General features: G+C 43.2%; 1 protein-coding gene and 1 long non-coding RNA gene across 5 annotated transcripts; both read left to right on the forward strand.

Moving 5' to 3' along the window:
* The first annotated feature begins 15,908 nt into the window (after window positions 1-15,908).
* Window positions 15,909-19,352, forward strand: LOC130608262 (potassium voltage-gated channel subfamily A member 6-like). The gene has a single exon (XM_057426070.1). The coding sequence runs from the start codon at window positions 16,000-16,002 to the stop codon at window positions 17,554-17,556; it is 1,557 nt and encodes a 518-aa protein (XP_057282053.1). The 5' UTR covers window positions 15,909-15,999; the 3' UTR covers window positions 17,557-19,352.
* Window positions 19,353-21,823: 2,471 nt separating this feature from the next.
* On the forward strand, window positions 21,824-38,223 carry LOC130608273 (uncharacterized). Of its 4 annotated transcripts, none has more exons than XR_008974496.1 (4): window positions 21,824-22,102; window positions 22,412-22,498; window positions 24,064-24,260; window positions 37,602-38,223. It is a non-coding gene; the product is annotated as an uncharacterized LOC130608273 (long non-coding RNA). The 4 variants fall into 4 exon arrangements; XR_008974494.1 differs by having other exon boundaries at window positions 24,085-24,260; XR_008974497.1 differs by lacking the exon at window positions 37,602-38,223 and adding an exon at window positions 25,671-25,884 and having other exon boundaries at window positions 24,085-24,260.
* Window positions 38,224-72,089: the final 33,866 nt, after the last annotated feature.

Genomic DNA, 72,089 nt, shown 5'->3' on the forward strand with positions numbered 1-72,089 from the left:
TTGAAACCACTAAAGCAGGAAAGTGTTCACTTTCCTGAAGAAAGACTGAAGAGTGCACAGTGAATGCAACACTAAGAAAGCAACATGCATTCTTAGATACATTGTGCAAAACCTCCCTAAACTATGAAAAAAAAAAAAAACATTTTCATGCATACATTTACAAGGGTACGTATTTCTACAACCAGTGATTAGCTCTGTAAATGAGCACAGCCCTGCAACCAAACATATGCATATAAACACAGAATCATAGAATAGTTAGGGTTGGAAAGGACCTTAAGATCATCAAGTTCCAAACCCCTGCCATGGGCAGGAACCTCACACTAAACCATATCACCCAAGGCCTCGTCCAACCTGGTCTTGAACACTGCCAGGGATGGAGCATTCACAGCTTCCGTGGGCAACCCATTCCAGTGCCTCACCACCCTAACAGGAAAGAATTTCCTCCTTATATCCAATCTAAACTTCCCCTGTTTAAGTTTGAACCCGTTACCCCTTGTCCTGTCACTACAGTCTCTAATGAAGGGTCCCTCCCCAGCATCCCTATTGGCCCCCTTCAGATACTGGAAGGCTGCTATGAGGTCTCCACGCAGCCTTCTCTTCTCCAGGCTGAACAGCCCCAACTTTCTCAGCCTGTCTTCATACGGGAGGTGCTCCAGTCCCCCATGCCCACATACACCTAAAGACTGTACAGACCCTACAGTTATTTGACTTTAGTAACTACCTATGTGTCTGGACAGAGCAAAGGTGAATCCAACAGCAATTCTAAAGGTGAGTTAATGAGTTTGTGTGGAAGACATTACTGAAACATGGAATAATTATTTCTGAAAAGTCCCTTTAAAAATAGGGACTTGCTGACAGTTCCAGAAAACTTTCAATAGAGAATCTGACCTGACTGAATATAACAGAGAGAGAGAAGACAGTTATGTTCTGAGAAAGAGCCTACTCACTTAATTTGTACCTGAGTTACCCCAGAATGAAATAATTCTTTCATCCGATGCATTCAGACTCAATGCATCTTTTGTTTTACATGAAGCCTGAGGTATTAACCTCCTGTCACTTTACAGATACAGTGTTTTATCCCCTTTATAACTTGATCAGAAGATTTTTGTGCTTGGCAGAATGTTCCCTTTAATGCCAGTCAGGTTGGGATGATTTGTGCATCTCATTTTTTTTTTTTAAGAAAGGACTAATGATTCAGAAATGCATTTATTTTGAATGTCTAATTTCAAGTAACTTGACAAGTGGTAAGAACCTGTCTTGAAAATCAGACTTCCTTTCTTTCGCATGTACCAAGAACACATAAATGCAAGAGTTGCTTGTGGAAATGTACTAATGGGCTCATGCATAAGTTCAGTCTTCTCTGGAAGCAATATTCTTTGTGTCTGGGGTAACGAATTTGGACTTGAGACCAAGTGTAGTGCCTGTGTAATAAGCATAGAAGGAAAAAAGTAAGTGTCTGCTTTAGCTGTTCTTTTTCTCTTCCCCCTTTCCCCTGTGGAGACATCAGTATGCTTCCTAAGAAATCAATAAGATGTTTTGGCAATCTGTGGTGCTCAGAAATCCTTATGGAATTCCCTGGTGTGTTTCTGCTTTTGCAGTTAATGGTGATTGCTTGAGAACAGCAGAGAAAGAAATCCATTTCATGATGATCCCTACTTCTTGTTCCTTATCCATTTATCTGAACTGCGATACTGGTCTGTGCCTCCGATTTTATGTGCAGTACACCTGCCGCTATGATTTTGGTGCACACAAATGCTGACTCTTAGAAGTCTTAAAGTTTTCAGTGACCTTACCTCAAATTCTACAATACCCTTGAAAAGAAGATCTATGATGGCTGGGCTCTAGAAAAAGCCCTCTGCCAGGCTCTAAATAAATACCTAGTTTATATTTCTAATTTAAATCTGAGTCTGATAGAAGGTCCTAGTCCATTCATTTTCACTTCTGATCTAGGGTCAAATACTGCATACGGTTATCATCGAGGGACTGTGTGCAGTCTTCTCCAGTGCTCTGTGGGTCTCTTGGACCTCAGTTACACTAATGTTGACTTGCAGTAATCCTGATGGCTGCAGTCAGATTTCTGCATATTTACCCAGGGATAAATGATAACACTCTGGGCTCAGAAAATGAGCAATTTTTTACTCCTTCACTTGTGTTCCTGTGAGCTAAAAAATGGGGATCAGACATTCTTTCTTTCAAACAATGAAGATGGTAGCCCCTAAACAAGGATTTGGAAATGACATTTTAACAACAGCTGACAGGGAATCTTCTGTGAGAACTATTTTCCAATGGAAAATGCGGGTTATCGGACACCAAGATTTTAGAGGGAGAAAACTTTTATTTTCCCATCTCTCCCCTAGGATGATTGGAGGCAGGGATCCTTGGTTGTCTGCTCATAAGGTTCCAGCTGCAGAGGAACAGGGAAACTCCGGAGCAGTTCTCAAGCGGGGATGCACAGCAACCACCTCCCTGCCTGCCCCACTCAGCGGCGCCCCTGTCAGTCAGGCACCAGGAAAGGGAAGAAACAGAAAGGCACAGGACTTGGTCGCTCAGCCTTATAGCTCCTATAAAGAAGTACTCTGAAACTGTCTTTCTCCATAGAAGCATCCAGCGAAAATAGGGGAAAACCTAAGTGTATAGATAAGGCACTGAATGACTTCATTTCATGCATCTAGTAAGTTAGATTTTCCACTAGTGTATTTCTAATGCAGAGAACTAAGTAAAAGTGGAAGACAGGCACAGAGTGTTCCTTCAGGTTATCATCTATTTGGGTGTAAGAGGTCAGGTGAATTCATCTGACATGAGGCAAAATCAGTCCGTGCAGCTTGATACTGCTTTGTTGCTACAGTGTTCTGTCTCAGATGCATCTGCAATTTTCCACATAACTCAGATATGAACAGCAGATGAGACATCTCTTCATAGCAATATATAGCATGGCCACTGGTATCTCTGAATCTGACTGTGTAAGCTGGATAAGCTTACATGTAATTGAAGGAACGCTGGAAGCAAATCTATTTAATAGGTTTTTGGTAGCACTGATGTCTTCCTAATAAAACAGGCAGAGGAATGAATCTCAGGTCACTGTTGTCCATAAAATATGTCAAGGGGACTGGAGGAAGATCAGTTCTGCTTCAGAGCATATACTTGCATTACCTTGCAGACACATCTGCCAAGGAGGCCCACTGGAGTGGAAAGCAATATGATCCTTAGAATATCCACGTGTTGTGGGTACTCCTGCTTGGGAGAGAGCACTGGTAGAGAGCACAAATCTGTGCAACAGCCCTCCTCAGGGCTCTTTTCTTCTTTAACCTTCTTTTTTAACCTTCTTTAACCTTTTCTTCTTTAACCTTTTTTAACCTTTTAACCTTTTTAACCTTTTTAACCTTTTAACCTTTAACTTTTCTAACCTTCTTTAACCTTTTCTTCTTTAGCCTTCTATTTTTCTTCTTTAACCTTCCTTGCACATTGTTTGGGTAGCACACACTGAGCATTTCTACTGGGCTACAATGGTACCTACAGCCTGGGCATCAGGTGTTGCAAACACCTCAGCATTTGCAGAACTACCACAGCAGTTGCAGAATTATTGGCCACTTTGGGCTCACAAAAATAGATTGGATCCTTAAGGCTTCATTCCAATAGCTGGCTCTGATGACAGCTCAAAATGAAATACAGTTAGTGCTATTTCTGTCCTGAGCTAATCTAGGGGAGTTTTTTTTATTATTCTTAAATATTAATAGCAACATCTCTATAAACGGTCTAAAGTCCAACATTCCACATTTACTGAGTATTTAATAATAATCAAACCATTCTTCATGTTAATGCTATATATGCTAAAGGAACATTTCTCAACTGGGTAAAAACCTGTAGGACTGGAATCACTATCATTCTGTGAAACGTTTCCCTGGGGAAAAATCTTAGAGAATCTGCTCCTGAGAACCTATTGGATAAGAAAGGGGGTATGTTTGTTTTTAAAAGCCTAGAATACTTCATTTATTTTTAGATGTCTGGCAATGAATCTGGCTGCTTTAGGGATGCTTAAGTTATTATAATCAAGTGACGTTGCTTATTTTTTATCCAACGTCAAGATGTCAATGATAGTTTCAATTACGTAGACCTGTCAGTTTGCTTATGTTTTCATAATCGACAGTGATAGTCTAATGAAGTCTTATTTGCAAATGCTTCTCAGGGTTTGGCTGGCTTATTCCACTGACAGGATACAATGGAAAAGAGTTAGAAGTTCATATTTTTGTAAAGAAAGCTTTCTTCCTAAAAATCAGAAGCTACTCAATCCAGAGTTCTAGAAAGGGTCAGTATACTGTGATGTGCATGAGCAGAAACTGAAACTTCTGTTTTTTCAGGGCTGTGAAACTGAAACATGACAGTAGCTTAACTGTGCAAGTTCAAAACCAGTTTAGATGATGAATTTAAAGCCCCTCTTAATTTCTTAACAAATAATTCAGCGATTTTCCCACAGAGGGTAATTGACTCCAGTGGGAGCAAAATCAGAAATTCCTTTCTGAACTGCAGCGACCACAGTTTGAAACTTTGCTGAAAAGCTATGGGAGAGGCATTATGCATTTTTCATAGAAAGCAATAAAATATTAATTCCTTTTAGTGACTTAGATGAGCACTATAAAAAAAAAAAAAGTATCAGAACTGGGGAAAAAGAACTGCATTATTTAACCACATCCTCTTCATTACAAGTTATTAAAAAGATGTTCAATATTTTGAGAGGAAAAAGACTTTCATAGTTCTGGTTATTAGAGTAAAAAATTATAATCTACTCAGTTCTGGGAGAGAGAACAGAGGCTCCAAGAACATGTTCTACCTCCTTTCTGTCCCCTGCCTTCTAAAGAAGCAAGCATCAACATTATAATTAAGGCATTTTGTCTGACACCTTTATGAGCACAACCCCTGTGCTGGGACAGCATTTTACGACACTGCTCATCAGAAAAACCCTCAGCAAAGTTAAATCCTATCTCCATGAACACTGACATGCTGGGCTTCCTGTGCGTGATCCCAAAGAGGTTAGCAGGGTACCATTAGCTAAGGAAAGTTGCTCTTATGCCTGTGCCTACAGTTGTACCTAAGTTACTATATAAGGCTTCTCACGAGTACAGGATTGTAATATTTGTTTGTGACAATCATAATGCATTGGGTGTTGACATCTTCACAGCAAGCCTTGACCCAGCAAGGATATACAAGGTTAACTGTATCTCTATCTCATTAAACTCTGATGGGTGATTCAGGAAGGTCCCTGTTTTATTTTGCAGGCAGCTTCTGCTGTGTTCAGTGGTTTTTAAAAGAAGAGTGGTGCTGCTATTATTTCTCCTCACAAGAGCTGAGGCTTGGTTTGGCAGTCATTAGAAAACTGTTGGATATAAGTGGATGAGACAGCTCTAATAGCACAGATGTCATGGAAAGAGTGTGATTCATTGCTTTGAGCTGTGCACAGAGCTCAAATACTTGGTTTAATTTGGTGTGAGGTGCCAAACTACATATCTATAGTTTGACACCAGGACTAGGAGAGATTGCTTTTTTCCTTTGCTCTTGCTGATCCTGAAACTCTTCCTCCCCTTTTGAGGAGCCTTTTCTGAATGTCTCCAGTTAATCACATTCCAGTTAGATAAATAGATATCAGTGTTGTAGACATGTTCCGCAAGGAGCAGCTGGAGCTTGGAGAATATACCCTTTCCTTGGAACTCCTTACTCTCCAGGAAGTTTTATAAAAAAGTTATCTGAGATCTGATTCCCAGATGAAGGCTTTAAACTGCATCTAATGCTTAAAGTTGTGATTCTGCCAAGCTCCAAGTATTGAAAAATTCTGAAGTAAGACGACTCATATAGACAGATCTGCAGTATAGGTCTCTATTTCATTGCTGTTCAACACATTTTTCAGGATTCACTAAACTGTAGCAGAGTGGTGGTATATATAGCAAGGAAAGGGTAATGGCTATTGTTTCCTATACCATGTGCATCTTAGGCACAAAGGAATACTGCATTGCTGATAAAACAAGGTGGGCATCATCCACTGCTTTCTCCTCCTACAGTGAACCAGGTTTTTTCATCATAAAAAGAAATAAAGTTGGTAGACATGATTTGCCTTTGATAAATTCACGCTGGTTTCTCCCAGTCACCTTCTCATCCTTCATGCGGCTGGAAATGACTTCAAGCAGGATTTGCTCTGGAACCTTTGCAAGTGAAGCTGCCTGAATCCCCCTTCTTGGAAATGGAGTTTGTATTTGCCTTTCAGAAAACAGGAACCACTCCCAGGTCACCATGACTTTTGAACATAATAGAAACTGGCCTTTGAATGACATTGGCAGGCTCCATCAGCACCATGAAAAGCATCCTGACTGATCCCATAGAATTGTGTATATCCAGTTGGCTTAAGTGCTCCCTAACTTCATCTTCCTCTGCTGTGGATAATGCTTCACTCCTACAGACTCTGCTATTAGGGTCAGTGTCCTCAGAGGCCTGAAGTCCGCCTTCACTGGTAATAACTAATGCAAAAAACCCGAAGCAATGAATACCTCAGTCTTTTTTTTGTCCTTTGCTCCCACCTCCCCTGCCTCACTGAGTGATGGGATCATTTATCTATTAGCCTTCCGTTTTCTGCTTCTTCGCTTGTGGAGCCCATTCCCATTGCCCTGAAATTTGATTCAGACTGAAAGCTTGTGGTACTCTAGTGATGTCCAGAAAGCCCAGAAGTGAACAGAGATGGTTTTGCATGGGTAATTCCTACCAGACATCTCATCCTCTTGTTATCAGTGGTCCTTACAGTTTTGATTCAGTTTCTCTGCAATGCCCCACTGATTTTCAGCAGTTTTCATCCAGGGGAAGAGACAGCTCATCTTACAAGGCTGATGCCTACATCTGTTTCTTATTGTTTCGTATTCAAAGATCATCTTATTGCTCCAGTGGTCAAGAAGAGAAGAATTTATTTCTGTTCTTTATAGCAATTAAGATGGAAGGAGTGTGTGAATGGAATTAGTCTGTGTACTGGTTACTGGTTTTTGCACATCAGGTTCTTCTGCTGGGTTTTAATTGAGTTTTGTGTCTACTTGGTGTATACTTAGTGAAAGCAATCCCAAAACACTGTCACTAAGCACAACGATCATACTACTGTTATTTTAGAAGCATCTGGTAAAGCCCTCTCCACCCCAGCTAGAAGGTTTCTTGTTGATTTTAAGACTGTTCAAATAACATTTTTTCATGTTGGTTATCTACCTCAGGGTAAATTTGCTTGTTTGTTTAGATTTTGAAAGCTGCTGCTAAAACAGAAACAGGAAAAAAGATACTTGGCTTCCTCTGAAATGAAGTTGGTGGAAAATGTTTTGCTTTGCCTGTCAAAAATTATTACACTCAGTTTGCTGCAAAGCTCTACTACTTTTTGAGCAGAGACAGAAAATTTGGCAGGGAGGCTGTTCTGATGTCATGATGTGCTTTTTGCCATCCTTGAAGAAATTTGCTAAATTCGTTTCTTTAACATATATTTCCTTAGAGGCTTGTCAGAGATTTACTACCAAAATCCTCGAGGATTTCTTCACATCAAGAAGACCAGATGTTTCCATGTTAGTGGGAGGGATTGTACTCAGTAATCAAGACCTTGCTGCTCCTCTCTGTGCAAGGATGGGATAACGGGCAGCAGACATGAGAGCTGCTACTCCAGTGCTTTCCATGCCAGCAGGCAAGACAACGGGAAGTGGGAAAGTGTTTGTGCGTGAGGTATAGATGTGGGTGGAGTGGGATGAAAGGAGAGGCAGCCTGAGCTGAGAGAAGGAATGCAATGCTGCCAGCTTCATGGGTAGTGTCATGACCCCTTTCTGGCCAGATGAGCTCTGGAAGTCTCATCATTTCCATTACAGGGTTGAACAGAAATCCTTGTGAAAAGGCAGTTAGAAGTTACAGAAAGGCCACATTCTTTCCCTCCTCTCTGCAGGTGGGATTTGGATGGACAGGGTGAGCAAGCAGAAAGAGCTGTATGGCTCCAGGGAGCACTGTTCCCTTCTGTTTTCCCTCTTGTGTGCAACTGTCAGGTTTTCCTCAGGTGTGCAACAATCTACTGCCTCCACTCACCCTAACAATGCCTAGCGAGAAAAATGGGAAGACAACCTTTATGCAGACTCTCAATCAAAGACAGGATAGTGAAGATGCCTTACAAGTCAGGGCAGATGTGGGGCTCAGAGACATGGCATTTACATGTACAGAAGGATTATCAGTCAATAGGATGAGGACAGACAGACATGCTACTTGGGGACAAACGGGTTGCATGGAACCATATTTGGGGGGAAGACCTTTGTGCAGAGAGGATTTTCCTTACAGCCCTATGTATGTGTATCTGTGTGTGTGGGATATGGTATGGAGGCATACCTTAGGGATAGTGAGCTCACATCAGAACTATACAAATCTCACTAAAACCTTTCTTTATCATTCTCACTCCTTAGTGACGTACAGTGGTGGCATAAAATAAAGGAGGTGACATTACAATACAGGCAACATCTATTGACCTGTTACAACTTACAAGAAGTAACAAATTCCAACATAACAAGTTGCCACAGGTTTTTTTGGGCGCTGTTTCTGGGGTTTTTTTTGGTTGGCTGTTTTTTTAAAATAATGTTTAAACTGGCAGCATGTACATGTGTCCGTAGAGATGACCTCAGAGGAAGTTCCATTTGCTGACCCCAGGCTTTCAGGGATAGGTGTTAAGGGAACCTATAGAATCACAGAATCATAGAATGGTTTGGGTTGGAAAGGACCATGTATTTCCAATGCCCCTGCCATGGGCAGGGATACCACACACTAGACCATGTTGCACAAAGCTCTGTCCAGCCTGGTCTCGAACAGTGCCAGGGAGTTTTTGCCAGGGACCATTTGCCAGGGAGCATTTACCACTTCTTTGGGCAATCCATTCCAGGGCCGCACCGCCCTCACAGTAAAGAACTTCTTCCTTATATCTAACCTGAACTTCCCCTGTTCAAGTTTAAACCAGTTACCTCTTGTCATATCACTACAATCACTGTAAGTGGCCACCATCTACAGCAGCTCAAAGGGGTCCAGCTCAGTGCTTGCCAACAAGCAGACATTCATCTCACAGGAACACCACAATTATGGGACTCCCTCCAAACACCAGCAGGGCCCCTGTGTGCACCTAATCCCCTGCCCAGCCCCAGGGCCTCGTACTCCCTGGCTAGTGCAGCTTGGAGCTGCACATGCTCAGCCTGTGCAGCCCAGGCTAGGGAAGACCCGAGTGCTCTCCCACCACCACCTGGCACACAGGCTGTCACCCCTGGTCCTGCTCCAGATGCTAAGCCTCCTACTCATCACTCATCACTTATCACTCATCTCTTCCTTCCTCTTTTGCCCTGGTCCCCCCAGCAGCCGGACACACAGACATGGGTCCTGACCCAGGCACTGGGCTGAGTTCCTCACCCACCTCAATGCCTAGCACCACATGGGAGTCCTGAACCTCTCCAGCTCCAGAGCTGACTCCACATCCCCTCACAGGGTGCCCCTGGGTGCTGGCAGTTCATCCTTACAGCACTGACACACATGGGGCAGGGAGAGAGTGAAGGAAGGGTTTAATAAGAAGCCAGGACAGACTGCAGTGATCAGTACAGGACTGTGTTAGACAAGGGCTTGCATGCCATCAGCAACTGCTCACACATGATGCACACCTTGCTATACCCTCTCCTCTCTCTTCACCTCCCTTCTCCTGGGTACAATGCTGGAGGTGGATTATTAACTGGACCACTTAGGAGAGTTACAGGATCCCTTACAAGGTCATGTAACCTAGTTCTCTTTTCCAACATACAGCTACATATTCTCACTTTATTAATGTTAGCTCCATAACGAATAACTGACAGTGGTGGTGTTTTATACAATATTGCTGTCTCAAACCAAAATTGCATTATATGCATGCAAGCATAAATCTATTACAAAACTCTCTGTTGCAATCACCACCAGCTAAAAAAGCGTTAGAGGTGCCACTGGCAGCCTGTGCAATCTGATCTTAGCCAGGACTCCTACCAAGGGCTTTCTGTACCTGAGCTAAAATCATTTTACTCACTATGCATTTGGAAGAACTAGAAGGGCTGTAAATGTCACTTGCACAAAAATGCAATTTTGCCAAATGCCACGTCAGGATTTTAAATAATTGTTTGTCATTTTGGAAATAATGCCCCTTTTTGCAAGGGAAGTGAGCTCTGTTGAAATATTTGGGATTTGAGGAACTGAGCAAAACTTAGATAGAAGGATTAGGAGCAGAAGGGACTGGGAAATGAGGAAGGATAGAACAGTGAACTGAAAGGGCTGGGAGAGGGTAGAAGATGGGAAAAGGAGGATGGGACATGGGCAGGAGTCAAGGCACAGGGTGGCAGGATGAACATTGGGTATCAACTGAGGGACTGCAAGACACAAATAAATTAAGGGATGGAAATTGAATGATGGTGTGCAAGAGCAAAACGGGTTGAACAGAACCCAAAGAGGACAAAGTCCAGCTGAAGGGTGGGCAGACATCTCAAAGTTTGATACTGCATAACCTGACATTGGACATAATAGCATTTGTATGCCTCAGTAATTCTAAGGTGCATAGCAAATGGTGTGAAACCCTCCATCTTTTTCTGTTGGCGAGTCTGCATATTGTTATCTTCTGTCCTACTCACTTGTTTGCTCACACAACATAGGATTGTGTTGTGAGCCTAAAAATTGTGACCATCTCTCAGGCCAGCATGTTTTTCATTCTGTGACAGATAGTGTCCTGAAGTCCCTGAAACACTTCTAAGGGGTCTCTCTATGAAAGGCATTCAAGAAAAAACAGCTTTGTGTGTAAAACACTTAAGGGGTTTGGAAATAGAGGTTTAAAAGAAGTTTAAAAGTTACTCATTGATAGGATAAAAGTTTGGGGAATTTATTTTCAGTCTTAGTTTTTTGAAAGTCCAAGACAACCACAGCATTAAAAGCACTTTAGCTTTACAGAGGTAAGTACCTGAAAGCTAGGAAATGCTTGCATGAAAGTTTCTGGTATAACCTGCTTTCCCTTCTCCTTCTCCCTTTATCACAGTATTGTAACACAGTTTTTAGTTACACAGTGGTGTATCTTTTGCAAGTACAAGGACCTGCCTTCATTCAATGCACAGAGAAGATTGTGCTCCAGGAATAGTTCTGGGTGATATAGTGAATGAAACTTTCATCTTCAGCTTATCACAAAAGTGTAATTCTTCCTCCATCAGTTAACAGTAGCACAAGCAACCTATTCAAAGCACAGTGTAGAGACAGCCTGTATAGCATTTTGTAAACGTGTAAGCATTAGAAACTATACACTGCTTGTTATAAAATTATAGCTGTAATCTTAATGCTACAGGGAGGCAGTTCAAGTGTGCATGTGTGAGCATGTGTGTGTGCACACATGTGAATTCATTGTGCTATGACTGATGTTATATCTCTATAATAACATCTCCGCTCAAGTCTGCTGGCTTTTCTTGAAATGTGTAACTAATGGGGAAAGGAGGGAACTTCATATGCAAGAATGAAAGCAGACAGCAGAACTGGGATGGATGCTTTCCTATCAGCGAACAGTCAGCATTGCTTCTGTCTGGGGAAAAATGGGAAGTCTTATAACTGCCTGTTGCGGCAATGGTGAAAAATGCAGCTTCGTGGGTACATGGGTGATGTTAGATGCCCAAACCCTACTCACACTGTTGCTATCTGATGCTTTGAGATTTGCATTTACATAAATTGAGAATTCTTCATATGTTTTCCTCCCTCTTACAGTTTAATGTGAATACAAAAGCCAACGTTCCATTTCCCATATTCAGCAAAGTCTCTCCTCTTTCCTAGCATGTATCCAGCATTCTACCAGATGAAGAAAGTAACATTTCGGTCCTATGACTTCAGACTAGTGTAAAGAGGCTGAAGGCACCAAAGAATTTGGCCATTAACATTTGATACCAGTTGGCTGCCTTGATGACTGGATGGATGTTAGTGGACAGGTTTGTTCCTGGTTTCTGGTTAAGAGAATAAAACAGGAGAACTTCTGTTTTTGAGTGGTGTGGCTCACAGCTTCAGAGCATAAGCTAATTCTTCTCTCCTATCCTGTTTAGCACTCTCACGTATAGATTTATGACTCTGAGTAAGAAGGGAGGTATGAAGTTGGCTGTAATTGGTACTATGCATAAATATAAATGACCGTTTCCAATGTGGATGCTCTGCCAGCTATTACATTTTTTAAATTTCCCAGTCTATTGCTCTTGTTAAACCACTGGGATTTGTTTTACTTGCATAATATTTTGGCTCCTGGGAGATGAATTCTACCTCAGGGCTTTCAAGCCTGGAGCAGTTTATGTTGTACCTCCTAGGCTGCATGTTAAGGTGCTGATGCATGATTTCAGAGATCCATAGTTCACTAGAGTCACTGCAGGTATGAAGGATTGTTTGATTTTCTTCTGCTCTCTTCATCTGATATGGTATTACAAGAGTTCAACATGTTCTCCTGGTTGCTCAGTCTCCTTTCTGTGAGCCAGGCAGTCAGCCACCACCTTCAGTGCTCAGTCCCACCACCTTCAGTCCCAGTAAGAATTTTGGAAAAGGGATATGAAAAATATACTGACTTTGATACTGGGCTCCACTGGCCTGCAAGAGAGTGAAGAAACTAGTAGGGTCAGTGGGAGGAGATGGTCCACAACTGGGAAAATGTGGGAAGCAAGAGATAGGGGTACTACAGCAGCTATGGAAGAGACAATTGGAAAGTTCAGAAGACAGACTGGAAAATCCAGAAAGGCAGGAAGTGGATAAGAAGTTCTGCATGTTCTAGACAAAAATGTAGATACCCACTTGAGGTACGTTAGTTTTGGAGTGCTTACCTTGAGGGTCTCTGAGCTTGGCTTTCCTAAGAAAATGCTATGTACCCATAATTTTATGGCAGCTGAAGTACTGCGCACATCAACATCATGTTGAGAGAACATCAACATGTTGATATTCCCTTTCTCTGAACATCAACACTAGTTCAGCGAAAGGCAGCTAAATGGAATCCAAAGGGTCACCGCGTTACCCAAAATGCTGACCCACACTTGGGGTGCAGAAGACATCCAAGAAATTCTTTGGCTTGTTGAAGCTGAATTGCCATGTGGTAGATTGACAAGTGTCTATAAGGACCATGCTTGGGGGAGGTAACTTCCCTCCAGCTTCTGGAGTAGGATGAGAGCCTAGAATCAGGTGTCTTGCTATGCTAGAGTCAGCAACAATTTTCCCCATGTATCTATGAAGAGGTTTCTGTGCACATCACATCAGTGACTGATATAGCTTGGGGGAGGATATGGCCATCATAAACTCTTGAACATAGCATACATGAGCTTGGAGATGTGAACACAGCCACTACCTCAAAGAGAAGCTTAGTGCCACCTGAAGGTGCCACCGGTCTTGTGGTGTTGGCTTCAAACTAGCAGCCATATCACTCCACAGAGAGTGTTATGGTACTGCTGTGTGGCTTTCTGGAGTGCTGCTTCAGGTTTGCCCTCTTGCCTCTCTGTGACATCTCTGGATCTCCCTTGTTCTTCTCCAACTTTGCAAATTGTGTACCATTGCAAGATGCTGGCCCAGCAAGATCTGCACGGAGGCTGAATGGTGGCAGCTGGCATCGCCTCTTAATATAGAAGTGAGGGGTGTGGTTGCACAGGCAGTGTGGTGCAGAGAGAGCAGTTTGGGAACAGGCTGTGTGCTAAAAAGAGTGTAGTTGCATGTTGCAAAGGCTCATGGGTTTAATACTGAGGCTGAAGTGCAGCGTAAGTACACAGAGGGAAATACAGTGGCTTCTCCAGGGCTTTCAGGAGCAAGCAGAGGTAATATATGGCAGCCTGCATTTTTACTCTGAGATGGACCACAGTAGGAGTTGAGCAGGACTGAAGCTCACATGGAAACACTTCAGCCGTCTGAAACACTGCTAGCTCAGGTAACGTGAAGACCAGAGCTGTGGCAGCATGAAATGTCTGCGTGGGCTGGAAAACTGTCCTGCAAACCGTTGCAGAGCTTCATGCTGTCTCTGCTATGCTGCTATAAGCCTGCTTGTTTAAACTCAGTGCAGAATGAGCTCAATCACAGCAGTGATTGCAATAGACATGCTTTCTATCCTCTTATAAACTTCAGGAGATTTTCCATCCCTCCCAAAAGCGGTTTTTAAAGGATTTTTCAATAGTTAACCACATGAATGAATAAATCATAATTATGATTCAAATAATTGTCTGAATGAATAATTCATTGTAATAATTGCAAAAGGAATCTCAGCAAGAAGCATTTTACTATTACAAAGGTAAATACTGATTCTTTTTTTCTAAAGAAAAGGTATATTCTACAGCAAAGTATTTTTTCATCTGAATACCATACCCTAATTATGTATAATATGAAAGAAAAATATGCTTCCCTGTGTGACAGCCATCTTCATGTAAATGAAAAAATATGCTTCATTTTGCAACAGCCATCTTCAGTGCTAATGAGTGAGAAAGGAAAAAGAATTAAGAGTATATTCACCTCCTTCCTGAGGACAGAGCCAGACAAGATAGCCATAGTCAGCTAGTCAAAATGTCCAGAGCCTGTAGTAACTGAATATTGCCAGCTAGTTAGGGAGGAACTGGGAGGAGGGGTAATGAGCGGAATGTTTTCTTCTAGATCTGTGCTGCTAAGACATAGTGTAGGCTAAGCATATGGCTCACAGCCAGCAAAGGCATCAGATACTATGATGCTAAAAGCCTGGTTAATAATATTTAGCACCGACAAAGAGCATTCAAGGGAAAGAAAGGCTTTTGTCCTGCAAAGGATGGAAGCAGCCTCACCTGTTAGCCCCATTTTCAGAGGAAGAAAGAACACTGTCTTTAGTCTCTCTCCCTTCTAGATGCCAAGCATGACATGGACGTAGAAAGCCACAGGTTTCTAAAGCCAAAATAGCTGGTAGCCTTATTGCCTGTGAAATGCAGTTTTGGCTCCCAGGGAGACTAAACGCTGTGTGGTGATGAACAAAAAAATGAGCAAGCTCATGGTACCTTGGAGAAGGAGCAAACTCCATCCACCCCAAACGAGAGGAGAGAAGCTGTTTTTACCTGTGTCTTTCCCCAGCTGCACTGTTCACTGTGTGACAGGTTGTCTCCATCTGTGGATGGTCTGATGCCACTGTCGCGGTTACATCATATGGCAATGACATTTATAAAGGGAGGTTCGCGAGCCACCGGCATGGAGTGACTGGCTCAAGGTCAACTACAGCCTCCGGCACGGACAGGAGCAACAGAGACCCACGGCTGAGCCCTGAGCACAGACCGGAGCCGGCGGCGTTTGACAGTCCCCGTCGGGGTTTTGGCTGCAGGGCCGGGGCAGGTTTTCCAGGTGGAAGGAAGGTGGGGGAGAAGGAGGGCGGGTGAGGTGCCACCCTTTGGGCAAGCTGTTGCGAAGCTCCCGTCCGGAGAGCTGCAGCCCGCAGCGGGCTCCCCTCGGGGGTAACCCCCAAAGGCTTGGCGGGAGCTGCCGCGGCGAGGTCCGGGGAAGGGGTACGAGCGCCAGCGTCAGCGCACTTCCACGGGTGGGTGCGTGCATCTCTCTGTATCTGAGCGTGTCCGTGCTGGCGCTGCCTCTATCTGCGTGCCTCTGTCCTTCCGTGTGTGGCTGCGTGTACCTCTCCTCTGCCTCTGTGTAACGTGTGTTACTCGCACACCTCCCTCTCCTCCACATTCTCTCCCCCCCTCTCGTGTGTGTGTGTGTGTGTGTGTGTGTGTGTGTGTGTGTGCACGGCAGGGAGGGCAGAGCCGGGAGCGCCGTGCAGCAGCTCGCCGGGGACGAAGCCGGGACCGCGGCCGGAGGAGGAGCTGAGCCGCGCACGGAGCCCCACCGAGCCGCCGGGCGAGCGCGGCCACAGCGAGGCGCAACAGGAGGGGTGGCGGCGGGCGATGGCGGCCAGCGGCGAGGCCGCCCGCTGAAAGCGAAGCGGGGCGAGTCGGCGGCGCAGAGCGGGGCAGAGCGGGAGGGATGCGGGCGGAGGAGCCGCTGGCGCTGGCGGCCCCGCGGGCGGGCGGCGGCGAGGCGGAGGCGCCGGGCGAGGAGCGGAGCGGCGGGAGCTGCTGCAGCAGCGAGCGGCTGGTGATCAATATCTCGGGGCTGCGCTTCGAAACGCAGCTGCGGACCCTCTCCATCTTCCCCGACACGCTGCTCGGCGACCCCAGCCGCCGGGTGCGCTACTTCGACCCGCTCCGCAACGAGTACTTTTTCGACCGCAACCGGCCCAGCTTCGACGCCATCCTCTACTACTACCAGTCCGGAGGGCGGCTCCGCCGGCCGGTCCATGTGCCCCTCGACATCTTCCTGGAGGAGATCCGCTTCTACCAACTGGGCCAGGAGGCCATTGAGACTTTCCGGGAGGACGAGGGCTTCATTCAAGAGGAGGAGAAGCCCTTGCCACAGCATCACTTCCAGCGCCAGGTGTGGCTGCTCTTTGAGTACCCCGAGAGCTCAGGGCCAGCCCGGGCCATCGCCATTGTCTCCGTGCTGGTCATCCTCATCTCTATCGTTATCTTCTGCTTGGAGACCCTGCCTGAGTTTCGGCAGGAGCCCAAGGGCCCCCAGCCCGGCTTTGGGGAAGCGGCGCCGCCCGGCGACGAGGCGCTGCTGCTGCTGCCACCGCCGGCGGCGCCGAGCGGGACTCCGCCGCCCCTGCGCACTGCCGCAGGCGCCGGACCCTTCTTCACCGACCCCTTCTTCCTCATCGAGACCCTGTGCATCATCTGGTTCTCCTTTGAGCTCCTCGTCCGCTTCTTCGCCTGCCCCAGCAAGCCCGAGTTCTCCCGCAATATCATGAACATCATCGACATCGTGGCCATCATCCCCTACTTCATCACCCTGGGCACCGAGCTGGCCCAGCAGCAACAACAGAAGCAGCAGCCTGGGAGCAGCAGCAACAATGGGGGCCAGCAGCAAGCCATGTCCCTGGCCATCCTCAGAGTAATCCGCTTGGTCAGAGTGTTCAGGATCTTCAAGCTCTCCAGGCACTCCAAGGGGCTGCAGATCTTGGGGAAGACCCTCCAGGCCAGCATGAGGGAGCTGGGCCTCCTCATCTTTTTCCTGTTCATCGGGGTGATCCTCTTCTCCAGTGCTGTCTACTTTGCAGAGACTGATGACCCTGACTCCCTGTTCACCAGCATCCCTGATGCTTTTTGGTGGGCTGTGGTGTCCATGACCACCGTGGGCTATGGTGACATGTATCCCATGACAATTGGCGGCAAGATTGTGGGCTCTTTGTGTGCCATCGCAGGTGTGCTCACTATTGCCCTCCCTGTCCCTGTCATCGTGTCCAACTTCAACTACTTCTACCACCGAGAGACTGATCATGAAGAGCAGTGCCAGTACACCCATGTCACCTGTGGCCAACAGCAGTCACCCTTCTCTGAGCCCAAGAAGGGGGACAGTAATCAATCTCTGAGCAAATCTGAATTCCTGGAAGCAGAAGACCTGGAGTCCATGAAATATTCCAACTTCATTCCTCCCAACAACCAGGGTTATAAAGAGAAGAAAATGCTGACAGAAGTGTGATCAGTTTTGTTAGCCTGGGTCCAGACATGGAGCTGCAAGCTGCTGCACAGCCGTCTTCTTACTAGCAGCTGGATCTATTCAGCATTTACATGCCAGACTGTGAACTGTGATACTGTAAACAGAATGATTGTGATAATGGGCTCTTCTGTCCTGATTTGCTGTTTCTCATTACCATGTGCAGCCAGAAATGTTCTTGCTTTATTCTGTGGAGTGCTAACTGTCATCCCCCACTCCCTTGTGAATTTCTTTCTGTTTTTGAAGACTGCTTTAATTCACCATTTGCGGTGAAACTTTGCCTGTCTACTCCGCTAGCAGAGAAGCCCTTGACACTACTTCAGCTGAAGGATTTAGAAGGGAGTAAACAGTTAAAGGGGCTACAAACATCTGCCTCGAGCTGTGCCCATGGTTCCTGTGCCAGTGCAGTGCCCTTGGCTGTGGAATAAGTCACGCCTGCCATGCCATTGCCTTTGAATAATGGAAACGCTGTGTCCAGCATCACAGTGAGTTCTGCAGCTGTAAGAGAAAGTCAGCAAGTAGATGCCTGCCTTCTTTGCAACACTTGGCATGCTGAAGATCCTCTTGGTTTGTGTTTCAAAAAAGATGCATAGAACTAAAAGCTCTTTGCTACTTGTGACCACGTACGATTTATCAAAAACAGGCTTATAGAAATCAACAGGCTTGGTAAAGATTCTCTGTGTTTTTCAGCTTATTTCAGCCATATTTTTGTCAGTGCCCTGATGTTAATTGGCTTTTATTGTACCAACTTAATCTTCATAGTGGTAAGTGCCTTCTGAAGCAAGGCACATTTGAGTAAGTTCATTTGTTATCTCCACACACTATTGTTTAATGAAATGTGCTTTGTGCTTCAGATACTCAGTTCTGTAGTCAGGCATGTGAGAGCAATTGACTTCACTGTGTTTTTATTGAAGCATTTGTATAGGTTAGGGAAGTTTACCTGTTGGTATTTTGTTGACATGGCTAAAATCCTGGACCACAGACAGCTGCACCTCTGCTGTCTGAAGCCTGCACTGATTTAGAGGGTCACAAGCGTAAAATGCCCCAGGGTAAAGTGTGTCAGCATTTGAGACTGAAATTGGCACAGATACAAACTTCCCTAAGCCATCTGCACAAACCCAACAGCATACCCCAGACCTTTCAAATGAGGGGAGAAACAGCTAGCCTAGGAGACATGCTTTTGCTGCATTACTCATCTAGCCAGTTCTTGGTATTTCATGGACAGAAGGCACAGGAATGTCTTTTGCATGAACTAGGTTTTATGAGAGCCATCTATGCTAGCAATGCAAAATGCGTAACTTGCCCTGCAGTGCTGGGTTTGCCAAGGGACCAAGGGGTTGGATCTTAAAATGCACATTTTGCTTCCCAGATCATTTTAGGTTTTTTTAATCAGCTCTGCCTTACCCCAAACCTTAGAGTGTTTCAAAAGCTGCCAGTGGGTGAGAAGGAGAAATGGATGTTTTCAGATTCTATTGGCAAATTTGCCTGCAAGGGAAAGTCTTTGTTGTTTTAAATCTAAGTGTATACTCTGCATTCACATGTGTGCATGTGTATGAAAGCAAAGGCAGCCATTAATGCCTTGCATCATACTGTGTGATATGCGTATTAGAATGTACTACATATTGCATGTGACTCATGTAATACATAAACCAGACATACTATCAAGATGCAAAATATATAGAATACACTTTATATTATGCTTTTCAACCGTAAGACTAAGAATGCTAAAGGACTATACTGTAATATAGTCAGAATAGGCTATAGAACTGGTTGTGAGATTCAGTCTGTTTTCATCTTTGTTATCCTGCTTGGTTTTTGTTGTCTTGAGATCTGGCCCCATGCCTAGAGTGCTTTTATTATGTCTTCTCCTCATCTGGGCCCTGATCATATGGTAGAAGTTGTTTGTGTAAATCTTAACTGCTGTATTTCTCCAGAGTCCCGTTGTCTTCTCAGAGGTTTTTAGTGTTCAGGGATCTCCCCTGGGGTCAATGCACAACCTTTATATTAAAATATCTGTTCTCTCTCTCTGAAATCAGTAGCAAAATGTCACTTGTCTCAGTTACTGCAGGTCAGTCTGGGAGACATATATGATGTGATGAGGAGTTTGCCTGAATGTGTAGGTGCCTAATTCCTCTTTGTTTCATTGGGACTGAGGCAAATGCCTGAAGGTCTGGGCTTTGGGAGCCATTCTGCATCCCTTGAAGCATGTAACAAGCTGGTGGTTAAGTAATCCTGGTGAGTAAGTGGGACTGAGAAAGGATCAGCACGGTGGTGTATGTCTATTGATTTTATGTAAAAAGTTGTCTTGGTCGCTGAGTTTACTTAGTAAAAGGCTGTTGTTCTTAGCTGTATTTCAGGATCACTATAAAGAAATCTTTTCTGTGAGTGCATGGGAATGACTTCATTTCACGTTTTGTGTTGCTCAAGCAGATGTTCTAGAAACTAGCAAAAGAACCTGCTATTTAAGAGGGATGTTTCAAGGCTCCTGCTGTCTCCTAGCAGAATGCCCATGTTTGGGGTTATTTTATGCCTGAGTGTGTCAGCTGATAAAAGTTTCCCCAAAGTAAGATATAAAAAACTCAGGTTAAGCACAAGATCAGGAGGAGCCTACGTCAGAAAATTCCTGTGCTCATTTCTTCCCTTGGGCCTGACCCTGTTGCCCCTGCCAGGCAGGAGCCCTCCCTGCTCATAACAGGTTGTTCTTTCAGCCAGCATGACAGACGCCTGGGCACAGAGGCTCTGGCAAAAGGAAAGATTAGAGATAACATTACTGGTAGCATAATCCCAGCATGTCTAAGAAAAATGCTCTTAGAAAGAAATTTCTTGCTCTCAGGTGAAATTCAGCAGTGAGTTTGTAGCTGAAGTGTTGTAGTTTCTGAAAATGTCCATACAAATGCATGCATGCGTGCAGATGCACACCCAAAGCACTGATGCAAAGGAGCTCTGTTGCAACCAGGCAGCTTTGTGTACTTTTTTGCCATCCACATTTTTCAGTTCTGAAAAGAAAGTGTAAATGAAAATGTGAAAACAGGAATGGTGTTTGCTCCCTGGGTTTTCTGTGTTAGAGCCAAGAGAAATACAAAAAGCCAACAGAAGCTTGGAAACTAACCCTGAGACTTCCATTTAGCCATGCAAATCCTTCTCTAAGCACCTTCTGAAAATCAAGGCAGTGAAATCCCAGAGTCGTCAATAACACTCTGTGCTATAGAAGTTCTGGAATTCAACATTTTCATTAAGGAGCCTTTGGATTTTGTTTTCAAGTGATTGATGGGACTTAGTGGCACCTCTGCCACTGGCTTCACAGAGGACTCATGTCGTCAAATCACAGTGTCACTTTCAAAAATCTTACCTCAAGTTCTCAGCCCTTAGCACTCACTCCCGGATGTCCAGAATCCAAATCTGTCTAGCTGTTTCCTTCTGAAGGCAGAGCACATCCTCATGAAGCAAAGTAGGCACCTCCAGGGACTTGTTTCCATAACAACCTCCCAGACTGTTTCTCTTTACCCTGCGACTGTGGCTACAAGCAAAAGCACTCATTGCATATTTTCAGGTTTTAGATATTAGCACTTTGTCTTTACAGCTGTTTCTTTGCTTACTGAAAATGATCCCACCACCTTATGTCATGTACAACTGTCCTGTCCAACTTCAGACAGACAGTTTTCAGCATGTGAAAGCAGAGAGTGCAAACCAGGAGATGAGAGGGGATTATATTTGTATATTCTTGCACACAGAGAGGTGGGGAGCGTGTGAAGGACAGTCTGAGCACTCGCAGTCAAGGAGCTGAGGGGCACCTGGCCTGTGAATGTAGAGTCAACTGGGTGCCTGGTGGCAAGGAATACAAGCTAAAGCATCAGTTTAAAAAACCCAGATACTTCCTTTTCAACGATCTTGTTAGGAAGTAGTTTTGCTGTGAAAGAGGCTGTTGCTTGTTCCTGAACCCTAGGCTGTTTTGCAACAATCAGTTCCCCCGATGATTTTCCCATGGGGTGTTTTACACCAAAGCAAGACGGGGCAGAAGGCATCTCATTGGAGGTGGGAAAGGAAGGAAAGGGAAGAATTTTACTGAGAACACTGTTTTTTTTTCTGTCTGTAACTCATTGACCACATCAAAGACAGTAAGTGTGAAAGGCATGAAGAGCTGTTATGTGATATTTCAAAGCCTGTATTATTGGTGTATCTCTGCACTTACCTCCAAGATGAAATTCCTGTTTTGCTCTTGCTTGGAAAAAGTCATAGTTCAGGACTGCTGGTTTGGCCCTGTTCCTTCTGATCCAGCTTTCATGAGTAAAAAGTCACTGCTACAGCAGCTATGGAAGTGAAGGTGATCGGACTTGGTGTTCTGTCCTAGCCCCCCTCGTTCAGTGTACAGAGGTCCTATGGAGATGAAGAAGAATGAGTACAAAGGAAATTCAGGGCAGCAAAAGACAGGGTAAGGACTGACGTGTCTTCCATAGTGCGATTGAAAGAACAGCACCAATCCTAAAAGCAAAGGAACAAACAGCTCCAGCATCTGCTGCTTTAGCAGAAGTAGGTAAGGTTTCTTTTTCTTCTGTGAAATTAATGACTGAGAATTTCTTGGGATTAATGAGGCAGGATTTCCTAATTAAGATTTGCAGCCTAAAGAGAGAATGTGGTTCTAGGTGAAAAAAGAGAAGATAATAATGAAATACATCAATGTAGTATGAGCCAGATTCTCACCATCTGCTGATTCAAGTTGGCAAAACTCCATTTAGTACAACTACCTTGGTTTATACTGGGCTTCAACTTCAATCTTTTACCTCAAGTCAAAACATATGTACTGTTTCTTAAAATGCTTATTTTTATTTGTTCTTTTCTTGAGGTCCTGTCTATATCAGGGAAAGATCTGCAGATTACAGCAGGAGTTAACCACAGCTTTCCCAAAAGCTCTCATGTGACTTGAGTCCAAGTAAGTCTACCAAACTTAGCAAAGTTAAGCTTCTCATTATGGTTATATTGACAAAAATAAGAGCAGCAGGATTTTATTTATTTATTTTCTCAGTGGTGGAGATGTGCATACAAATTTATAGAGAAGTTTTTAGACTAAACAAGATTCTGCCCTCTGCTGCAGCCCTGTAAGCACAAGATAACTCTATTCACATTGCTGTAACCCAGAGCACAGTCTGAGCTCTTCATCTTTGCTTTTCGGTGCTCACACTCTAGACAAATCCTATTCTGAAGACAATTGTATCCATGTTATCAGCAGGCTCACAGTCAAATCCCTGATTTGCAGTCATCTGCTTTGCACATAAAGTTAAGGAGAGGAGCAGGTGCTTGCAGGATGAAAAGACTTAATCCTCTGATAAAAGGAACCTGTGAATGTTGAGTGTCTTTAGCTGCCACCAGAGACGATGATGAAATTGCATACCAATTACAAGATGGAGTTCTTCTTCTGCAGGGTCACATCCTAAATAAGGCAAGACCTTAGTGAGGGAAATAAACCCAGAAGAGTGTTTTGGGGGAAAAGCAGACAGGAACTGCAGTAACAGTCATTTTTTCAGTGTTGCTTATGCTGTTAGTACATATTAATTCTATATGCCTTTCCTAAGTGGCTGGATTTTACTTGCTCAAGGGAAGTCTGGGGCTTGTTGGCTGGTGCAGAGGTTGAATATCATAGCATAGTTTTACACTTTGGGAAACCATAACTGTGATCTGTGTGGGGTTTATGCTGATGCTTTATGTTTAAAGCATAAACATTCATTCATAAACACTACAGGAAATATCCATGTTTTCTGTAGTGCAAGCTAAGAGGGGCTGGAGCAATAGATTGAACTTCCCCGTGTAAAACTTTTTCTTAGTGAAAGAAAGGAAATGTTTTATAGGAGGAAAAGTGCTCATCAGCTTCCTGGTCACCCTAAAATACTGAAGCCATGTTGCCTATTCATTAGAGACAAGACTCGTGGGAAACTTTTGTTGTTTTACAAAATATAATTGAAAGTTCAGTAAGTCCTTCTTTAGCTTCACTTCCACTAAATGAATATAAAAACACTCAGTTGTGTGTAAAGTTTTGGAAGACCTTTAGTCAAAAAATGCTATAAATCACAAATTTCTCAATTTAGTTGCCAAGTGTAGTCACTAAATAACCAAATTTAAATGGTATTGTAGCCACTGCTTGTTTAAAGAAAACAGCAGTCCCAATTCTGCTCTCTGCCCAAGGCTAGATAAACATATCCTTAAGGACATGAAGGTGCGATTCCTGATTTAGGTAACTGAGAGAGAAAAATGAATGCCAAAAAGGAGGGCTGTAAATGAAGGTGTGTAGAGTAGATCTCTTTAGGTGTTGTAGATAAACGTTGGTGCATTCACCTAAAAGGCTGTATGAATTTTACACCAACAGAAGATTTCACTTTTAGAGTACATATTGGTTTATTCTCTTACATTCTCTGGAGAGAAATTAAATGGTATTTTACAAGAAAACGGGAACATTACTGTCTCCTCTTGCTGTTTGTTGATGCATCTGTTGTTTTCAATTAGCTTGATGGCATCCATTTTCAGAAAGCAGATGCTGCCCTCTTTTACACTGGTGCAATTCTGGAATAACTGCACTGACGTCAGTGAAGTGACTCCAAATTTATCCCTGGTGAAAGCAGAACTGGACCACAGTCTTTTTGTTTGCTTATCCACTCTGGCGTTTTCAGGAAGGTGCGCCATTACCGTACCATAAGGGGAAGGTGAGTGTCTGTCTGCTGTGCCATGGTCAGCTATTTTGTGTCCTTGACATTGCACTCGCATGCCTGACTGGAGCAGAATTCAGGTCTGCCGTGGGGTGTACACGGTCATCAGATTGTCCATGTTGAATGGAGCAATTGCTGCCCCTAGATTCCTGACCTGTTTCCTATTCCAGTTTCCATCAACTGCCTCATGCTTGGATATGTTTTCCAAGGAGTGAGAGTTTTTTAAGCTTAATAAATGTAATTGCAAGTCTTAAGTAATATAATAATAGAAGGGGAGCAGAGGTAGGTATGGAGACAAACTCTAACCCTCCTGCAGTTTTTTGCTACTATGGCTATGTAAAAATTGTTGCAGTCCTGGCAGATTTGCTACACATCTGCTGGTTTCAGAGTCTCCGTTTTCAGGGAACACTAACTTCAAACAAACTTGGCTACTTCCTTCCTGCTCTATCTTTGCTGATCTTAATCATACCTTCCCTGAAACTGGACAATGAACTTCAGATAAAGGCCACTAGCATGCTGTATGGTGAAAAACACCACTTCAGACAGGGAAGATGAGGGTGAACGGAAGGAATACAGTAAGTAAAGAACAGAGTAAATACACTGTGTGAGACAGGAGGGAGCTACTTAAAGGAGTTCCTCAAGGGTTAGTTCTGGGATTGTTTAAAGCATTATCTGTAGAGCTGAGACTATGAAATTTAGTAATGAAGCAACTTCAGTGTCATCATCAAGATTGTATATTAGGGCACAGAGCTAGAGTACTGAATCTAGTAATTGACTTAAAGAAATACATTAAACAGCACAGAAATTAATGTTGTGATAGGGATTTTTGTGGCAAGCTTATCAGCTGGGGAAGACAGACAACAAAAAAGACTGGGGATGCTTTCAGATCAGCCAGAGTGCCAGTGTCACTTACTGAACCACCAGAGTAATGCAGCCATAAAAGCTGCAGGTGGAAGTCTTTGAAAGTCTCAGAAGGAGCACATTCAGTACCACCTGGGAAATATTCATTCCGTAAGGCCTCATCTGGAATGCTGGGTGCATTTTTGGTGACCTAAATTTGATCAGGAGGGATGTGCAGAAGAACAGCAAGAATGATCAGGCAAATGGAAACTGCTCTGCAAGAGGCAGCTGGAAGAGCCTGATTTTCTAGGCCAGCAAAAGATTGACAAGACCTGCAGTTACAAAAATACTGGGGGCAGAGTTGCCAAAAAGAGGTAGGATCTATGTAAGCTAAAAGGCAATGGTGGATTTGACCAGTAGAGCACAAATTGGCTATGATTAAATTTATCCTGGAAAGAAGAGGATGATTTCTAATATAACAGGCAAAGAAGGAGAAATGAAAGCTCATTCCAGGTTGGATAGTAGAAATGAAGACAAAAGACAGGTTCAGTTGGGTTTTTTTTCCAGATGGACTTTGTTAAATTTATGAAAGGGATAATATGGAAGTAGTTACATGCAATGGAAACAGTCTAAGTTCAGTGACTTTGTCTACTGGAATCACTCTCCTACACCTGGGATGTATTTAAGATGCTGAATAAATGAGAAATTTTAAGATCTTCCCTCATTCCTTGTTACCTCCAGCTCATTTGCCATACTGCACCCATTTAGCTGTGTACCACCAGATCCTCGTGATGTTATTATTTAATACTGGGGGGAAGGGGGGGGGGGGGGGGGGCTGTAGGAGGGGGAACTGGGGAAGAACTGTAAGTCTTGAGAGATGTTTTTTCTCTATGAGACTGGGGGAAGCAAAAGAAATCCTAGGAGTGGGTAGGTTGGGGCTGAGGGTACCAAGTCACGCTAGGAACTAGTCTGGAGGCAGAGAGTAAAATTCACACCATTTAAAAAAACACCGGTCTCTGTTCACTGCTCTTCCCCTCAACCTGGAACCTCTGCTGATCTTGTCTGATCTTTTCTCCCTATCCAGACCTCTCTGTGATGACCTTCCTTCTTCCTGGGGTCTCTGGTAAGTCCTTGTTACCATGAGCTCCCTGGAATCATTGGAACAGTGCGTTTTGAGAAAAGCCTTAAGCCAGCTCTGCTACAGCTCAGCCAGGTTATCTGATTTGGATGCAGAAATCAACAGAGATGTATGATCTTCAACAACTTTTGTTGAATGGAAGGTCAGAGCAGTTGGTAACAATGGCCACTCTGGTCTCAAGAGGGTAGCAGAATAATTTCCTATTCTAGGCACTGTTGTGGCAGAGACAGAATAAAGCTTCACTTTTCCTTGCTTAACTCTTTCATTTCATTTCATGCTGTGGAAAAGTCACAAAATACCCTGTTAAGCTCAGCAGATAGAATAGACATTTACCGAGGTGTGAGCTTCACCCATCCATCCAATTCCATGTCAGAAAAGCACCAAGAAGAGCCTGTCCTTATACTTTGTTCTTGAGCCTTCTAGCTTGTTGCTGCTCTTTGTTCACTTTTATGAGGAAACCATTCTCTTGTGGTTTGTATCTATATTTTGGCTTGCTTATTCTACTCTTTAAGAGAAGAAATAGCTCTGCTCTTTCTTCTTTGAGTAAAAAAAAAAGGAAAAAGAGAAGCACAGGAGATTTTACAAATAACCATGCACATTATGAAAGCATATGAATATGGACACCATTTGAGCTTTATCAATTACATTAGCAGGATAGTGCACACAAATCCAGTTGTCTGTAAATTGTCTTAAGGGCTTGTCCCCAGTGCTTGGCATAATTTCTTGAGTTATGGCAGTGGGCCAAATCAGAAAGGAATCAGAAAAATACAGAATGAGGCAATGAGTTTCATCTGAACCATGAACGCAGTGTCGCATCTGTTTCTGAGATCAGTTCGCTTTGAAATTCATGAAAGAAACCACCATCAGCATATGTTTATGTGCTTCTTAATTTATTGTTGTTATATCATGTGCAATGCTGTTATGTATACAGTGTTGGCTGAGGCTTGTAACACATTAATGGTGAAGATCCTACTGCAGCAATCACCACACAAACACAGAGCAAAAAGCTGGTGAGAGGGCTTGTATGATTAAAATGGTGTATACCTCTTTGGAACTTCAAGATCTTTCCAATAGTGAGAGAGCATTTTGATTTTATAATAGGAGCAGAATAAGGTACAGTTAGCTTTTGAGAGTGGTGCAAAAGCAAGCATCTAAATGAGCAGAATCTGTAACTCCTTTAACACTGCAGAACAAATCTTCATATTCTTTGCCCTCGTAACCTTGTCTTTTAGCGAGGAGATATCAACTTTGACAGGGAGTACAGTTAAAGAGCACAGGAGCAAATCCTACAAGTAAATTTATGTTGATTTATGAGGATGTGTAAGAAGCATGGGAGATGCATTTATTGTGAATTTTCAAGCCACTCTGATTTATTTATGCATAAATATTATTTACATATATTCTCTTTTCATGGCTTTGCATTGCAAAGTAAACAGCTCAAGAACACTCTATCCAGTGTGTGAAGCATTAACATGCTCTTAACTTGTGACCAACTTCTGACCCTATTTGCCCTCTCCATGCTTCAGTTTTAAATCTTCCTCAGTCAGGACCTTCGTTCTCATAATGGGTTGTCCTGGGTTCAGCAGTAGCAGTCATGTTTCTCCTTCGTGGTAGCTGGTGCAGTGCTGTGTTTTGACTTCCAGCCTGGGAGCAGTGCTGGTGATGCCGATGTTTTTGGTTGTTGCTAAGTGATGTTTACCCTGACCAAGGACTTTGTGAGGCTCATGCTCTGCCAGGGAGGGGGGGAAGCTGTGAGGAAGCAGAGATGGGGCGCCTGACCTGGGCTAGCCAGGGAGGTATTCCATACCACAGCACGTCATGGCCGGGGTGGGGGGTAACTGGGAGTTACCCAGAAGGACACGGGCTTCCGGGTGGGACTCGTTTCTTGGCCGGTGGTCCTGTATTCTCTTCCCTTGTTATTTTCTCTTATCACTGTTGTTGGTGGTGGTAGCGGTGGTGATTTGTGTTGTACATTGGTTGCTGGACTGTTCTTGTCTCAACCCATAGGAGTTGCACTCTTTCGATCCTCCTCCCCGTTCCTCCGGGAGTGGGGAAGGGGAGAGCCCCGGGGGGGGCCCTCAATTGCTTTCACTCACTGGGAGTGAGTGAACAAGCTGTCTGGCTAGAGTTTAAACCACGACATGGGTTTATATTTTTAAGGGTAGGCCTGTCATTAAACAGTCAGGAGCTCTGTGTACAAGCTCCTTTGTCAGTGGTGGAGGAACAGCCCTGCTTTGTGTTTGAATCCCACTTTGGAACTAGATGATCTTAAGGTCCTTTCTGACCCTAACTATTCTATGATTCGTCATCAGTGCGTAAAACAAAAGGGTACAGAATATCTGTTTTTCTACTGGTCCTGTTTGGTGTCAGATGGCCAAACTTTGAACATCTAATTTATCCTGTAATTTTATTTTTTTTTTAGATAAATGCCACAGATATATTGCATATTTCTCAAGCTTTCAACTGCGCTTATATTTTAATGTGTCCAAATAGTACTGTCAAGTACGTTCCTTTTAGTACTGTAGACTATAGTCTTTCATGCTTACGAAATAATGCCCACAAAGCAATTGATCTTTGTAGTCTGTCCTTGCAGATGGCACAAGGACATTCAGAAAGATTTTTGGGAGTATTCACAACTGCTTATCCATTAGTCTGTTATTAGATGATCTATTACAGTTTTCTGTTGGTGGATTACAAACATTTCTGTAGGACACATTTCCATCAAAAGATGCCTCTTCCTCAAAATCGCAATATTTGTGAGAAGAGTTCCATTTCAGCTCTTTTTTTTTAGAAAATGCATGTTTGGAGAATTTCGTAATGTGCGTGATCATTTTCTTAATGTTCTGAATGTTTGGGGTTTTTTTTGCTTTTTAAAATTATCTTTTTAAAGGAAATATATATAAAGAAGGTAAAATATGAATTTTTTCCAAGCAATGCAATGGTAGCCATTGATTGTTCCTGATTACAAGCAGTGTGGATCTGGTATCAGCTCCGATACTTTCTTGAATCAGTGAGGTGATATTCAGATGCTCCTAAAAAGATGAAACAACAGACCAAATGGTATGGGTACCTCAGCATGTATTAGTAGTGACAGAAGGGACGTTCTAGTGCTTTGGCTATTGCTGAGGTAAGCCACTTGTTCTTTTCTGCAACTAGAAAACCCTGTGCAGGTAAAAAAATTGTTTAATGAGTCCAGACTGCTTTTACAATGCAGTCTGACTTGCTGGAATGTGTCTTTATGAACTGTGATCTCCCCCTGTTTCTGAACTCCTCCTGCTTCCACTCAGCAGGTAACCTTTTGGGATCTTTCTACTCCTAGAATATGTAATACGGAAAATAAAGAGAAAAAAAAAGAAAAAAATGATTACGGATAATTTCCTGGGTGTACTGGGAAGAATGGAAGTAGAAGATGCTATCTGCAGTGTGCTGTAGCTCACCCCCTTACTTACCTTTTTCTGTTGGCTCTTTAAAAACCAACTGTGGGGATTTGTGAACTGCCATTAGCTAAGTGGATTTCAGAAAAGATGACTAGTGAGCTCTTCTTTGCATAGTAACCGTTAATCACCATTTCAATAGAAGATGTCTGAATACATATTGATCAAGCCAGCTGCAGCTGTGATATAACTGTGATGGGTTTTGGAGACTGTTGCAGCTTTCCTCTCCATTTTTCATCTCCCAATCACGTAACCTACTCAGCAGAAAAAACACCCGCTGGTACTTCTTGCCCTGGCATTTCTGCTTATTACTGATTTGCAACAATCAAAAGGTTATGTAAGGTTTTTCATTAATTAAAAGACCACTTAATAAGGAAGGTCTTGTAATTAAATATTGGACTTGGAGTCAAGGGGGCAGTCCCCAGTACTGTCACATGGGCTTTGGATGTCCTACATATCTCAGTGCCTCAGCAGTAAAATCATAGAATTACAGAGTGGTTTGGGTTGGAAAGGACCTTAAGATCATCTAGTTCCAACCCCCCTGCCATGGGCAGGGATGGACATGGACACACTAGACCATGTCACTCAAGGCTCTGTCCAACCTGGCCTTGAACACTGCCAGGGATAGAGGATTTACCACTTCTTTGGGCAACCTGTTCCAGTGCCTCACCACCCTTACAGTAAAGAACTTCTTCCTTATACCTAATGGGACAGTATTATGTCATTTAGATGATCCTTTTCCCTAAACCATTTAGACAGGAAGATCTTTTTTTGAATATGCCTATCTCTTAACTAATACCTATATAACGTCAGGCACACATGGGGACTCCTGCTCCCTGAGACAGTGTGGTATTACTGTCATAACAGTAGTAACTGACATATGGATGGGGAGGATCAAACCAACTCAGAAAAACATTTGGCCCTGTACATGATACTAATGATATATCCAAATGCTAGGAAATCCTGCTGTTACCTAGCTCTGTATTGGCTTTGGGCCAGTGCTTTAGCCATGCTGATTTGATTTCTGTTTTTTCAGGCCCAGACCCAAAATATTCAGTGCAACCCCCTTATTTGTGACTCTCTGATCCCTTACAGGCTGCCTTATAATTAAAGGCATGCAAAATATTTCTGTCTGACAAAGCCCAGAGCTTAGCTTACTGCAAAGTAAATTGAAAGCCCGTTGAATGTGCCATGGAGATAAGAAGCTGACATCAACTTCTCTAGTCCAAACGAAGTAAATTTATGCAGGTTTTTCTTTTTTCACCCCTTGAATTGCTATCAGGGAAGATAAAAAAATGCTGAAGATGGGAGGAGTTTACCATCTCTCTCATATATTTGTATTAGCTCTCCAAGCACGGAGGTGATTTGGATGCCAGCAGCTCACTGGTACTGAGCAGTCTAATCTGCACTTTGAATCTGGCAAGATCACTTTTTTTTACAGATTTTCACTGATATTGCTAGGAACTAATCCTCTTAAAAGCTTTGCTAGTTGTTGTTCCTTTATGGCTTTTCAGAGAAATGCAAGGATACATAGAATAGCAATCATGGCTCTTCGTGGTTTATATTTAGTCATATATTGGTGATTCAGAAACAAGCATATGTGAAAAGGCCCAGATGAATCCTCTTTCAAATTCCTTCTTGTCCTATAATGTATTTAGGTGCCTGAGTCACATTTTTGGAGAGGGCCTGTTGTCATGTCTTTGTGCCCACCATGGTGCATGAAGAGTTTTCTTGATGGCGGAAATATTTAAACACCTCACTGATGCAGAGACTCGGTTTCAGCCAAGTGGAGCCAAATTCTCAGCTGGTATTCATGCATCAGCACAGTTTCTTCTGATGCCAAGTAGGCAGGGTGGTAGAGGGTGTTTTAGAAGTCTATTTTTTGAGCTGGTCAGATTTTCATATGGTTAGGAAATGAGACCTGTTACGAAAATTCAGTGTTTTGAAGCATAACAGAAGTTCCTATTTGAGTGCTTTTGAGTTTCAGCTGTTGGATCTGCCACAGCACCACACCAGTCTGGAGACAGACTGGTACTCACAGGCACATTCCGGCTCTGGATCTGACATTTCATTTTTCCCTATGCCTCAATTTCCACAACTGTAGAAGCGAAAGAAAGTCTTTTTCTCCTCAGCATGCAGTTGGGTGTTTATCAGTGATAAGGATCTATAGGAACAATCAGTGTGGTGTTGGTAAACTCATTTTTCTCCAGATAATGCAAATCACCCTTTTTCCTACAGGGAATCACAAGCAGAAGATGTGAGGCAGGGCTGGTTTTCAGCTGGGGCACCTGATTACTGTGGGACCTTCAGTCAGCTTCTCTATAAGCCTCTTTCTGGTTTCACATGGTTGTAACTTCCATAAAGGGTATCATTATTTTCACAGCTGGAAATAGGATAAATGAGATGTTGACCCTCTTTACTTACTCAATGACATTGTCTCTGATAGTATTTCCCTGTGCCCATACACTTCTTTCCACCAATAATTGTAAATCTGACTAGTAGGTCTTCAGGTGATTATAATGGGAATATACATACTTAACTAACAAGTCAGACACTCATAAGATACTATAAATATCTCCCAGAAGTTTGATAGAAGGTAGCATTTTAAAAATGCCTGTTAAAGCTTAAACACACCATGGCTGTTGGGAATTTTTTCTAGTGATCGTGAAACAGAGTTGGACCAATAGCAAGCACGTTTGAAAATCCTACCTCTTGCTCTAAACTGGATTAGTACTTGACAGTGAAAGAGTGACAGGAACAAAGGATCCTTTGAACCCAAATTACCCACTTCTTAGGGATTAGTGAGCTGTAAATTTAACTTTCTGCATGTATTTACATTGCTGGTTTTGATCACACTCCTTGTGTCCAGGTGATGGTTGCTCTGGTGATCCCTTGAGTATATGACCTGCACCACACCACCTCCATTCACACTTCCACGCATGGAGTCCACCAGAACAATACCTCCCCTCACAGCGCTTTCCTTTAACTCCATGACTTCATCAAAGCCTGGCAACTTTCCTATAGATTGATATGGTTGCTTTCAGTTTATTAATGTTTTATGCCAGCCTGATGTCTCAGCTGTGAAGGCAAAATCAAGTATTGGTGCATATGTAGGGCCAGAGTTAAACCTTGGGGAGGAACAGAGAGAGAGAAAGATCTGAAACAGAGGGGCCATGGGGACCCTTGAGAGGAGGGAAGAGGTAAAGAGCAGAGGTGTCTATTACCATGGCCACAGCCAAGGCAGCAGTTTCCTCATCCCAACCCCCTTTCCACACTTAGCAGCAGCAGCTGCAATCCTGCTTCCCAGGGCTCTGGTATAAGCAGAGCAGAGGGCAGGACCATGGCTGTTTTGCTGTCCCTGTCAGCCTGTTGTCCTTGGCAACTTTTCTCTTTGCCTCTGCTGTAGACCCAGCTCTAGTATTTTGTTGTGATTTTGTATGCTGCCTCCCTGGGTATATCCATACTACAAAAGAAGCATTTAAACCAGCAGTGAAGATGAAACAGATAAAGCTTTAACAAGGGCAAGCAGATGAAGTTAAAGCTGATGCAGAAGTTTAGGCTCAACTTGAGTAAAACTCAAGTTACTTCATCAGCTCAGATACTTTAGGCTGAAATAAATGACCTTTGTGACCCCTTTCAAAATTCGTAATAAAGACAAGCGTATCTTGTTGAATTTTAATTTAGAGTAAGTGACTCTGCAGTTCTCCCAGAATATTTTTCTTGACGGGAAGCTTTGTGAGTCTAAGGAAAAATCTAAACCCTGTGTCACAGGATCTTCAAACACTGATGAGAAGGCTTTGAAATCTGATCCACAGTCCAAATTTTAATGTCTGTGGTTTGTCTCCATCTTTGACCTATAAATGGTAGAGGACTGTGAAACTCTGTGGATGCTGTATCAGTTGAGCTGCAGCATATGTGCCAAGTGTGTCCATGCATGTGTGTGTAAAGGCTTGAGCACCCTCCAGTCCATGATAGATAGCTCTAGGCCACGCAAATTTCAAGCTTTTACAGTGATCTTAAGTAGAATTATGTGATAATTAGCAAGATTGTTAACTGAATTTGTTTTGTACAGTACTTTGAATATAGAATCACAGAATCATAGAATAGTTAGGGTCAGAAGAAACCTTAAGATCATCAAGTTCCAACCCCCCTGCCATGAGCAGGGACGCCTCACACTAGACCATGTCACTCAAGGCTCTGTCCAACCTGGCCTTGAACACTGCCAGGGGTGGAGCATTCACAACCTCCCTGGGCAATCCATTCCAATGCCTTGCCACCCTCACAGTAAAGAACTTCCTCCTTATATCTAACCTGAACTTCCCCTGTTTACATTTGAACCCGTTACCCCTTGTCCTGTCACTACAGTCCCTAATGAAGAGTCCCTCCCCAGCATCCCTATAGGCCCCCTTCAGATACTGGAAGGCTGCTATGAGGTCTCCATGCAGCCTTCTCTTCTCCAGGCTGAACAGCCCCAACTTCCTCAGCCTGTCTTCATACAGGAGGTGTTCCAGTCCCCTGATCATCCTCGTGGCCCTCCTCTGGACTTGTTCCAACAGTTCCATGTCCTTTTTATGTTGAGGACACCAGAACTGCACACAGTACTCCAGGTGAGGTCTCACGAGAGCAGAGTAGAGGGGCAGGATCACCTCCTTCGACCTGCTGGTCACACTCCTTTTGATGCAGCCCAGGATACACTGTTATTAATTAGTTTCAGGCTTATCAAATACAGTTTGTCGGCAGCAAAAAAGAAGCAGTTGTTCTGGAGGTTGCTGTGTGGCTACCAGGGTAAACCTTTTCAGGGGTTAGCTTACTGTTGTTTATTGAAGCAAAATGCCCACAGAAAGCAGATGGTGATCTTTCTGAGCAAAGACACACAAGGTCAGCTGTTGTGCCGGCATGGGAGAATCTGTGGAATTATGCTGAATTCTGGAAAGCCTGAAAATTCAGAGGAAAAAAACTGTGGTGTGAAAAAGCCTGCCTTATACCGACTGCTGCTGTCAGGAAAAGCCACCAAAAGCCTGTAGCGAGTTTGCGGGGTGGCACAGTGCCATCCTGTGGACCATGTAGGCATTTGACAAGATAACACTCGGATGTACGACCTGCGCTGCAATAGGGTGTTGGCGGCTTATGACAGACTTGAGTTATTAAGGAAATATATTTTACAATATCTAAACATTTGCTGGATTATTAATGTACACTATGGTTAAAAGGAGATCCTAGATATCAAATATAGAATATGTAGACTCTTTTCTTCTATTTTATTTTTTTTTCCAGGGGAACACCTTTACTGACTTTGGGGAAGATCCACATCAAATACATCAGTATTAAACTAAAAGTAGAATCAGACCAACAAACCCCACTGTGATTTGTCATAGGTTCAATTAATGCAGCTGTTGCAGACATCTGTCTGTGCCTTTGTTTGATGGGGTCTTTGACTTATCAAACTCCAAGCAATCTCTAGTAACCATTGTTGCTCTGAAATTTTTAAAACTATGAGCTAGCTTTTGTATGTGTACCAGCTTGTTCAGTCTTCGTAATCCTTGGATTGGAAACTCCCCTCTTCAGCACAAAAATATGCAGGGAAAAGCTTACATTAAAGAAACTTCAGTGAGGGAATATTGCTTTGAAGATCAGCACAGATTTAGCCTGCAAATCGGATTTCTCACAGCTTTGGTGAACTCAAAGCAAGCAGGCCGTACATTTTGTTGGCAGAGCTGTCTTATTCTTAGAAAACTTTATGAAAAGCGAATGCATTTTACAAATTTTGTCATACTTTACACATCTCTAGGTATCTACAGTCTGCTTAAATATGTAGCTTCTGTGTGACTGCGAATGTGTTTATATAGATGTAAGCATGCATATTTATATATTTTATGTACCACTGGCATTTTCTCCTTTCTGAATCTAGACAGAGCTCTTGACAAACCTTGTTCACTCTGTAGGCTTCTCCAGTCTCTGATGTTTCTCCCGCTTATTTCGTTCTCCTCCTGTGGGGTTTGGCAATGTTGCAACCAACCTTCTGGCTTAGGCCTTTCTCACTGGTACACTCTTTTTATAGCCAGTTCTTGCTCTTTTTTTTCTCCTGGATACTTGAGTCATTGTCAAGCAGTAGCAGGAATTACGGGAGCAGAAGGACTAGAAAGAGTATGGTCTTCATACTGCATTAGGCTGCTTTCACACTCTGTAGTGAGTGGGAAATGGAACTGTCTTGGTAGAAAATACTGTGTAAAACTATAAACGGTGTAAACTCCTTGCAGTGCAAGGCTTGAGCTATTCATGACATTTAGGCAGGCACATGTTTAACTTCTTTAAGCTCGTGATGAGCCCTCTCAAGTACTCACACAATTAAATTAAGTCTGGACCTCAGAATTTTGTTTAGGACTCAGGAATCCTAAAATGATTAATTTAATATCACATCCTAAGCATGTATCTGTGGTGAGTTGTCCCTGGCTGGACAGCAGGTGCCCACCAAAGCTGCTCCATCACTCCCCTCCTCAGCTGGACAGGGGAGAACAAAAATATAATTAAAGGCTCCTGAGTTGAGATAAGGACAGGGAGAGATCACTCACCAATTACCATCATGGGCAAAACAGACTCAAATTGGAAAATGAGTTTAATTTACTGCCAATCAAATCTGAGTAGGATAATAAGAAATAAAAACATCTCACATGTTCTCACTGCTCTCTCCTAGTTGCAGTTGTGCAATTTTTTGTTTTGTTTTGGGTTTGTGTTTTTTTTTCACGCCTTCTTAAACACATTATCTCAGAGGTGTTACCAACATCATTGATGGCCTCAGCCTTGCCCAGTGGTGGGTCCATCTTCGAGCTGGCTGGAACTGGCTCTGTCAGACATGGGGGAAGCTTCTAGCAGCTTATCACAGAAACCACCTCTGTAGCACCTCTGCTACAAAAACCTTGCAAATCAAAGCCTACTTAGGGTAACCGTAGGAACACATATGTGCCATCCTATGTAAAGAAAAATGCAACAGGTAACCCTTAGGGGCATGTTAGGCTAGGAGAATTGAGGGTTTGCACTGTTGACATAAAGAGGGAAAAGGAAAGTAAGTATTGCTTAAGTTATGAGGAACTCTTGTATGACATTTCAGATTGCAACACTTTTATAGGAAGGTTCAAGTGCCACATTTATTCCAGTCACTTTTGTCTTCCCTTTCCCTCTCTTTTGTCATGGAGGACTGCAGATATTTTTAGTAACTTATGAATAGCCCTTTAGGTTTCATGTGTCACCAGCACAGATGGACCTGGATGCAGCTGGAATGGACAGCATCGAAGTGTGACAATGAAGAAGTGTCTAAATGAAGAAAAGTCCTTGCAGACCCAACATAGTTTCCATTCGTTGTCTCAATAAATTATTTTAGATCTGATTAAAAAAAAATTATTAAAAAAAAAAGCCACTCTTGCTCTGATGGGCTTTCCTGATCTTCGCATGGGGGAAAAGACTTCTAAGCCAAATTGTTAATGTAGATCTGCCTTAAAAGGACTTAAAATTAGACACAAAGAAAATGGCTTCAGGAATTAATAAAGTGTCTGTTATAGTAAGGATCAGACCTTGGGTCTCTATTCTTGGAGCAGTACAGCACTGTAATGCATCTTAACAAACTTTGTAACCTTCTAATATGCATATTTCATCTCCTGCAAGAATAGATGCGTATAATTCCTGTCAGCCAGAAGGAAAAATCCCCCATAAATCAAATTCCACTAGGTGTCAAGGTAAGGAAAAAATTGTGGCACTTTCCATTGTAGCCAGCAGTAGTTATATTGATAAGATATATCAAATTTGGTCTCTTCAGTCATTCTTATTAAGAAATTAACACTTAGGTTGATGTTTCTTAACTGTGATCCGTGCAAAATAATACATTTGTCTTGGGCATTTTTTTAACATGTAACACTTTTTTTTTTCCCTTGCTAGGCTGGATTCCGGATGCTGCAAGGCTGTCAGGATGCTGCAAAAGACATTGCTGCATCTTCTTACTGCAGAGTTGGAGAAGTTTCTCTGTGTGCAGGGAATACAACATTTATGGACAGGAAAGTGGTTGCCTTGATTTACGGTTTTCTTGTTGCTGGTCTTTGTTAAAGGGGTTAACACTCTTAGTTCCAGGAAACCGAAACTAGATGTGAATGGGGATGGAGGGAGGAGGCAGGGAGAATCCCATATAAGATTCAAATTTGTCTGATTTCTGGGAAAACTAAATAAAGCTGGATTCAATTGCCAGTGGCTAAATAACAGCAATTTATGAGCTGTTCATCAAAAGCTTCAGTCAAGCACTGAGTGCTGTGGGAAGCTGGAAATTGACACTGGGCACCTCCAAAAGACTCCATTGTTGAAACTTACTTTAAATGTTTTTTCAAGTGGAGCATTTAGTCCTGGCGAATGCATAAGGTCAGCCCTTATAAGAGCAAATAGCTTTCACTAGAGGATCTAACAAGTGGCCAAAGTCTGCCCATTTGTCTGCCTGTCTTTTGGCCTTGGATTACTGTGCTATTTAAAACTGTGTTTTCATAACTCAAATAAATGGTAGATGTTTCACATAGCTCTACAAGTAGTAATCATCATGTTCGTGCCTAATATCTGATATCTAAGGGATGGGCCCAAACCAGAGGTATTTCTCATTTACCTAGGAAGTGTCTTGCTTTAGCGTATGTACAGTCAGTTCTTGTGGTGAACATGTGAGTACATTGCTCCTCCAAAGGAGGCAGTGATTTAGTTTCAGTGGCTGTAGAGTTTCACTGAAGTAGCACTGTTTGTAGTCTTTCATGTGATTTAGGAGGCACAATAGCCAGACAGTTCTAAAAACGCGATATAATTGTTTGCAGATTTCTAAGAAAATACTCCGAATTCTTCTCCTATTGCACCATTGTGATAAAGAACTGTTGCTTTTCAAGCTCCACAAGTCCATGCTGTGTAGTGCTGAAAGTGATAGAAAACCCTTCACTGAAAAGTGAAGCGCAGAGTGGGATACTGTGGCCTGGGATCCCCTCCCTTTAGCAGCAGGAAAGGTCAGTTATGCAGCCAAATGCCTATAACCAAAGATGGATCCATCCTGTGTGTGTTGCCAGCTCTGCGTAGGAGAGTGGGAGGATTGCTAGGAAGAATGGATTCTGTGAAGGGAGAGGCTGAGAGGAAGTGTGGAGTGGAAGATACCCTGAGCATGACAACTGGGATTTTCGGAAGGTACTCTGAGGAATGCTGGACATCCAACTTCCCTAGGACTCTCTATCAATACACATAAATGACTTTTAGCATGTTTGCCAGTCCTCACAGTCAGTGTGTGAGGGAGAAAGGATGGAAGGCAGCTCAACCTGATTTGGCAGCTTTTGGCACCTGTAACAGTTTAGGCTGTAATATCTCCTCGTGGCTGCTGGCTGAGGGTCTGATCTTCTGATGAGCTGTGACTTCCTGACTACCAGTGACTCAAAACAGGCTTAAAGAAACCCTGAGGTGCCAGATTCAAACTCCTCAGTAGTCCTGAGTGTGGATGTGAGCACACAGTTCTTTGGAGGCAACATTCACTCCACACTGATACTGTTTGGGACTCTTCAGAGTCAACCTAAGTGTAGGCTGCATTTAATAAAGTATGGATATACTGCAGAAGTCTGTGGATACCCTTCAGATACACGGCAAGCAGGTCAGAGACTTTAGTCTGGACTGTGTGCCAGCCCAGCACAGACAGCAGGGATGTTAGTTACAGGATAGCTTTACTTTTGCTGTGAAACCTTGCTCCAATGCATTATCTCAAAGAAGACAGTTGGGATTTGCAGGCCAGATCATGTGGTGAGATAAAAAGTTGCAGCTCTGTTATTGAAGCTAGTCTGATTTATACAGGTGTGGTCCAACATTTCTGAGAAATTGTGGATGGTAGGGGGTTTTGTTTGTTTCTTGTACTGAAAACCTGAAGCCGTTCAAATAAAGTATATGAGGTAAACAGATGGAGCATGTGCTGTAGGCTGTTTGTTGGATTCAGACTTTGAGAATACAAGTTCTTCGTAGACAATCCCACACACAGTATTAGAAGAGGTTATTGGGCTTGGAAGTTGACCAAGGAGACAGGACTCAACTGAGCTTTGAACAGCAATCATTTTCTGTATTGGTGATGATATAATATGTGCTTGCCTCAAACCCGATGTTGCACAGTCCAGAACCTGATGAAAACATGTAACTAGATATTTGTGATTGTTCCTACCGGTGTGATCCACTGTTAAATAGGCTAGATATATAAATAAAATCAATATTTTGTAAAGTGTGGTGTGGTTTTTATGTCAAAAAGACTGCTTGCACTCTTGGACTTTATTATGTTCCTATGAAATATTTGGTGTGGAATTAATACAACTGTGAAGCTCGCCTGGGACTGTTTACAGCCACTTGCAGAAGAGCACCTTTTCTTCCTCAGAGGCGATCACTGCACTCTGGCTGCTACTAACTCTGTCCCTCCCCTTCTTGTCTCATGGCCCTACAGATACCAAAGGATGGATGCTTTTTAAAGAACTGTCCTTTTCTACACAATGCGTGGCTTCATTTCAGTCCTTGCTCAAGAAAGGTACCTCAAGAAAGGTTTTTGAAGGTACCTCTGAGATGCTTCTGCATCTCCCAGATTCTGGATCTTGTTGAAAACCTAGGCAAAATCAATCTGTTGCCATCTCCCAGGAGACCTAGTTTGCTCTATCAAACTCACCACATCTGGGAATGTTCAATGATAATGCCCAAATAAATTCTCAGATCTTTTGCTTGCTCTTTGACTTGGCAGCCACAAAAGTAAGTCCATGCATGTGGAATTTATCCACTGGGGAGCTATTCTTCTCCTTTACAATCACACTGAAAGAGGGTGATAAAATCATAGTCAAGGAAAATGCCAGATTCTGTTTCCCTCACTAGGTGCTGTATCTTTCTAAATTAAGCAAGGGCAACAGTTCACACGCGGCATTTGTTTTAGCTTGACATTGTGACAACACTATTACTATTGAGTATATGTGTTTGTCTGCTCCCTGTCACTCATCCATGACTGTCCCTAATCACAACCTCATACACCATTATATAAGGTCCTTGGCTGTCTTTGTAATTCCTTGAGCCCTGGACAATCTCACTTTCAAATTTGACTTCACACTCATCTTTTGTTTGTCTTACAAAGCCGTTTTTCTCTCAGCTACCTTATTTCAGACCACAGTCTCAGCCTGACTCCACTTACCTACTTCATATCTTTCCCTTCTTCTTTCAGTTGAGATAATTCTTGACTCCTTTTTAGGAGGAAAAAGGAAAGCTGCTGTTCCCAAACACTCTGCATTAAAGTGAATGACACATATGCCATTGAGGAATCAAAATGTCTCTTGGTTCCCATCATTATGGACACTATCACTGCAAGCCTTGCATCAGCAGTGGTCAAAACCTGCAGCAACATGTCGAAACTAGACTGTTCATAACTGCCGAAGCATTTTACAGGTAGATGCATTGTGTCTGGCTATGTTATAGGCAATACTATCAGATAAATCATCTGTTCAGCAAAAAAAATATCAGTTATAACCAGGTTCAGGTTATAGTTCAGATCTAGCCATGTCCAGTGATGCAAATCCCCTTACATCCCCATCATCACCACCTCTATCATTTTTTTTATTAAGTAAAGCTCAAAATGCTTCTAAAAAAGAAGAAAAAAAGGAAAAAATTTTTTTCCTATGAAAATGTGCATTTTATCCAGCAGAAAACAAAGATCTGAAGTACTGCCAAGGTAGGATTGATCATCTTGTCTTTCTCAGGCTGCATCTAGGTGGTCACTCATCAGAAGTCTAAGTGGATGATGAAGGTAAAAGCATTTATAGTCATTCTGTAAGCTTAGCCCTGATCTCCGCTCCTGTAAATAATTACAGAATAAAAATGCCACTTCAGAATAACACATGGGTAATATAGGTATAAAAGAAACAGCAGGAAGAAGGAGTAGGAGTAGCAGTGAGGAGTATAGACATATTAACTTTGAGTACAGCATTTATATGTGCTATCATAATTGGCCCATTACAATAATTTTCTTAGAAGTGAATTAGTGATCCCAACAGAGGATACAATTTACAGAGTCATTGAATTAGAAGAAAATGAAATCAAAGACAGACTAACATCTCTCCTCTTAAATAACTGGCAGATATCTTGTTGCAGAAATACAGACTGAATGCTAACAAATCACCAGAATTGAATGATATTCACTCATGAGTTTCAAAAGAAACAGTGGAATTACTTATGGCACTATATAATTCACTTAAACTTCCATTGGTTCCTGAAGTCTGCAGAGTTGCAAGCATGGTGCCATTCTTTAAAACGGTTGCCAAAAGGGTATCTAAGGAACTGTGGTCTAGCGAATTTGACATTTGTGCTAGGCAAATTAATAGACAATATAACAAAGAATTGAATCAGTGAATGCCTGATAAAAGCAAAAAGTTTCCTTGGGAAAAAGTCAACATGGTTTCTGCTATGAAAGATTTTTCCTTAGACAATTTCTTTGAAGGGGCAAGCAATGATAATGGTGAGTGTACTTGGTTAGGTTAGATTTCCAAAAGGCTTTAGAGGGAACTGCACAGCCACAGCATAAAAGGGAAGATCCTGGCATGCTTACAAATGGGAAACAGTGGGCAGAGTGTCTGGACAGCTGATGAATGGAGAGAAGTCACTGTTGGATGGGGTCTGTCCTGAAACGTGTGGTTCCACACTTTCATAAATGACCTGGCAGAGGAGCTGAGCAATAAGGTGATCAACTTTGCTGATGATACAAAGCTCTTCAGAGCAGTAAGGAAAATGACTTACTGTAAAGAGTTGCAGAAGGACTGACAAGGCTAAGTGAAAGCACAGTGAAAAGGCAGATAAAATTCTTTGCATCTCAGCGCTCAGCAGCAATCTAAATAGCAAATAAAATGTAAGTCTGCCAAGAGCTTGAGTACCACCTGTAGTCCTGGTACCCCATTTTCAGACTCTTAACTGGACAATGTTTGGAGAAGGTAAGGAGGATCATCAATGTAAGCAACAGCCCTGAGGAGTGACTGAGTGGGCTGCACTCTCCCACCTGGAAAAGGCACCGTGAATGGTGGGAAAATCATGAGAGAGGTCTAATTATGAATGGCAGGGAGAGCTTGAGTAGGGTTTAAGAGTTACCTGCTTCTTCTGGGGTAACTAGACTTGGAGTAATCAAATGAGGCCATTGGGATTCAGGTTTAAAATACAAAGAAAGAGATGGTACTCATGCAGACAAGAACAGAACTGTGGAGCTCTCTGAGAAAGAATGGTGAGGAAGCAAGATATTTACATGGAAATAAGAAGAGAATTGATAAACACTAGTAAAAGAGATTGATTGCAGATTATTAATAAACAAAAATTTCCAGTTCAGTAGACTCTGAGAACTAGAAAGAGTTAAAAGATGGGGGAGTGTCATATACATTTTTTTCTGGTCTTACTTTTATTGAGATATTTACTTGAGGTCATTCTTTGGACTTGCTAATATTCAGAAATTGGCAGGAATTGAAAGCCTATATCTAGACTAAAATCAGATTGATTTCAATAGTAATTGATATTGAATGGGGTTATATATAGCTTTGACCCTTTGACAGGACCTAGCTCTTACCTTTCCCAAGCTCTGATGGAGCTAGATTACAGTTTTCCAATCTTTTTTGATTTGCACATCTACTAAATACTATTGGTCGATATGAGAATATCAGTACAGTAAATACCAGATTACTGACAAATAGATAATTTTTCTTAGTGACCCCTATGGAATCCTTAAAACTTGTCCAATAGTAGTACAGTAAATACCAGATTACTGACAAATAGATAGTTTTTCTTAGTGACCCCTATGGACTTCTTAAAATTTGTCCACAGACCCTTAAAGAGTCATGAACAACAGTTTGATAGATACTACCTGTACTGTGTAGAGTTCATCCTTACTTTTCAAATTTACTGTAGGCAGTAGACACCCACTACTGGGAAACTGGCAATTCAGTAGACACAACAGCGGGAGTCTGAAGTTGATGGAGAAGGGTGATGAGAACTGCCCACAAGAGAGAGATGAGAGCTCTAGATCCCTCTGACTTTGTGACTTGGCCAAATTTGTCTTCACTAAATACCATGCCCAAAGTATTGAACTGAAGTGATAATGTTCTTGGTGATACCATCAGGTAACACAAGAGCTGTACAGCACACTCTTGCTCTTTCAGAAGGGAGGAGAAGTCATATTCCATCCCCAGACCAAGCTGAGCCAGTGTGACTGGTGTGTTTGCCTCTAAATGGAGCAGGCAATCTGCTGGTGTATTGATTTTGTGCACATTAATAGCTCCTAATAGCCCAGGCCATTTCCTGAGTAGCAATTCGCACACTTGTAGAGGAATAATTTTCTTATTTATTAATAGAAAAAATCACCCTTTAGGTGAACTTACAGTGTGTTTTGCTGCTGCCAAGAGAATAATCATTTGTAGTAAGCCTTCTGCTCGAGTTTTTAGTAAATTTGCAATCCTGAACCCCCCCTCCTGCTTACCTGCTCCACTGTAGTATCTGAATTTTGCAGCCTACTCACTTAACTGCTGTGGATTGAGCTAAGAGAACCCCAAATCCGTTTGTCAGTCCCTTCCCCTCAAGGCACCATGTAGGGAACAAGCTCACCCACATCAGCTGTTGCACAGTGCTTCATTTTTAACTCATGTATTACCTTTACATTACATTACATCCCTCGAGCTTCCTCCGTTCTAAATGGCCCAGCCTTTTCCCTGGTCTTTCCCGTTGCACACCTCTTGCAAACGTTGCAGGCTTTCCCTCCGGCCTGGCTCGGTTGAGATAAACACAGTGATCCAGGAGAGGGCGCAGGATGCATTCTGAGATGAGATGGAGACAGTTGGAATGCCTGATTTTAATTCCCCCCCCCCCTTTTTTTTTTCTTCTTTATCCTTTTCCTCTGCAGCGCTATTTCAGACGTGTAAATACTTGTCCCTACAGGCTCTGCCTCTAGGACACTCTAGATTTTTCTTTCTCCCTTTTTTAGCACAGTCTAAGTAGCTGTCTGCTTTCTTACTTCTTTTTCCCAGCTGTTCATGAATTAGACAGTGCCTATGGAGCTGCCCATGTATCTGTCCTTATGGGGCACAGCTGTTTTAAAACTCCTGAAGTGAGAAAAGGAAGTTGACATGACTGTGTCTGTGAGTTTAGGTTTGATCTATATTTGTGTCTCCTTTAGTAACTACAGTTCAGTGGTAAAAGGTGGGTGCTTTGCCTCACTGGTTGGGGTGTCAAGCCATCGCTGATGGAAGTGTAAGGTGTCTGCCTGCTGAGGTTGTTCTTTTAGAGTAACTTGTGGATTTATAGGACAGGAAAGGTGCAAGGGTGTCAGTTGTAGAAGAGCTAGTTGCATTACAGGGCTGCTTTGCCAGTAGGTTCAGCTTCCACTGTTTCCTTCCTATTCTAATTACATTACATTACATGATCATGGCAATCCTTTCCGGCTTTAAAACTGATGGCAGATGTATTCCCTAGATAATGAGTCTCATAAAAAATTGTATGAAATCTCCCATTGAATTTGATAGCAGGGGTACTGTTCCAATTTAAAGGTTATAGAATGAAGCAAAAAAAGCTAAAGAAAGGTTATTCTTTTCCACTCACCCTCTGGAACTTGGGTAATTATAGAACTGACCTTGCCAACACTAAAGCGTATGTTTTTGGATGACTGAAAGGAAGCTCTCTATGGATAAGGAAATGCAGGAACTTTCCTTATAGACAGATTTGCAGCCTAGAGATTTTGCAGCAGGTGCTGTTCTGCTTCTTTGACACTGAAGTCTTTACTCCTCTTAGCTGTGGATGATGACTGCATGGACGAAAGCCCTGATCTGACACCAGCTACTGTGGTGGACCTGCAACAGTGGCAACAGATACCTTTGTTATGATATTTGACAAGTCTTTGCCCCACAGTCACATAGGTGTTTGAATACAAATATTATTCCTAAAAGCCACTAACACAAGTATGACCCAGGCTCACACTCAGCAAGAGAGTACAAAACAACCAGACCCTTGGTGTCCTAACACATCTAGTGTTTAGATAGACTCTTTCTTTTCTGCTGCTCCAAATGAACTTAGTCAGAATTTGGTACTGTGGCCCATGACTGGGGATGCTAGGGACCACAGCAAAGCGGATAATGAATAATCAGGGAAGGATGTGTGCTGATATGGGAAAGGTGTGAGCTGTTACAGACATCCAGGTTTTAATGAGTGAAATTCTATTTAGTGCCACTAGGGGATACCCAATCCGTTTCTCAGCGTGTGAGAGGCGGCTCCATCACCTCGGCTTCGCTGGAAATCAGTTGTTAGGAGAAGGAAATGTGTTCGGAGGGAATAGAAGTAATAGATATTTAGGCACATCTAAAATCTTTTCTTCAGGTTACAGTGGGAGTTAAGTGAATAGAATCACGTGTATACAAATTGAATCAATGACTGACAGCAAACTGGGCTGATGAGCTCCTTGTGTTTAAAAGCTTTCTTAGTGTCAGAAAGTGACTGATTCCTGTGGAATAGAACCGATGTCTCACTGAAGGAGCAGCCGCGTCCTATTGTGAGAGCCTGGAAAAGCTAAGGTGGTGTGGGAGAGACAAGGACATATCCAGAGGCTGAGAGAAGGGGCTGGTGGGACATTCTAGATTTTTCTGCTCTAGATAGCTGATACAAACCAGGTAAGTGGACCCGATTCTAGTTAACATTGCTTGTATAGCAAGAGAGAGCAGAACAAATCCACCAAACTCAGTCAGAGCTCACTTCTGAGGTGTGCTAGGGATAATATAGTAATCATGGCCTCATGTAGTGATCCAGGGATTGTTTTACTCCAGAAAATACAAACTGTTTCAGACAGGGAAGAATCTAAAGGTGTGAAGAAGTTCTCAAGGAGCTAACAAGAAATAGCTAGTGTTTTACTTCATAAGTCATGCCAAGTAGGGATCAAAGCTTTTTCTTACCTTGGCTAAAGTAGGCTACACCAAATGCATCAGCAGCACTGCTGCTGAATTTGACAGTGTCACCACCAACACTTGTGTGGGGGTCAATGCAGGAAACTGATTCCTCTCTGACCTCTAGTAACATGCCTTGTGTAGGGTCTCAGTTATACCAATAAGACTGCATCAAAGTTTGTTATCTTGTCATTGTCTGAACCATCTTTTAGGGATAGTTAAGCTGACAAAAGCTGTTAATTAGAGCAACACAAAGTTCTTTGCTACTAGCCAAAGAATTTTTTTTAAGGGCACATGAAACATGTCCTCTTAAGACCCATGGCAGAGCTTTGTCTCTGTCAAGTTACTCTCCAGTGGTCTCATCCAACACATGTGGGACTTATGCCCGGGATTCATTCTAGAGCTGTCTTTTTTAGTCCTTGCCTTCCCTTTAAAGGCTGCAGTGGCATGAATGGGATATGCACCAGGAGAAAGGTTTCTAAACAATTTCCTCTAGAGACTAGAGGTAACTTCTTTCACAGGTGCTGGCCACGGATGCAGCTAGAGGAGTCCATGCTGAAAGGCTGTGCATTGGGATGGCTTTCCTCCACAGCCAAGGTGTTGCTTTTCAGATGTCATTTCCTGAGTGATTGCTTATCTGTTGTACCCGCCCACCTGAACGTCATCTGTATGCTGCTGGCATAAGGACTTGTTTCTGCTCTTCTGAGGGCTGTATATCAGTGCTGAATAATGCAGCCGGAAGTCTCTAGAGCTCATGTACTGCAAGTCATTAAACTGGATTGACTTTGTCTCTATGCATGGTGAACAAGCTGTTCTTTTTGAAATAGTGATTGATTGTCTTAGACTGTAGTAAATAGTACCTTATAGAATAAGAATAACTCCAGTTTGCAGTGAGACAGTTTGTTTTAAGGTCTTTGAAAACACTTTAATTGCTTTCTTGGTTAAATTATGTTAATTTATCCTCACTGCCTTTTTGATCTCAAAGCAGGATATAATACATCTGAACATTTTCTATCCTAGCCATTTGTGGTGTTTTTTCACACCAGGAAGTTTCTCCAGCTATGCGTTTGTAATATTCAAAATTTCTTCCATCTTTCCCTATTCTTCCCCACCTGGTTCATCTCTTTTTGTCTTAGAAACTGTCCCAAATGCTTCCTTGAATTCTTCCAAGCGCAGGCTCCCTTTTCATTGTGCTGATTGCTTGTGGCAAAGGCAAAGATCATTTTTTCATCTTGATCAAGGGCCTCCGTGGCAGAGGAAGCAAAGAATGGATAGATGAGTCTTCTTACCAACCTTCTTGTGGTTTGGGATTTCACTTGCAAAGAGCTGTACCAGGCTTCCTAACTCTGCACAACTGTATAGGTTTTTCCATTATCTTCCATTGTTTTCCCCTTGGTTACATGCAATATTTAAGTATAGTGAGGTTTCTCAGAAACAGTTCAGCTCATGTGTCTTATGTTTGGTTTTTGCATCTATGCAGTAAGCTTGATTTTATGAGAGAAGGCCTTAATGTGGGCTGAAAGGTTAACCTCTGGTGCCCAACAGTGCCAGTCCACTGCGCTTGCTGGGAATATCATCCTTTTGGGCAGAAGTTCTGTAGAATAGAGCTCTTGGCACCTATTAGTGGGCAGGGAAAGGGTGGGCTGGAGCTTTGTGTGGAACCAGTTGTGCCTGTGGACCGCTGGAGAAGGGTGACTGCTGCAAGGTGAAACAAGTGACTAGTGAATTGCTTAAATGTTTTTCAGCTTCAAGAGTTTAGGATATTTTTGTTGAAATGAAGTTACATTGGATGCAATAAGCCTCAAGCAGAGACACAAGTAAATGGCTTTCAAATGTGCGCAAGGAGGTGAAGTCACCCTGTCCTCTGCACGATTGGGTAGCACAGATGAAGATGAAGAACTGTTTTTTCCCTTGGGAGAGCTTGCTCCAGGCTTGGTGAAGCTTCCTGTTCCTCTGTAGTGTTTCTCCCAGGAGCAGTGAGAGCTGGAGCATGGTTGAGGTTTCCGTAGGCCTGCAGACTAGCAGCCTGTGAAGGAGGACACTGCCATGACATTCTTTAGCTGGAGAACCCCAGAGATGCCTGGATCTGCTGCTCAGAGTCCCCACACTGTGAGGAGCGCAGCAGCAATCACGGGAGGTTGGGAGGCTGCATGTCACTTAACTTCCATGGCTCCAGGGGTAACTCGATTTTCTTATGGATCTGGGGGAAAAAATAAAACTAGGGCAATCAAAGTTCAAGGAAGGAGACCATAGGCAAGAAAACCTTTCTTTTGCATTAGACAGCATCTGGTCACAGAAACAAGGTGATACCATAAACAAACGGCTGTCACACTGTCCTGGGTTCTGCTTAGACCATGACACACACCTTCAGGAGCCACCATTAGGAGACCCTGTGACCCAGAGTGGCTCCCACACGAGGCCCAACTTTTGTGGAGTCCACTCCTTGGTAAATATCACACTGTGTTGGGGAAAAGACAAGTACATTTAGTAAGTGCTGAAGTAAACAACAGATCTGCAGTGAGCAGTTGTTTGTAAAGCAGCTGCCACAAGCACAGGGAAAACCTCATTTGGCTGAATTTTGTGGCTTTTGTAAAGGGAGGTAACGCCCTGAAGGCTCATAACTATTCTCAGAAAAGGTGACAAAGTGTCTTTTCTGGGGGTGTACAACCTGCCCTGTACCAGCTTGCCTTTCTGTTGCAGTCTTAACGAGAAGTCAGGCTAGGTTTTGTCCCCTCTGCAAGTCTCTTGAGAGATGGATCAGATTATCCCTAACAAGTGACCATGGCCATTTTAAATGGCTCACCTTTTCCACTGGTGTCTTCTCAATTAGAAACGGGAATGAAATTTGACCAGGGGTAACCTGTGGGTGAATCTCAGACTTGATAGATGTGCCAGGATTTTAACCCCTATGAGTCCGAAGTCCACACATCTGTCTGTACTTCCTGCTCCCTGCCCCAGTACATCCCACCGACTTGAGCTGTCAAGACCTTTCCATGCTGTTTGTTGTGCCAAAGTAAAGTAGGTCAGCTAACCTGGAGATCATCTCCAGTTAGCCTCCAGCAAGGTTACTCGTGCAGTCTTGGCCACCGGAGGGCTCCAGTTTTATTTCACAAACATGACAGAATGATACTAAAAATTACCATTGCTGTGGGTCAACGGGGGGGGGGGGGTGTGTGTGTCTAAAATCCTGCAGAAGCCTCACGCCTTATCCTAATGCTTGACATGTAAATTGAAAAAGGGGTGTCCAGCTTCCTGCATCACGAACAATCAAGAATCTGGGACACTTGCTTAAAATTATTTGGGTTATTGCAATGATTTTTTCAGCCTCCTGAGGTCTGTCTCTGTGCCAGTGCAGCAAGGATATGCTCATAAAATCTTTTTTGTGTGAAGAAGCATTAGCAGGGGCTGGGGTGTGTGTGGAGGGAGAGGACCACGGGAGAAGCAAAGATAGATTCATGCCACTCTCAGATGCTTGGCAAGCACAGCAAAGGAGGGAATCCCCAGGTTGCATCTGCTGAAATCTGTTAAAATCCTGCCTTTTTCTCCCTTTTCCCCTCATTGAGGGACCAGTGCAGCACAGGAGAGAATCAGAGAGGAACCTTTTATTCATTACATAGCACTGCAGTGGATTCATTGTGTCCTTGAAGGAACCCAGGTTTTGTAGCTGACCCTGAGCTTTACCATCAGGAAAAAAGTGTTGTTTTTTTTTTTTTATTTTCCTTCCCTCATCTCCATTCCTATTTTTAGAGCTTGACGTTTTCTCAGGGGTTTCACAGCCTATTTTTAAAAGGCTACGCTGGCTGCCAAACCATTGTTATTTTCTCTAGGGTGGTGTCAACACAGTGCCTACAGTAAACGAGCCGATCATTTGCAATAGGTAATGTTTTAAAGCAGAAAAACATTACTGTTGAACATGAAAAATGTTTTTGCAAGTACGTCCTCACTGTGAAGTGTTTTATTTGCACAGAGCAGCCTTTTGCTTGCCTCATGACTTTCCCCTTTTCTGAAACAGCATTGGTCTGACCGTCAGATTGCTCATTGCTGCATGAACCTGATCTGTGCATTATTAGATCATCTAGAGTGACTGTAAATCAGGTTTGGTCCAAGCCTTGCAGCACATTTAATGTTTTCATAAAGCTATTTTTCTTGCCTTTTATATTGGGAATGAGTTAAACAGCCCAGCTCTGAAAGCAATATAAAGAAGAATTTGAAGGACTTAAAATATGAACAGTAGCAAATATTTAGTAGTAATCATCATGATATCATCAATTTCAGTGTCATTTCTCAAATGAATCCAGAAAAATCACAGCTTCTTTTCACCTGTGTGGAGAAAAAAGAAAAAAAAAAAGAAAAAAAAAGAAAAGGAAAAAGTCAGGAACAGTTATGTAAAGATGTGGGAGCAGATGTACTTCTGGTGTAAGCTGGCACTGCTCCACTGATGTCAGTCAAACTAGTTGATGTGGGGGAACATTTGTCTGCAAGGGAAGACAGTCTCAGATTTGCCAGCGAGCTATGGTGGCTTCATAAGCTACCACACAGCAGCTTAACACATATTTGCCCATATCATGCTCAGATACCCTCACAAATATGACAGACAATGTATTGAAGCTCTTTCATTGATGCTTAACCCAGTGTCTCTTCTATACTGCCTCCTGAAGGCAACACTGCCCAAGAGAACAATTCTTCCTCTTCAACCTATGTGCAATGGTTCCTTGAGCTGTAATAGCTCATCTGTACCTTTGAGAACCAAGTCTATAGGCCAAAGACATGTGCAGAGCACCTCCTCAATCAGCTTCTTGTGTGAATGTCATGGGAAGACATGGTAAGCCACCCTTCCCCAGAATTGCAAGGGCATTTAGAAACCTAAACTGCCTTGTTTCAGTAGAATTTGAGCTCATAAATACTTCTGCACATTTGAATCCTGGTATACACTATTGGTTCTGGGCAAGGAATGGCTCTGTTATTTTCACAGTTCTTGCTCTCAGTCCTTTCCCTGAATGATGAAACATCCAGGAGCTTCACAGGCTGGTGGTATTCATTTCAATTATAAACCTCAAAGGGATTTATTTTCTATGAATTTGTCCCGCTGCCTGCTGAACTCTTGTAAACAATTACTATTCACAACATGCTGCAGCAAGGAGTCCCACAGCTCAGCTCTCCCACAGGGAGAGTCACCTCCTCTTCTTTGAAACTGCCCCTTTATTTGTTGCCTTCTCATTCATAACTTTACTCCACTGCATTGCTTGATGGCTCTAAGCTGCCTAGCATTCAGTTTCTGTTCACAAAGTCCCATCTCAAGTTTACCAGGAGACCTGTGAACTTTTGTGAACCTAACCAGAGACTTGTGTTTGTAACCAAACCAGAGGAGGTTTGCCCAGGTTTGCATTTCATTGCAGATTCCTTACATCCTTCTTATCCCACCAGGCAAAGAACCATCATTTGAAAGCCCCCAATAGAAGTGCCTGACTTCAAGTTATTTTGGCATCATACCCCAAACTCTGAGAAGCCACCAATGCTGGTTCATGCTCTTGGCCGCTGAGCTGGTTGGCTGGTTTTGAAGCTACAACTGCCATGGCAGATGGCTGTGAGGTTAGCAGGAATTTATTCAGGGCTATGCATATACCAGGCTGTCTTTCCTCAGCAGGACTGGCAATCAAGAGTATGTTCACACACCCACCCACATCTGCAGGCTGACATCCCAGCACTATGTAGTGACCAAGGAGTGGAGGAGACAGCCTGTCTGTCACACACCAACTCTTTTGTGCTGCTTCACCCCACAGTCTGTGCCAGCTCAGCAGGGCTGTTGGCTCAGTCTGCACTGCTGAACAGCGGAGGTTTTCATGAATAGATGAACCTGCTTTGTTCAAAGCAGAATAGGGCTGAAACGGTGCACAGCCTCCATCTTGGGCATCTCCTTTTAGATACCCTTCACGATCCATGCCCAGTCAGCAGTCCCATGTTGCTGTTGCACTGTTCCACTGCAAACTAGATATCAGCAGTTTGTAACACTGTTTTTCTGAAGTACTGGTTTATAGGAAGCTCAAAGTCTGATGGCAATCAATGGGCTGGGACAGGAAGGATAGGAATAATTCACTATTTTCCTGGGAAACAATGCTGTGTTAGATGTTGGTGTTGCAGTAAAGATGGCTGAACTGTAAACCCTCGAGAAGGTTCCTCTTAAGTGTCTGTAAGAGTTAATCATGTCCACCATGTGCTGAAGAAGAGGTTAATGACCCTTGGTCACAGCCTGTGATAAGTCAGCAAAGACACCCACAGTTAGTGGGATCTGAGCTGCCAGTTCCTTGACTTCTTTCTCTACCCCCAGAATAGCTGCATTAATTTTTATCTTTAAACATTCCTGCTGCATGAGAAAAAAACCACCAATGATACCAGCTCTGAGTCATGCCAGCGCATTTGTATGCCGTGTATTTAGGAGTAAAGCTGTTTGAGTTCAAGAAGTGTAAAGCGGCACTTGATAAGTGAAGTAGTGGTAGTAGCTTATTTAGATAAAGGAAAGGGAGGTGTGCTATGTTGTTAGTAAGTACTTGGCACCTTGCAGTGCTGGCCCCAGATGAAGTTGGCCCAGGCTATATTTCCTGTGAGTTAAATTCCTTTCCTCAGACTTGAAGGACATACATTACTGGTGTTACCTGCCCAATGGGAGGCAAGTTTAGATAATCAAGTGTACTTTGCTGTAGTAGAATCGATATCTGTCCTTCTTACTGTGGCATTTGAAGACCATATATGCTAAGTGATACGCCACATATCACCTTTGTCCTTTTCGCCTCAGGCTGTGGCTGCACAATTAATGACCACTGATATGGGATCCGTGCATTATTGGATCATCTAGCAGTACCCGCTGGGTCTGAAACCAGCTATTGATGTTTATCATGTTTCTGCTGACCTATTGATAGATAGCAGGTGAGGCAGTTGCTTTTGGTAGTTGCAGGAAGAAGAGTAACACCTACTCTGACACAAAGCTTGACAACATGGGATTAATCTTGTACATATTGGTGTGTATTCAAATCATAGGATCATAGAATAGTTAGGGTTGGAAAGGATCTTAAGATCATCCAGTTCCAACCCCCCTGACATGGACAGGGACATCTCACCCTAGACCATCTTGCCCAAGGCTCTGTCCAACCTGGTCTTGAACACTGCCAGGGATGGAGCATTTGCCACTTACTTGGGCAACCCATCCAGTGCCTCACTACCCTTACAGTAAAGAACTTCTTCCTTGCATCTAACTTAAATCTCCCCTGTTTAAGTTTGAACCCATTACCCCTTGTCCTGTTGCTACAGTCGCTAATGAAGAGTCCCTCTCCAGCATCCTTATAAGCCCCTTTCAGATACTGGAAGGCTGCTATGAGGTCTCCATGCAGCCTTCTCTTCTCCAGGCTGAACAGCCCCAACTTTCTCAGCCTGTCTTCAACTGAGCATAGTAACTTTACATGATTTTGTGATGTGGTTGTGCCATTTTTCTTTAGCACCAGGACTCCTAAAAGCATATTTGTAGTGTTACTACACAAGGTACAGGCTCTTCCCATGTAATATTCTTGTGCCTGCAGTATAGGGGGTGTCTATCAGAGATACATTTGAAGTGTGGCTGGGAACCTGTGAGGCATCCCTTTGATCTGTAATGCCCTGGAGTTGCACAGTTTCTAACTAGACCACTCAAACATGCTAGCACTGGGACATTGATTTAGGGTCATCCTTAAGGCAGTGGCCTAGCTGTTGCTCCCCAGCTCTCTATTTTATTCCACAAAAAAAATGTTTATTCCAAAAAGAAACGATCCCTCTAACCAGACCAGTGCTTTGCCTGTTCAGCCCTGGTTCCCAATCTCTCTTTGTCAGACATCTGCACATAACCCAGAAACTCACTTGCTCCCCTGAAGTACAGAAGAAAAGCCTTTCGTTCAGTTTCTAACCCAGCTCTTTGTTCAGATCTGTGTGCAAACAACCTCTGCATGTCAGACTGCAGTTTCTGGGTTACTGCTCTGCAGAGCCCTTGCTGGTGTTCCAGGGGAATTGGTTAGCTTCTAGGTAATGGGTTACCTCTTTGCTTCCAGCCGCTAAAGAACACGGAAACAAGCTAAAAATACATTTCAGCAGATACCTCATGTCAGTTCTACACGTGTGGCATTTGTGCAGTTGCCACAGGGATGTGAAGCAATTGCACAGGGGAGGGGACATAACCCTGATTTTTGTGAATAGAGGGGGAGGTGCCCATGAGAAAAATCCCTCTATGATAAGGCTGTGTAGCCCAGTGCTTTGATGCCTGTGTTGAAAAAACATGCAGCTAAACACTCACAGATTTAGACCAACCAATCGCATGTGAATGCTATTTTTAGAAAGCACAGTGCAGAAATACGGCACATGCATCACATGTGAATTGGGAAAGTGCAATCTATTTTTGGATCCTGTTTGCATATGTGCTGAGTCAAGGTTTGCACACAGAGCAAGCTTGTACCTAACATCTCTTAAATCTGCTTTAGCAAGGTCGTTAGCTTTCAAGCGATTTGTGGGTACCGCAAAATCCTTTCTCCCTCTGATTTTACTAGCATCTCAGTATTGCAGGGAGATTAATTAGAAAAGCCAAAACAATTACTTGAGAAAGGGAGCCATAAGGAAAGGTGAAATAAGTTAGAGTTGAAGGGAGATGGGTCCTGCAAAAGTAATAGCTAGGTAGTGCGGAAATGCCAGAAAAGCATTAAAAAGAAAGAAAAGACAGGAAGGGCTCTGAAAGAAGTTGGGAGATCTACGCCTTATTCTATCTTTGCTGAAGCAAGCCTATATGCATGGAGCAGCCCCAGAGAAAACAGGAATCAAAGAAAGAAATCTGAATTTGCATGAATTTACATTGCATGAATGACAGCCAACCCTGGCTTTGTGAGCATGGAGGAAAAGCCTCAAGGTTACCAGGACTCTCAGACTGCACAGCAAAGGGATGCTAGCTGAGGATAAAGGACTGGCTGGCTGGTGGTGGACCCAGAGGACGAACTCTGTTCTGCACGACACAGCCTTTGGCAAACTGCTTTCCAGAGCAGTGCTGTCCTCACAGATGCTGGAAACTAAAACAGAGGTCACTATACGGTCAGAGGTTTTACCCTGCAAGGGATACTTCTTTATCGATTATTTCCAGGAGGCAAAGACCTCAAGTACTGGAGACAATTAGGCTGCTGCAGACTGCTGTGGTCATCAGGGGAGACTTTAGGTCCATGTCTTCTGTCCTGCCATGCCATTTACACCACTATATGCCAGTGTTGCAGTTTACCTTCTGCTGGTGGGAAGCAGCAGCACAACTCTGCGGAGGGGGTGGGAGTGGAATGTGGAGGGGAAGCTCAGGTATGGCACTGGAGTGCTTTCTTGATCCTGTGTGCACAGAAATGGGGTTGCAGATGTGGAGAACATGGTGCTAGCACACCTGACAGACAGTGGGGATGAAATGTGGCTGGGCAGAGGAAAGGCAGGACTGTTCTTTAAGAGCAGGTAGTCATAACCCACAAACCACAGGGTGTGTTTCTCAATGTGTTATCACTGCCTCTGGGAACTGGATAAAACATGACATAGTGAGGCCGAGTGAACACAGCATGCTAGGGCTGCCTGCTCAGTCATCCAGCAAGGGCAAAACAGGTGAGCAGAAGGTGAGCTGAACTCTTTACCTGCCCATTCTTACTTTCCAGCAAGTCTTCTGACTTGTGGGTAGCTGTGTTATGAAATGACAAAGTAAGCCTAAAGAGAGCTGCTGTGCTCTGGAGATGTGAACACAATGTACCTGCAGCTTGCTGGAGACATTCCCACAGGTCAGGAACGGGCATGTTGGATGTTTGGAATGATCAGAATGGATTTCTGCTCAAATGGAAACCAGAAGGTGGATGGAGCCAGATGATATTCACAGCTTCAGCACATACAGTTCTGGGGTGAAGGGAAAGTGTTGTTATACTAAAGATGGGAAGGACAGCAAGTGCAATCTGAGTATTGGTTTGTTGGTGGAGGTCCAGGTGAAGTCCGGAGCAGAAACATCCAGTATCCTTCACATCAAAACCAATCTTGAAGATTTTATAGAGATGCTTTAGACATCTTGTCCTGGTGAGGTTGGCTGTAGAGGTTGACCCAAGTGCCATCTAGTGATCTAAAACCATAAATAGGTGGTATTCCAGACAAATGACCATGCTGCACTGCAACAGATGCTCTGCACAGTTCAGTCAGAAAAAGCAGAAGCAGCCCATGTTGATGAAGTAGATCTCCATGAATTAGACAGCAGTTTCCTGAAACGCCAAGTCTAGAATGGTTTGACATCAGAAGCGTGAACAGCTCAACTGAGTTCAGCTGACCCCCATGAAATCTGCAGCACTGCACAATGTGCAGAGCTCTTGTGTTCCCAAAATATGAGCAGCAAAGGAAAACCCTTCTGTTGCAACCTCCATGAAAGGTGACAACCTCTATCCATGTGCAGCAGACACTGGGTTTTGTACATTCCCCCCACAGTCTTCTGAGGTTGTAGGTGTAGAAGGATTTCAGTAAAATCCTGTTGTGTTTTCTTCTGACTACACTAGATCATCCCCAGGCTGTCTTTCAGAGGTTAGCAGTGCTTTCTGAAGCCCATCAGTTGCAGTGCTTGTTCAACTGTTGTGTAGCTGCTCAGAACATGCACAGCATATTCTGTAGGACTGTGGGTAGATTTTGTTGCAGCAAGTGGGAAAGACATTAGCCCTGTTTTCCTGCTTCCCTGACAGGAATGTCACTGTCCCTGTGCACCCTCTTACAGGCTGCTGGGGACACATGAGGAGCTTCAGCAATGTGGCTTGGAAGAGCATCAGCTATAGAGAAAAAGGGAGCACCTTACCCTGAGACAGTTAGAATCCCTCTTGTTGCTGGTAATAGCATGCAATGCAGCAGGGTGCAATGAAGAGGTGGGATCCATGCTGATCTCTGTAGGGGGGATACTGTTGACTCAATTTGTTTATTCAGTTGCTAGAGGCATAGATGTCAACATAGTGACAGATGTTAACAAAAGAATTGAGACATACCTGTAAGAAGCGTGAGACACTGCATGAAGCATGCCTGGAAGACTGCCTCTTATGTGTGTACTCCTGGTGTATCTAATCCTGATGGAGCAAAACCCATGTGATCCTTTCTGGGCCCTTCTCTGCTAGGTATATGTAGTTAGAAAAAGTCTGTTAAAATGATAATATATTCCATTTTTCTTCTTGTAATCAGAAAGAAGTTAAATTCACTCAATCAAATTAAAAAAAAGGGGGGGTTGGAATACACATAAGATCTCAAGCCCTAGCCTTGAAGCAAGCCTGCGCTTAAAAGCAATATGGCTTAAAACAAGAGTAAAAAATGCAAATGTTGATATAACTTCCAAATTTGGCAAGTGGATAGCAGCCAAAGAAATGCCAACATAACAATGCCCACAAAACAAAACAAATCAGAATTCCCCTCCAATTTTCAGTGTATGCTAACAAAGACTTGAACACATATCCAAAACCTGTGGAAAGGCAGAGGAAAATCATACAGGTCTCCACTTTCAAGCAGTTCTACTAGTAAACCTTTTTCCATTCTGACACTGTTCTGTTCTTCATATAACCAAAGAACAGAAAGCAGCACTTTTCGAGATCTTAGGCTAGACTAGTTTCTGATTAAAACCACTCAGGTTCAGTCCCTTCCTTTCTGCAGCCATAGATCCTCAACCCTAGAGGCTAGGATGACTAACAGTTCTGCTGGAAATCTGAGTGGTCATTTCATTCAATACTCGGCTCATATCCAGTGAACTTCAATAAACCTAACCTGAGATTCATGCTTGTAATCAAATCTAAGCAGAGATCAGTTTTGCCTGGGTTTTAGTTTCATGAAATAAGGTGCCCACCTTCCTACCTGTCTTCACCTTGACCAGGCAGTGGAATGTCCAGCTATCTTCTTGCATGTCATCAGTAGCTTTTCAGGTTACATTGCCAGCCTGCTTGTCCTGAAACTAGTAACCTACCCATTTGTGCTTTACTCTCATAAATTTTGCTTATTCTGGTTAGTGTTCCTGATCAGCTGATGAGATTGGCTCCATTTGAGGAATGACTCTTTACCCAGATGGTAGCAAGCCTGACAAGGACTCTTTTCAGAGCTATGTACAAATCATGCTGTCTTTTCTCAGATGGATTAGAGTCAACAGCACCATAATTGCAAACCCACACACCCACCTCTGCAAACTATCATTCCAGGCCTGTGCAGGGAAACAGAATGCTTTCCTGACCCACAGAAGTCTGCCGTGCCAACAAACCTCACTGGCTGTAAGCAGAACTAGAGATAATAGATTATTAGCTTAATAAAAATTCTTATAGTGTTTCTTTTTCATAGCATCAGAATAGTTATTTTCCACTGAAGAAACTGAAGTACAGCAAATCAAAATGCTTTTTAGAGGTCAGGCATGCATCCAGGAACAGAACATTGGACAGTGACTGTGCCATATAGAGAAGTGATATTTTAGTATTAATTCAGTGTCTTCTATATTGCTTTGCAAAAATAATGTGAAAGAATACATGTGTTTGCATCCTCTCTTCTCTCAGATTGTCTTAACTCTCTGCCCTCTTATGTCTGAAGAAGTATGCCATATCTCAGGGGACTCTGGTGCTCACAAATAGGTGCTTCTGAATAAATTGCTATTTAAACTCCTAGTTATGTTAGCTTGCATAGATCAGATAAATAAATTACGTGGTCTGTTCTGTTTCTGGACTGCTGAATGTCTCAAACTCTTGCTGGCCTGGAGGACACAGTCTCATCAATACATTTAAAGTGGACTTTCTTTAGATATTGTGAATGACTTGCTTTGAAAGTTTTGGTTTTTTGGATTGTCTGACCATTAGACATGTTGTTTTTAAGAAACCAGTTAACCCCCAAGGTTTAAAACCAGAGCTTGACTAATAGCTCTCAGAAACAATAGGGCATTTTGGTATAGCATTGTCTTTTTCAAAGCAAAGACCATTCTTACTTCTGTTATCGGTTAATCCAATGGTAAACGTGTCACACTGGGCACATTTCTCTTGTGAGGACATAGTAAAATCTTCTGGTCCTTTACACACAGCATCTCTTCTAGAGCAAGAAGGTTTGAAATAAATAAGCGGTGAGTTTCCTAGGGCATCCCAGGCAAGTGTAGGGACTTACAGGCATGGCTCACGGCACTGTTCTGAAGCAGCAGTAAAAAGCCAAAGCAGGGAAATCCTCCATAATCTCAGATGGCATCAGATGTCCATAATTAGACAACTGAACTGAGCCATGGAGCTCCCACTGATGACCAATGGAGCCAAGAGAGAGCTTCTGCTTGTCTGAAGCAGGCTTTATCTGGTGGATAGCTAGAACACTGGACTCCAGGAGCCTGCACTGGCTGGATTTCCTCTGTTTGCAGGTCAACAACCAGACACTGTCACAGGCATGTTCTTCATCTTGAGCTCAGTCTTTCCCCGGCTGAGATGGCAAATGAGCTTGTGTAAATATAATCATGCCCCTATTCTCGTTGATAAAAGGAGGAAGAGTGAAAAGAAGGAAGGATGAGCTGCATAGACTGCTAGCAGTCTGGAGAAGGTGTTTTGGAACATCACTGCTAGGCATCCCATACAGGCTGAAAATACTAGTAGGCACTTTAGTAAGATGTGCACCTGGAATTTCATATATATAATAAAGCCAGCTATAGTGACCCTCTTCAAGGCTACGGCTAAAATATATTCCACACTGTGAATGTCTGTTGGTTGTGTGTGGGTTTACACTGAGAATTATAACCTAGCAAAAAATATATTGATACTGTATGCGCAGCGTAAGTCATACAGTCTACTACTAGTGATGGTAATAAAACAGGCCATTTGAGCATTACACTGGTTTTGCCTTCTGGGTTATTTTTTCAGATGAATATGTGAAGAATATATGAACAATAACTAAGCTCATTTTAACTTCTGGGAAGAGGCACAACTCTCTGATGCTGGTCTTAATATTTGGAATAGAAGTAGCTTCACTGAAGCTGAAAATCCAGTTTGAACCTGGTCCACAGCACACACCCATCTCCCTTTGGGTGGCAGAATTGGTGACAGCTTCTATGTGGCATCTGTGGCTGCAGGTAGCCTATTAAACACCTCTGTGGATCCAGCAAAGAGCACTTGAAGCACAGCATGAGCAATGTTGACTTCATTAAGACTATGTGCACATTTAAACAGCTGCTTGAGAGCCCTGTTGTATTGAACTTACATATCTAATAAAGAGCCCTGAGAGCTGAATTTCATCTCTGAACACAACTTTATTTGGTTTAAGCTATCCGTCACATTGAAATAATGTTGTTGGGTAGAAGATATAACTATTTTTATGGCTATGTGTAATATTTTCCTCTCTCACCAAAGTTCATTTCTGAGTGATAAATGTGTAGGTTTCCTGCTTCCCCGTGTCTGAAAGAACAGAGGAGGCTGGTTGGGTACAGTGCCTTTTCCCTGTTTATACAGTCAGTGCTGATGGAATGATGGAAACTGCTGGGCTGCAGACTGGTAATGATCAGCCTGCAGATGCCCTTTTGCAAGTGGCACATCAGCAGGCTGATGCAGAACAGGAACTTCTTGTTTACACAGCTCACCATGTGCATCGCAGTGGCACTGTCCTCCAGTCTGTGTACAAACTGGAACGCTGCTCCCATGAAGAGTGCACTTGTTTAACTCATTGTAGCCTTCTGAGAAACCAAAATCTTCTCACTAGTCTGACATTATCTTTTTCTTCCCTGGGACAGATGATGTAACCTGGACCTGCATGACACATTTGTAACAATTTAGTACTAGAAAGACTGAGGAAATGAAGTGATAGATGGAAATGGAGAACTCATTCTATTTGGTAAGTTGCTGAATCATAGAATCATGGAATAGTTAGGGTTGGAAAGGATCTTAAGATCATCTAGTTCCAAACCCCCTGCCATGGGCAGGGACACCTCACACTAAACCATATCACCCAAGGCCTCGTCCAACCTGGTCTTGAACACTGCCAGGGATGGAGCATTCACAACCTCCCTGGGCAACCCATTCCAGTGCCTCACCACCCTTACAGGAAAGAATTTCCTCCTTGTATTCAATCTAAACTCCCCCTATTTAAGTTTTAACCCGTTACCCCTTGTCCTGTCACTACAGTCTCTAATGAAGAGTCCCTCTCCAGCACCCCTATTGGCCCCCTGCAGATACTGGAAGGCTGCTATGAGGTCTCCACGCAGCCTTCTCTTCTCCAGGCTGAACAGCCCCAAGTTTCTTAGCCTGTCTTCATACAGGAGGTGCTCCAGTCCCCTGATCATCCTCGTGGCCCTCCTCTGGACTTGTTCCAACAGTTCCATGTCCTTTTTATGTTGAGGACACCAGAACTGCACACAATACTCCAGGTGAGGTCTCACGAGAGCAGAGTAAAGGGGCAGGATCACCTGCTTCAACCTGCTGGTCACGCTCCTTTTGATGCAGCCCAGGATACAGTTGGCTTTCTGGGCTGTGAGTGCACACTGCCTGCTCATGTTCATTTTCTCATTGACCAACACCCCCAAGTCCTTCTCTGCAGGGCTGCTATGAATCTCTGCCCAACCTGTAGCTGTGCCTGGGATTGCTCCGACCCAGGTGTAGGACCTTGCACTTGGCATGGTTAAACTTCATGAGGTTGGAATCAGTCCCACCTTACTTGTAAGAGGGACTTGTCAAGGTCCCTCTGGATGGCATTCCTTCCCTCCAGGGTATCAACCGAACCACACAGCTTGGTGTGATCAGCAAACTTGCTGAGGGCGCACTCAATCCCACTGTCCATGTCAGCGACAAAGATGTTAAACAAGACCGGTCCCAACACCGATCCCTGAGGGACACCACTCGTTACTGGTCTCCAGCCGGACACTGAGCCATTGACCACAACTCTTTGCATGCGGCCATCCAGCCAGTTCTTTATCCACCGAGTGGTCCATCCATCAAATTGATGTCTCTCCAATTTAGAGACAAGGATGTCGTGTGGGACACTGTCGAACGCTTTACACAAGTCCAGGTAGATGACATCAACTGCTCTACCCCTATCCATCAGTTCTGTAGCCCCATCATAGAAGGCCACCAAATTGGTCAGGCACAATTTCCCTGTGTAAAGTTTTATGCATCCCGTTGGTCTCTGGTAGACTATTCTAAGGAAGAACCATTAGTTAAAACAACAATTTTTATTTGCTTAGGTAGTAAAGGAAGGAAGGAGTCATAGTCGGTTGTTGCAGTCACGTATGCAATAACCAGAGTATTAAACTGTGCCATAGACGATGACAAGGCCATCAGTTACACGGCTCAGTTAAACACTTGAGTCCTAATCACAGCCAGGTGCCATATTAAACATGACTTGTCCCTCTCTGCACTTACAAAAGTGATGATTATAGTTGTTTCAGTGAAGATATCTTCATCAGGTAATATGCTAATGCTGCAGTTTTCCTAGCGAAGGTTAATGTGATCCTATAATGGTTTCATAATGAAACTTTAGCTACAGGATGGAAAGGAAGCCACATTTTGTCCAGCTGCTGCATTTTTTCAAGCCTGCAATGACAGAGAGGATTGTAAAGAAGTGCACGTGTGATGCTCAATAGGTTAGTTGTACAGGAACTTCTTCATTTTGGGCTCATATCTTTCTTTGCAAGATGAGAGTTCTGAAACTTGCCTGCTCTTAAACCATTTGAAACACAGCATTATTTATCCCTCTCAAACAGGAACAGATCTATAACATCTGCAAACATCTAATCTGAGGGAAGCATGGTGGCATCTGATAGTTCCCTCAGCAAAACTCTTCCCACTTCCTGCACCCATCCTGCATCTGTGTGACACAGGAAGGCAGGGGGACAGTGAAGTTGCCAGCTCTCCCCTGTTGGTGAGTGTTAGCTCATCGAGTCATTGCTGTCAGAAGCATCCCAGACATCCCAGAAGCATCCCAGCCTCTAAACAGACAGGACTTGCTAGATCCTTTCATTTCCTCATGACCCATCCTTTATTATCTCTGTTCTTTTGTGGATTTGGACCTGCCAAAAAAGTCTTTGCTCTTCACCTTTTTCTGCTTGTTTTAAATGTTTCTTTTATAGCCTTGAAAAATAATTATTCTGCACTCCATGTCTAGCTGAAACAAATGCTCTTTTTTCTCTTACACCTGCTTTTCAAGACCTGAAACACTGCCATAGCTCCAGTGTTCCCCAGTGTTCTTCAAGTAGTAAAGGTAGTGATTTTCTTCAACAGTTTCTACTGTTTCTGCTCATCTCTGACAAATCAAGGTGTCTTTTCAAATGTTAACCAAGCAGTTCTTTTCCTTTGTACTGGCGAGTGTCTTTATAGGAGGAGTGCTCCCAGCCAAAATCTTCAGTAAAGTGGCCCTACTTTCTGTTTCTGGAGGCTTACATCCTCCTTTTAGAAGCAGTGACTGTATGTATCTTGCCCTCAGCTTGACGCTTTGTTGGAGAAAGCAAGGCACTGTTTCCAAAGTGTACCTTTGTCAGCATCCATTGTGCCAAGCACTAGCAATCTGTATTTGCAACCAGCTTTCACACAGCAATGACTTCCTTTCTCCTGAAGCTTCTGCTGCTACATAGATCTGAGAAGTTCATGTAGACAACCCCCAAGCCCTTCACTGACCAGTAGAAAGACCACTGGTAGGAGCAGTGTGTGTGGACCTGCCACAGTCATACTGTCTGTAGTGCAGGTATTCTCTGCAGTGCAAAGCAGAGGTGATACAACAACCATGTGGTGTAAGTGGTGTTCCTGTGTGCGTGTCTTCACCTTGCCTTTTATCCCTTCTCAACTCAGCGTCAGCCTAATTATTCTACGTAGTAAAGGACTTTCTTGGAGTTTTGAGAAACTTTTTTCCCTATTTTCTACTCCAGCTGCAAGGCTGAAGTGTTTTCTTACAGCAACAGTTTCTCTACCACTTTTTGGTGAATATATAGACCTTGATGCTCTGACCCTTCTTTCAGTTCATTTCATGATCTAATTCCTACTGAGCATTAACACTCAGACAGAAATACCCTGAAGAACAGGAGACAAACCAAAGTGCATGCAGCTTGCATTGGGCCCAAGGACTCCCAGCATTTGAGTTGCTGGAAACATACAGGGTTTTTGTAGATTGTTTTTTGCTTTGTGTCAGAGGGCATTTATTGTACTTTATTACATGTTATTGAAAGATACAATTTTAAATGCTGAAAATGTTCAATTTAAAACTTGGATTAAAATGCCAATTGTTTTCACATGTTTAACCACCTCACTGTAGGTGTCTAGAAATAAATCAAAGAAGCAATAGGGTCATCCTATGGATATGCCATTGTGCCCACCAAATCTCAGCATATGCCCAAACATGATAGTGTTTAATTCTCCATTCAGTTTTGGAGACACCACAAGTAGAACATGGAGAATGACTTTGACCTGTTGTAGAGCAAATCCTGGTGAAGAAAAGATGTTTTGCTTCTAAAGGAGTAAAACCGGTGCTTTGCAAGACACTTGTGAAAAACCTGTGGGAAGACAGGACAGTGAAAGGTGGGAGCAGGTCACAAAGTCCTTATGCACATGCAGTTTAAAAGGCCAGCAAAACTGCACTTTTCCTCAGCTTAAGAAAACCTACTTGAGGTTTCTTACACTTGGTGGAGTTTACTTACTCATAGTGGGAGTTTGTTTACTGTTACACGTTTGTAGAAGGTGTGAAAGAGCTTTTGTAGAAAGGATGTGGCGGTGAGGTAATTAAAGGCAGGGTGATGAACGTAACAGGCCTGCCATGCTAGCTGTCAGCTCTGGATTCATGGCTGTACAGCACTTGTGCTTCCTACACACTGAAAGCCTCCTGTCCCTAATTCTTCTGTCCCCTCCTCACCCAAGACTCACCCCTGCTCTGAGTGGAAAAAGAAGTGGGAAGAGCAGACTGAGATTCCTGCATCCATTCTGCTGTGCTCATCACTAGCCAGATCCTTCCTTTCATCTTGGGAAAAAGGGTCAAATGTAGCTCTGTTGGAAGTTCCCACACCCCGGCTCTCGTCATTGCCCTCAAAGGCAGAGATATGGGATTCATTTTACTCGGGGGGATGGCAACTCCCCATCTTACTGTCTGTCAAATCTTGCAGTGGAGTTTGAAGGGTTAGATTTGGGGGACTATGCAGGTGGCTGATAATGCTGAAACTATCACCCCAGGACAGCAGCAAGCAATGGTACCAGCTTGTTTGAAGTGATCATAATTGTCTGCCAGGAAATGACACACTCTGCTGTTGTGGACAGAGTCTGATACCCTCTGAAGAGGGTGCTTGCAATGAGAAGCCATCCTGAGTCTGTTATTTACTTCCTCTTCATAGTCTGGCAGGCAAAAAAACCTTTAGGAGTGCACCTAGAGTGTGTATGTGTATTAGAGGGCTTATCTGTCTTCTTCAGCTGGAACTAAACATTCCACAGGCAACATCTGAACTCCTTGGGTGAAAAGCAAGAGACAAGGTCCTAAGGCTAACTCAGAGGTAGGATGAGAACTGAAGTAATGCTTGTCTCCAGTAGATGTGTATTATTTTGACCTCCATAGCCCCTGACTGAAACTTTCCCTTCTGTGTTGTGAATTGAGTAGCCTTGCTTGTACCTCATCAGTCTTGCCAGCTGTTGGAGTCCGAGCTGATGGAGGCACGGTTAGGAAAACATTATTTTGTTTCCTCAATAATGAGTTAATGTCAGTTCTTAATCCATTTTACGACTACCAGCTAGCAGAGCTTCTGTGAGTGTATTAGATGAGTTTGAACAACTTCTGGTACTGTGATTTCATCCCTCACTATTCTGCACTAACCACAACTGTCCTCTTGTGTGGAGTATCAAATTTTGGCCTTGGTGAGTGAAATTCAGTAACTCCAGTCATTTTCCTGTTTGGTTGTCTGAGTTTACATGGAAATGGTGTTGCTGATTACTCAATAGTCCCTAGAAATTTGGTGGTACTGTTACTCTAGCCCCACAGTATTAAAGTAGCTTCTCTTCTACACTGTGGGGAACCATTTTGCCCTATTCTTATTCCAGTTCTGAAGAAATTCTGAAACTCCCTTTGCAAAAATGCACAGTTTTCATTTCTGTGTTGCATTAGGGATAATACCATGCAGTGAGGGAGTTATTTGACTGATTTGACAGCTGCCAGGGTCTTCTTCTCTCCTCAGCTGCCAGGGGTAGGGAGGTAGGGGGCAGCACAGCTAGATGGTCCTCCATACACAGTGTGTAGTATGGCCACTGTCTCATGGTATTTGATGCAAACTTACATGACCAGTTTAAATCATAGACTCATATGAGACTTTGGGTTGGAAGGGACCCTCAAAGCTCATGCAGTCCAACCCTCCTGAAATGAACAGATATATCTTCAACTAGATCAGTTTGCCCAGGACCACATCCAGCCTGGCCTTGAATGTCTGCACCGATGGTGCATCTACCATAATGCTGGGACATGCCCACACAAACAACAGCAGACTGTGATTACAGTGGTCTTTGCACAGATCAGGTCAGTCTGAACTGGAGATTTTGGTGCATGTGTATGTATATATATACATACACACACATAGGTACATACCCACGCTCACACCCCCAGTCTGCAAGCAGCTAATGTTACTGTCTCTGCAATACAACTGGATGTTATGAGCTTCTTTTGGTACTGGTTGAATTCATGGTCACCCTGAAGGAAGGTCTACACAGGACCTTGTGGTGGAAATTAATCAGTGCAGGTCTCAGATGCCAGACATTCAGACCCAAGTAGGTTTCTGTGAAAAGGGTAAGGTACAAAGAACCAGCTAGATGTATTTTCCTTCCATTTGAAAATCAGATAGCAGTGCAAGCTGCAGGAATCAGGACAATTCATACTCCTTTGGGAATCAGCTATCCATGTATTTTGTTAGAATTTGAGAGTATATTGAGCAAATAGCACAACAACAGACTTCTAGGTACCCCCTTGCAATGATGCCAGAGGTTTTCTGTACTGGAAATATTTCTGTTTGTGTAGCCAGCCATTAAAGAGCTTTTGTCATCTTCCTAGGGAATTATGCATTTATGCCACTCATCACTGTGGCTTGTCCTGTCAGAAATGAGACCTATTTCTTTATTCCACTGAGAGTCCACTGCCAGAAAGTTAATGAATATGCTCTTCCAGCTGAGGTTGTCCCATTGATTTCTTTTTTTCCCCACAAAAAGAATCTTTGTGCTTCTTATTCTTAGTCACATGTTCAAATCCATGTACATGTGTTTTTCTGCTTCACACTAAACTCTGCTTTGCAAAGGTGTTGCTATTACTTCTTTTCACCCTAAGTTGTCCTGTGTCTGTCTTCTACATGATAGCCTTTCTTTCACTTTCACATGTTTTAAGCAGCTTTATGATAAGACAGTACAGCAGCTGTCAAGGGGTTAATGTTTTCTGTTCTGCAGCATGTTACAGAAGTCATAGAACAAGAAGCCCAAAGGAGAGCCTTATTGTTCAGTACATAAACAAACAAAAATCAAATAGGAAAATAAGTGGCAATACAAGTATTTCAGCTAACTTTCACTCTTCTCCAGGGCAGTTACAGATCAACTGGAAAAATAGAAGCAAACATTGCCATGCAGAACATCTCTATTGCTGACAGATATGCTGAGCATGGGACAGATCATTTACAAATCTTCCTTCATTTATGCTGCTTAGGGGATTTGGTGAATTGATTTTAATTTCATTTTTTCCTTCTTGAATTACCTACCAGCAATAATTCACAAATACCTTTCAATTTAGAGGCCATTAAGAGAAGATCATTTGCCGTTTTTTAAACTAACACCATGCTTGGACTGATGGCATTGAGGACAGCAGGGAGGGGTAGTAACTTTTATTAGTCCAGCTGATAAAACTGGAAAACAGGTAAGATTTCTGTGACACAGTCCCTCTATCCAACTGAGTGCTATTTACGTTATGTGTTACTCCAGTGTAATACTACTACTGTAAATCTACAGAAATCAATGGAGTTACATTAGCATAATATTAGGATACCTCGGTAGTAAATCAGGCCATGAGTTGTTGTGGTTGATGAGCTCTGAAGTAGAGCTTCATTTCCTGCAAAGGTCAGAGTGATGGATTGTGCATCAAATTTTACATCCTCTGCTACATCTTTATTTCTAAATGGCCTTTCACAAACCAGGAAAACAGGGCATATCTTATCCTTCCACACAAGCTAGAGCTTTTCCAAATTGAGTCAAGATAACAAAAGAGGTCCATCATCCTCCTGGATTTGACAAAAAGGCTGTATCTGTTATGACAAATCCACGTGTCTGAAAGAATTCCTGAGTGCCTGAATGTCACTGCCTGCGCTAGCAAAGCTCTGCAAGCACGTAGACATGAACTTGACCTGTCCTAACTAGCACTCCTAACGCAGCCATCTCATGTCTATGTATATGGTCATTTACAAGTTACATATCAGTCAGCCATTGGAATAATCTCCTCAGGGAAGTGGTGGATACCCCAACATTGTATACTTTAAAAAGCTGGATGGAGTGCTGGACTATCTTGTCTAGACTCTGCTTTTGCCAAGAAAGATCGGACCAGATGATCTTGAGGTCCCTTCCAACCTGGTATTCTGTGATTCTATAATATCAGTTGGTTTCTGTGCCCAAAAACACCACTCGTTAGTTTAGTGCAGTGCAGATGTAACCAAATTATCTGAGGATAAAATGTGAAACAGTCAAAATCTTCTGTACCTCACACACCCGAAAGGATGAGCTCTGGAATTGGGAAAGGGTTTTGTTCAGCATCTCCTATTCAACCTCTGACATTTTAAAACTGTATGTTCTATTAAGCAGTTGCCCTAGCTCACTGGAGGAGGAGAACCAAAACAAGCATGGTGTCCACATACAGGTCCACATTCACTCTTTTGTGCTGTCTGGGTGGGCTGGGCACGAGTAAAGCTAAGCCATTGCTACCTACTCTACCAGGAAGTTTACCTGATCTTAGCCCTTCTTTAGCACTGGGAGGATACTTTAAGTGAGAGCTTCTCTCTGCTACAGTCACTGATCAGATGGGAAGTGGGTGAGTAATGGGTTTCCAAACCTGACTCATGTCATTTCTCTACCTCAAAGTGTAATTAGTCCTGTCTCACAAACGTCCTGGATGGATACGCAGCATGTTCAGTTTTACCCTCCTTACCAGATGTAAAGAGGATTTCAGAAACTAGGAAGATGAGACAGCAGTGCACATGTATATTGTTGTGGTGACAGTGACAGGGAGATCTACAGATAAAATCAGTGGGGATAAATGGATTGTTCAGGGAGAAAAATGGTAGCAGAACTGAATGTGAGCTCCAAGTTAGTGTGGAAAGCCAGAGGAGCTTGCACAGTCTATTTGCTCTAAGGATAATTTTACTGTTCAAAGGACTATAGCTGGTGGAAGCTCTAAAGAAAAAGAACATTTACTGAAGTCAGGCAGACCAGCACCTGCATTTGTCTGGACTGAGTATGTGAGCAGCAAAGTTAGGTCTAACAGGCTTGAATTCTACACTTAGAACTACAGTGACCAGGCAAAAAGATGACTGGGTAAACGTAAGCGAGGATGAAGCTTTTGGATTTCACATCATGAGACACTATAAATGGAAGGAATTCTCTGACTTGATGTAAATAGCAAGTATGGAAAGGTGGTGACTAAAACTCAAGGGGAGCGAAAGGATTAGGATGGATGTCTAGATATGCTATGAAATGTAAAGGTTCATCTCACTTGCCACACACTGCTCCACTCCTTGCTCCTGCATGTAGACATCTTGTTGAATAGTGAGCCTGGGTTCCTCGACCCTATGAATAGTGCCTATAGGTGGTAAGCCTGTGTCTCTGTGGTGAGGTCTGAGAACATACATTCATATTTCTTCACAACGAGTATTTTATTTTTGCAACCTCCTTTCATAATCCTTAAAGGCACGATAAGACATAGTTTGGGAGTGTTAGTCTAAGGAAATTGCTCCTGCAAGCCTGACCTCAAGCCTTATGACTGTCCAAACCAAATACAAAACCCATTAATTTTTTTCATTATTATTTTTTTCTTTGCCACAAAAGTGCTCAGGAGTCCAGATCATCAAGCCCTGGTATTCAGGCTGAAAATACAGCAACCTATTCAGACTGCTTCCTTGACAGATCACAGGGAAGACAGGGACCTTTTATTTTGTGTTTTAAATGCTTCCACCATGCAAGACTTAAAAGAATACTAACACTGAAAATCAGAGGTCTGAAACGTTGAGAAATGCCAGAACTAGAGTAATTTCTGCTACACCATGAGGTTTCAAACCATTTGCAGTGGAACAGAACAAGTGAGACTGAATATTTCCCCTGAAGTACAGAGTAAGTTAGCCAGCAGTGGCTGGATGCCAGGGACGTGGGAGACCTGGGGATGAGGTGTTGCCCTGTCTTCTCCAGCGTCCTCTGTAAGCGCCCCAACCCCAGAGCCATTACTGTCTCTCACTCCTTCCTGCTGCAGCTGCTCTACTTTCCATAAATAATTAAATTTTCATTGAGGCAGGGACCTGAACCTCAGGGACCTGAACCTCAGTTTCCCACATCCTGCGTGAACGCCAGAGCAACAGCACTGTCAAATCAATCTCTTGAAAACACTTTCCTCTCTCAGCAAGTGTTTAAGTATTTATGCAGGTTAGATAACTCTCTAGCAGTGATAACTGTGAAAGACCTGCCCTGGGGTAGAAAGTACCCATTGGATGGGGAAAGCAGCTTTGCTCATGTATGAGAGAGGTGGGAGACTCAGGCTGGAATTTCCTGCCTAATTCAGGTGTTGAGAAAGAAACCCACTTGTAACGTACCTGGTAAGTCAAGGAAAATACACTCTTTCACACCCCTTTTTACCAGTCTTTTCCTCCTGGATCCAAGAGCTTGGTCTCCCCAGAGCTTTCATTGAATGAAAACATTCCCATGAAAGGTTTCTTTTTGTCACAGCCACATTTTCTAACAGCAAGCCCTTTGCTGAAAACTCCCAAACAAACAATAAAAACGTGGGCTTGCTGCAGCCCAGCACTCCAGCTAAATGAACTGCAAGCAACACACATAAGCTAACCACCCACTGCTTAAGCCTTCTCCAGGAAACAGGAATATCATCCTTTACTGGAAAAGGCACAGGGCGGGCATCCCAGTTTTTATCTCTTGGATATCATACCTGTATCTGGAAGAGCGCAGCTTAAGGGTTAGACCTGTGGTTGCAGACAGAATGCCTTAACACAGACTTTGCCTTAATACAGACTTTGCATATCCTGAGAAACTAATCAGATGAGAATCAGCTCAGTCATATCAGTGACTGGGTTAAATGACCAGCTTTGCCTATAATGACCTCATTTGCAAAGCAGGATGCTGCCTCCCTGACCCCTTCAAGTGAGGGCAGAGGTTTTGGGCTGCAATAAAGGGGGTGAATTGCAGCAGGGGATTAAAGCTACTTAGAACAAGAGATGAAAGAGGATACAAAGTTGTTCAGC

Source organism: Pezoporus wallicus, unplaced genomic scaffold (genome assembly GCF_028554395.1).
Source record: "Pezoporus wallicus isolate ANWC-B61680 ecotype Strahan unplaced genomic scaffold, APGP_CSIRO_Pwel_v1 scaffold_3294, whole genome shotgun sequence".
Lineage (NCBI taxonomy): Eukaryota > Metazoa > Chordata > Aves > Psittaciformes > Psittacidae > Pezoporus > Pezoporus wallicus.

Bases quoted from the DNA above. Each gene is read 5' to 3' on its own strand.
- LOC130608262 (XM_057426070.1), top strand. From the start codon at position 16,000: ATGCGGGCGGAGGAGCCGCTGGCGCTGGCGGCCCCGCGGGCGGGCGGC.